Genomic DNA, 72089 nt, shown 5'->3' with positions numbered 1-72089 from the left:
TTTGTGTTTTATATTCTTTGATTCTTCGTAGCATCTCTTTTCAGTTCTTCTTTTATCTTCTCTTTTATGCAGTCCAGGGCATCTTATACAACTAGAAGGGATAATGAGATAAAGCAGTTTAGGTGAGAAACTTGGACCAGGCTCAGTACATGTATATTTCCTATTCATCACCTGCTGTTTACTTTCCACAAAATGACTGCCTCAAGTAGCCCTTTCCTTGAATCTAGTTTCTGAAACTCTCATTGTCGAGTGGAAACCCACTTTCTCCTATAGCAAATTTATAGTTTTAACATAAGGTAAATGCTTGGGTTTCTGTATTTGGGAATATTAGTGCCTGGTAGTTAGCTTATTTTCCTTTGTCTGAATGAAGGGTTTTTTTTTTTTTTTTTCTTTTTTCCTTTGTGTCTGTTTTTCTTCCTTTGCTTTCTACTCCCCACTTGTCCCCAAGTCCTTCAAGCCAATGAGGCTGTGGTGACACCTTCTGGGCAGTGCTGGGAGTGAATTACAGCCATAAGTTCCATGGTGGTAGCATTCCGAAGATGTGGTGTATAACGCTAAATTCGGTTTGCTTCATCAGAAGAATTGATAACAGAATCCTGCTTGAGCTTAGATTTTATAATACATGTTAAATATCAATGTCACTTCTTACTTAATGAGGAGGGATTTGTAGTTAACTAAATAAAAAACCAGAAGCCTGCCTGCTTAACCAATGTTAAGGCTATGGTACTTGGTAGGGCTTGAAAATGAATGTTAGGAGAGGCAAGATTAACAATTGCATATTATTAATATCAGCACTATTTAATGTGTGTGCATGTAGTCATGTGCACACACCTGACACATCAAGTTACATGCCATTGCTTGATAGCAGTGGGAAAATGCCCAATAAACATTCTCAGTGGAAACATCATCCATCTCAACCATCCACTGCTGGCAGTGTAGGATGAAGGTTTCTCCATTTCTGTTCTTGTCCAACCATGTCTCCCGTCGGTTTTAACAGACACATAAAGGAATTTTCTGTATAACCTAGGTTGGAACCTTTTCTTTTTCTGAAAGACCTTATTTCCTCCACCTCTACTTCATTGCTGATTTAACTCTTATATTAAAAAGATTTTTAAATGATAGCCTTTTCATACAGACAGCATGAAAACAAGTTTACTGTTACCAACTTGCTGATTTTTTCTTTTTTACTCCCTTTTTCTTGAACCCTGAACATTATTGCTTCTAGTAAAATCACTAGATAGTTATGGCAAAGTTGCCATTACTATTTCTTCAGGAAATTGGCTACTATTAACAGAACCTCATAAATTTAATACTAAATAATTTCCAGAATTTAAGGAATCTTTCATTATTATGTTCAAAAACTGAATAGTAAATGTAGAAGTACTGGGCCACAAAGGTAAGACTAGCTGTCAAAGTGACTGTAATACTGCCCATCTTTGTAGCACCACCTTAGGGCAGTGTTAAAGGGAAAAGCACAAGACACTAAACTTAAGGTCAAGACTAACTGGTACAGTTGGCTATGCAGCCTTTAAAATGGTACCACAGGCCTTATCTTAGTTCTTTCCATTATCCTTTGGTGAAATATTGCATGTCCAATGTATGATGTATGCATTTATGTTTGGTACAAAACTCAATATTTCTATTACTACTATATAATAAAATCAAAGCAGGGACACATTGCCTTCTAATTTTGATTTGCAGGAAGATGGTAGATAGCTGGAAAATAGACTGGGGCTATAGGAAAATGGAAAAAATTCTTTCATAAAATTAAAAGTAAGCTTAAAATGCTAAAAGTGTGAATGAATAACAAAATATCATGTAACTGTGGAGATGATGGTTTTATTTGAAGTGGGGGAGGGAGGAGAAAGCTAGAAGGAGGCAAAAACACAATTTGGTCTAAAATTGAATTTCTCTGATAAGGCATTTCAGAAGCGGCTTGTCTTATTCACTCAGCAGCAAAATAATCATATGCGCTTTAATAATCTTTATTTTACAGGAGTGTGTTGCCAGGGTAACGGAATGTAAGCAGGGGAACAGCACCTTGCAGATCACAAAGGCAAATCTGTGGAAAAAAATTTCACTGAGTTTCTCTTTTCCTTACCAGTGTAATAAAGACTCTTTTTTTTCCTGCACTATTTAATAAACATTCTTTTCCCTTTCCCTTTTTTGTGTCTGTTTAAACATGGACAATAGCATAAATCTGGAATTGTCAAGCTCAGTGGGCTAAGCAAAAAACAGATGTTATATCTTTAGCATTTTTATATAATTACTTTTTATTACTATTTTACTCCTATCTCCATCCCTCCCAACCTTATTGTGTTATTTCCTTCCCTCTGTAAACCAATCTGATGATAGTATTCCAAGTAAAGGGGGCTTGAAGTGGGAGTTTGTATCTGGCTACATTAATCAGAATTTATTAGCTAAGCTTGCCTGCATGGAGATTCTAAAGAGGCAAAAATTGCAACTAAAGCATCTATTTTTGGAAGGGGGTAAATTGAATTATAGCAAACAGAGTGACAACCATTCAGGCCAAAACCTGCAGAAATAATCATTTCTTTATATTCATGCACACACACGCAAACACACACACACACACACACACACACACACACACACACCAAGAAGAGTGAAGAAGGAAAAAAAGAAATGTTAAATTCTTTCAAATTCTTTCAGCTTTTCATTGGACACTGGTTCTAGGAAACTGTTGACTTGAAATTAACAAAACAAAAGGTTCTAATTCCTTTCAAAAGAGATAATAAAATCTGGCAATAAAAATGTGCCTACCATTGTGCACAATGGTACTAGGCCTATAATTCTAGCTACTTAGGAGGCTGAGGCAGGAGGATCACAAGTTCAAGGCCAGCCTGGGAAACTTAGCAACATGCTGTCTCAAAATAGAAAATAAAATAGCTGGGGATCTGGCTCAGTGATAGTGTATACCTGGTTCAATCCCCAGTTTCTCTCTCTCTCTCTCTCTCACACACACACACACACATACACACACAAAGACTGTGTTCATTGATCTCTTGCTTAGATCCAATGTATAACCAATTAGATCCAATTTATAACAAATATTTTTAAACATATTTGCCTGTCATTATCTTTGCCATAGCCTGCAAAAGTGAATTTTAAAACAGATCTACCAAAGTATGCTATATCCATATATGAATATACCACAATGAATCTTGATTATATATATAATTACAATACACTAATTAAAATGACAATAAGAATAATAGAAGGAAGCCCGGTGGAATCGAAAAAGCAGATCATGGGAAAGGAGGAGATTAGAAAATGGGGGGTACTAGGGAATGAGATAGATAAATTATATGCATGTTCAAATATGGCATATGAATCCCACTGTTCTGTATAATTGTAAGGCACCAGTAAAAAAGCCAAAAAGGAAAAGTAACATTAGGCTGTAAGACGAACTATGAAATTCATGAAATTGCAATGGATATTTGTTTCACATGATTGCTAAAGTTTTGACTTCTGTCAAGAATTTCAGGTTAATGGCTTCCTGTTAGTTTTAACATGCTCACTGCATACCCAGGTTGTATTGCTTATGCAGTTCTCTCTCTAGGTCTGTAGGCTAGTCAACCACAAACAGTTGCTTAAAAATCAGTCCCTGGATGAATATCATTCTTCTGGATCTTGATGTGATTTAAAGTATGGTTTTAATTATTACTATTAATATATTTTTAGAAATTGTTATTGCCACATAAACCTTGGAGAAATACTTAAAACTGAAACTGTAACTGCACTAAAAACAGATAATGGTTTTTGAGCAAGTTTCAAAAGCAAAAAAGTTTTTGAGCAAAATTTCAAAAGGTCTAATAAAGGTTTCTTAAAATGGCAAACAGTAGAGGATCCATCCCTAGTGATGTACTAGCATCTCCAATATTAAAAAAAAAAAAAAAAAAAAAAAAAAACCAGAAAAGGGTCATATTGAAATAGTAAGCTTTATGATGTTCTAGAGGAATTTCAAACTGAAATGCTATGGAAGTCAAAGTATGATTCTGATCAAGCACCATTGAAATTTCTTGAGAAAAAATAATTGTGAACCCAATAGTATTCATTTCTAATTGTTTCTCCATGTTATAACAATTTAAAACCAACTCCTCATTTTCACTCTAAATTCAGGGAATTCATTTGGAGCTTTCCTGGAGCCAGGATCTTTTTTTTTTTTTTTTTTTTTTTTTACGTTTACATAGGGTAATGATGTTTCTTTTTTTTCCCTTCCCCCCCACCCCTCCCACCCTTTTCCCTCTACACAGTCCTTCTTTCCTTCATTCTTACCGCTCTCCTTAGCCTAACTCTAAACCTAACCCTAAACCTAATGCTAACCCCTCCCACCCCCATTATATGTCCTCATCCGCTTATCAGCGAGATCATTCGTCCTTTAGTTTTTTGAGATTGGCTTATCTCACTTAGCATGATATTCTCCAATTTCGACCATTTGCCTACAAATGCCATAATTTTATCATTCTTCATTGCGGAGTAATATTCCATTGTATAAATATGCCACAGTTTCTTTATCCATTCATCAATTGAAGGGCATCTAGGTTGGTTCCACAATCTGGCTATGGTGAATTGAGCAGCAATGAACATTGATGTGGCTGTATCTCTGTAGTATGCTGATTTTAAGTCCTTTGGGTATAGGCCAAGGAGTGGGATAGCTGGGTCAAATGGTGTTTCCATTCCAAGCTTTCTGAGGAATCTCCACACTGCTTTCCAGAGTGGCTGCACTAATTTGCAACCCCACCAGCAATGTATGAGTGTTCCTTTTTCACCACATCCTCGCCAACACCTATTGTTGCTTGTATTCTTAATAATCGCCATTCTAATTGGGGTGAGATGAAATCTTAGGGTAGTTTTGATTTGCATTTCCCTTATTACTAGGGATGTTGAACATTTTTTCATATATCTGGTGATTACTTGTACATCTTCTTCTGTGAAGTGTCTGTTCATTTCCTTAGCCCATTTGTTTATTGGATTATTTGTATTCTTGGTGTAGAGTTTTTTGAGTTCTTTATAGATTCTGGAAATTAGCGCTCTATCTGAGGTATGGTTGGCAAAGATATTCTCCCACTCTGTAGGCTCTCTCTTCACATTTCTGATAGTTTCCTTTGCTGAGAGAAAGCTTTTTAGTTTGAATCTATCCCAGTTGTTGATTCTTGCTTTTATTTCTTGTGCTATGGGAGTCCTGTTAAGGAAGTCTGATCCTAAGCCAACAAGTTGAAAGGATCTTTTTTGATATAAAGTCTATATTTGACCTCTCTGGTGTTAATTATTTCTTAAGAGCTTATAAATATCCTATGTTAATGTTGCCAAAAGGGCAGACAGTTTTCTCTCCTTGGGTACTTGTTTACCTCTAAATTCTCTATGGAAACAGGATTAGCTGTTTTGGGCACCGAGTAATATGTCTGTTTTCTTAGAATTTGAGGCTTTATCCTTGATACATGAAAATTACCAACAATTCTACATTTTCATTTAATCGTTATGAAGATGAGCATATGGTTAACAAATGAAAACATGGTAGTAAGTAAATATTGTTCATTTCGTGATCTAACGTCAACTATAAAATTTTCCAAATTATCTGTAAGCATTTGTTATTCCTTATTTGATGAAAAAATTATTTCCCTTCACCTCTTGAATTTGGATGCAGTTTTGGAACCATGTATAATAGAAACTTAAAATGGCATTCTACCTGTCTGTTTTAGTTGATGCCTGAGGCCCCAAGACTAAAGAGTTCAAGAAGAGATATGAAGTCACCCTCCAGTTAAAGGAGGAGGAGGAAGAAAAGCAGTTATATAATTCTTAAACTACTTAACTATATAAAGGATATAAACAGACTGGGAGGTTATAAATTAAGGAAAGAAAGAATTTTGGAGGCAGTTATTAGTTTGCTGAGTATCCTATCACTCCTCCAAGAGGAAAGAGCAGGGCACATTTCCTTTCATCTGAATCCAAGAGAGTCTTTAAAAAGATCCTTTGGAGAACCTAATAAGTGACCTCTGCCTTTTAGGACTGCTATTCGACTACTATCTGATTTATCAAGCCTGAGAAGTCCAAAAAACACGAGAACAAAGTAAGAACAACAGAACTTGTTGGAGATCATATGATAAAAAACAAAACCAACCAACCAACCAACCAAACAAACAAACAAAAACAACTGCCCAAATTAGATGATATAGACATGAACAAAGGAGGGATGACATAAATGTCCACCTTAATAAACTGGGTCTCATTGACCTTCAAGGTGATCCCATAATGCTCTCTACAAAAATACTCTGCTCTCTTGACCACAATGGTGCTTAATTCAGATAGAGAAATCAACATAGTTTCTAAAGTTACACACAAGCAGCATGAGGGGAAAAATATAGTTGATTTCAGTGTACTTATACTGTTTAATAATTCTTATTAGTTGAATGAGACTTTTTCTATCATTTATAAAGTAATGTACATTACAGTCTATGCAAATGGTCATTGCTTTTCTCTCTGAAGTTCATTTGTTTTATATAGTTGCAGAATTGTACTTACTATAAAAATTAGTGCAGATGTTACTAAAGTTGTTATTGGACCATGTGATCAAGGAAATTGAGTCTTTATTGAATATTTATTTCTAGCTGTGCTTATAATTTTATTACAATGATGTACACCAAAAAGAATGTCTGACTAGTTTAAGTCTTGGCTCTGTCACTTATCTCTTCCTTATCTCACCTGTAAAATGGAAATATTTCTTAAATGATAGTTATTATAAAGATAAAGATAAGGCAAGATCAAGTTAAGGGTAGTGAATCTATCAATATCGATGTACATATGTCTTCAGATATATGATATTTTCATGTAACAAAGCTCATTCATAACATCGTATGAAAATATATATTTGATTTTTATTTATATAAATATATATATATATAATTAAATCACATATATTCTTTTTCATTATGGTTTAAATGCACAAAAATATCCAGATATGCTTTCTCCTTTCTGTTGCTGAGACTTATTTTTTTGACCAACAGGAACATTCATGAGGTCCTACAATTAAAGGCAAGTCATAGATTTGAGGGCAAAAGAAGAATTTTAATAATTTTCATTCATTCAAGAGAATGGAGTCCAAGTTTTAGAATAGGAACATAGGAAAAACAAAATCTTATCTAGAAGAATGCTAAAAGAACTAAAAGACCTTTCTCCTACTTCATTTAGATACTGTGCCTTGTAGTTTTGCTTTTGGATGATCTCAGCAGTAGAGTAAGTGAGACCCTTAAACAAATGGAAATTCACATTGCTCATTTCTTATGGAATGTACATGCCTCCGTAGAAATCTATCAAAATCAAGAGGATGTAGCATCTCTAAGAGTAAGAATAATGTAATTCATCACAGATGAAATACAGAAACTTTTAAAGTTTCAGACTAGAACTAAGCTTAATATTTAGTTCATTTAGTTCAACAATGGAAACAATTTTTTAAAATAATGGTGAGGGTGGGGACCAGGGATTGAACTCATTGGCACTTGATCACTGAACTGCTCCCAGCCCTATTTTGTATTTTATTTAGAAACAGGGTCTCACTGAGTTGCTTAGCATCTCCCTTTGCTGAGGCTGGCCTTGAACTTGAGCTATTCCTGCCTCAGCCTCCTGAGCCACTGGGATTACAGGCATGTGCCACTGCACCTGGCATAATGGTGTTAATAAATCCCTTGCCCCTCTGTGTACTTTGACCTCCCTCTTTCCCTCTCCCTGACAAGCTCTTTGAATTACAATTGGTTAAACATATTTGATGGTTCAATGCTGGTAAACTGATGGGCAAGTTATTATCTTGCTTATAGTTTCAATCCAGTGTAAAGTGTAATAACCAAAATATGTTAAACCTTCCAAATAGAACTCAGGCCAAAAATAGGAATAAGTAATTTTTTGAGACAAGAGTTAGTACTGGTACAATTCTTACATTTTAAGAACTATAGACTAAGAACATTCGATGTAAAGTTAGAACGCCAGACAAGGCCCTTTGACATCTTACAATTAGTTCATAAACAGATTTTACAAAAACCGTCACACTATTTTATTCTTTCAGATCATACCCTCATAATGCTTTTTCCTTCATCAAGGAACAGTATAGGTTTATGGGACATTTCCACCCCTGCCCCCAGATTTACTTAGGACATGTATTACAGGTCAGTGAGGCAAGCCTGATAAATAATCCTCTTCAGATTTTAATAGCATCTTCTATATGAATGATTTAGAATGTGTTTTCCAAAGGGTCAGAGAAAAATGTTCCATGAATTCCAGGAATTTGCAACTTAGAAAATTATTTCTATATTCCATTTGAATGACAGAAACTCCTTTGTTTAATGCCTTCATCTTTAATTCATTTTTTGCCTAAATTATGTAGTTAAAATAAGAAAGTATATCATGAGCAAGGAGAAAGATTGATTTTTATTTTACTTTTAATGTGATTATATTAGCCTATATGAACTGTCTACTTTCTATAATAATTAACTGAGATATTAGTGAGATTTTAACTAAAAATCCGTGTTGAAGTTTGAATCTTTTGGTTCTCAGTGTACTACATTACATACACTGGTAATAATGGTGGGAGTTTTGTGGCTATTGTGTTTGAAATGTTTGCTGACTTATATAAGATCTCTTGTAATTTGAGGGTGGATTTGGCATGACCTACTTCAATATAATTCCTATTAGTAACTCCACTGAAGTGTTAAATGATAAATCCTTTGAAATTTTTTTCCTTGGGTAATCCTAACTTAACCATATTATGAAAATAGAAACAGGTCTCCAAGGAGTGTGTGTGTGTGTGTGTGTGTGTGTGTGTGTGTGTTGTGTGTGTGTGTGTGTTGTGTGTGTGTGTTTCTGTGTGTGTGTGTAGTCTTTATAAAGAGCAGATACTTTGGGCTTCCTTTTGTCTCTTAAGAATGCTATTTAAAGCTATAGTTGACATTTTCCCACATAATGCAAGGATTTATGAGAATGCCTTTTCATTTCAAGGCTTGTATATAAGATTCGAATATAATCACAAGACTTAAAAGAAATGATCCAGTTTCTTACTCTAAAGCAGAGTGACAACACATCTTTATCCTACCACAGAGTATCATGATGAGGGTGATGTACTCCAATTGTGATAAATCTCATCAGAAATAAAATAACTTGTCTCTAAATATTAAATATATTTCCACCTAAATTTTGACAGTAGGATTGTCTGCAAATACAAGTGATCAGCTAATGCTGTTCTCCAATGAAAGGAAAGATAACTATATATCTAAGCTAATTACAGAATGCCAAACCTAAGGATTTTTATAGATATTATAGTCTAGAAGGAATACAAAGAAGGAATGTTAATGGGAGTTGCACGAATAGAGTGAATTCTTATCATCATAACCCAGTGTTTGTTACTAACTGCCTTCCCTCCTCTTCACCTCCCCATCTCCCTCTGCATCTTTCCATTTCAGGGGAAGGATTGAACATTTTTATGACTCTTTTTTTTCTGTAATCAAGCTCCATTCTTTCTTACATGAATAATGAGGTGACAACTAGTTGTACTAATATAGTCTTACATGGTGGGGAGTCTTTAGCTGTCATGATAAAGAGTCTTCTTCCTTCTTTCCTTCCTTCCTTCTTTTTTCTTTCCTTTTTTTTTTTTTTTTTTTTTTTTTTAATCTCCTTTACCTAAGGAAGAATGAACTTATAATCTACCTTCATTTTCACAAGGAAAGGTAAAAGTCCTTTTTATTTAAATAAACACTGATATTTCAACAGCTTAAATTAGATGATTTACTTTTCCCCATCTTGGTAACCTGAATTCTCCCTTCTTTTGAAATGGAAACTGTGCTAACCCCATAACCTCAACATCACTGTGAGTAAAACTCTTTCTAATTATATGACTCTATAGTTTTCACATTAGCATTGCTAATAAGCTTGCTGTAGTGGATTTGTATCTTCAGGACTAATATTCATAAAATGTCCATTGACATAATTGCAGCTCTGTACCAGTGCTTAGATGCTACTATATTTAAAATCATAGGTTTGAATTTCTTAGTGCATATCACAGAATATGGAAAAATTTAAACCATTTACAATTTTATGTCACAAACATAAAATTGAATTTCCACACAGTGCTATTGATTTAAAATGTTCACGGTACCTAGTACACTGAATCTTTAGTTTAAAAAACAAAAGAACCCAATCTCACTTGTTTTTCCTTTATTTTTGTTTCTTCTGCAACTGAAAGGCAATCATTTCTGGGGGAAGGTTTCTTAATCTATTTTGAAGAATAGCTGATGATTTCTGAAAATCACTTTCAAAAGCCCTGTGTGAGATCATCATGATTGTCACAAATGAATATTTATTAAATGTCCATTGTATTCTTGACATTATATTAGGTTTTGCAGAGATTTCACTGAAGACAGACAATAGTATTGAGATATAAAAGAGAAGATTCATGTGAATATAATTTTATAAATGTATAAATATAGAGATTGTTACATAATTGGATTGTATTTACATATTTTAGGAAATATATAGCTACTCCTAATACATGTGAACATGGCAGAAATAAAATGAAAAAGGGGCTGGGGTTGTGGCTCAGTGGCAGAGTGCTTGCCTAGCATGTGGGTTGGATCCTCAGCACCACATAAAAATAAATAAACAAAATAAAGGTATTGTGTCCATTTACAACTTAAAAAATATTTTTAAAAATGAAATGAAAAAGTATGTATGGAAGAATTTCTGTATTTCATTCTGCCTCTGTATACCTTCTTCAGGTTAATAAGTTATCAAAATGAAGTAGTAGAATATAATAGTAACAAATGATTAAGACTCATTTTATGTGCTACCAACGTTTGACACTGCCTTAGTAGAAAATACAGTCAAGTATAACTACTGAAAGAAGAGTTTAAGAGGATAAAAATTAGAACAAGATCTTTGCAACTTCATTGGCAATGAAAGAACATAGTAAGAGTTTCATGGTAAAAAGATGATAGGCAGGGTCTAGGGTTGTGGCTCAGTGGTATAGCACCTGCCTGGCATGTGTGATGTACTGGGTTTGATTCTCAGTACCACATAAAAATAAATAAAATAAAGGTATTGTGTCCATCTACAACTAGAAAATATTTTTTTAAAAAAGATGACAGGCAGATCCACATGGGCAAACACAGGAAGAATCTGAATACAGGATTATTCAGATTAGAACTAGACTAGTAGCCAATATGAGAAAATTAGTATTCTAAATGAAGCCCATAAAATAGGAAATCTGCCAATTTACAGTTAAGGATTTTAGAAGTAAATTTTGCAAAAAAAAAGAATTGAAGGAAAAGACCTCTGATAAAGAAGAATAATTCATTTATTCAGCCAATCACTCATATTTATTTGGTATTGCTCTCTACCAGATACTGTGCTAGGGACTATACGAAAAATAAAAAGTTACATAAGAGCATTCCTGGACAGAGAATTTAGTATTAATCTGAAAACTTTCCAATTACTAAACCTCCAGAAATGCCAGATAAAATGGAACAAGTATTTGGATATGTATCTGTGCTAGTGAGAAAGTAAGGAGAATCTTTCAGACTTAAGAATAGAAAGGGTTTAAAAAACAAAGTGGTAAGCTTGAGTAGTGACTATGGGCTACCCTGGAAATGGGGATGGAGAAATACCCTGGCCCAAGGATGTAGATTTAATAGTCAGACAAGATTGGGAGACAAGATTTAAAGCATATATGATAAACGGAGTTAAAACGGAAGCACCATGTTAAGTGGGAACCCGAGGAGCATTATCAAATGAAAGGATTAAACCCTGACTGTGGCTCTATGGTAGAGTGTTGCCTAACATCCTGGAGCCCTTGGTTCAGCACCTAGTACCACAAAAGAAAAAAAAAAAAAAAAAAAAAGACAGACCAGAGGAAGGTGTTTTTTCTGGACCTGTGCTTTGTGCCTATGTAGTAGGGAAAGAAAAAGCTCCTGTAAGAATTTCTAATCATCATGGGCATGCATTTTTTAGGTTTGATATTCAAATTTACACTCCTGCCTAGGTCCAACTGCTGAGAAATCAACATAAAAGTAGTTAAAGAATACTAACACTTTTGCAGTATCTTACAGAAAATAAGGTGAAAGCCATTTTAAACGAATTGCCTGCAATTCAGGCTACACTGTATTCCTAAGAAAATGCACTGTTTAGCATTGATTCATTTCCTAAAAGTTACAAAATATGCAAGGAAATAGCCCATATGAACAAGAAAGAGTTAGTAGACCCAATATATACCAGAATGAGCTTCTATTATCTTAAGATAATAGGACAAAGAATGTAAATAAAAGTATAAAATATTTTTAAACAAAATAACTGAATATAGAACTTCTTTAACAAGTGAAGTATCCCCAGAAAAGAGCAAATTAATAACCTGAAAGTAGATGTAAGGAAATCACTTGTATTAAATACCTTTCAATTTTACCTAGAATAGTTTCTCTTTTCCTGATAGACCCCCAACTGATACTCATTTTTTCAATGTGATCTTCTCCCCTTTGGGTACCTAGCTTTAAGGAGATTTTGTTGTTTTGTTTTGTTTGGTAACCAGAGATTGAATTTAGGGGCACATAACCACTGAGCCACATCCCCAGCCAATTTTGTATTTTATTTAGAGACAGGGTCTCACTGGGTTGCTTAGCATCTCGCTTTTGCTGAGGCTGGCTTTGAACTGGTGATCCTCCTGGCTAGCCTTCTGAGCTGCTGGGATTACAGGTGTGTGCCACTGGCCCCAGCTAAGGAGTTATTTATTTATTTGGACAGTTCCTGGATTTTGACTCATTTCTTATACCTTTGGAAGCTAAACCAAAGTTTATATATACTTCAACTCAATTTAACAAATATCTTCAAGATGAAAGCTGACTGCAGTGTTTTCCTTATGTGACTTTGGTTCTTGCTTTCATTTAGTTTTAGGCTTGAATTTCCCTTAGTTTCTTACAAACTAATAGATATGATTAAGTTGAAAAAAATGAATCTGTCCTTTCAACTTTGGGGGTGGGCAGGGAATTGGCGCTAGTAATTAGCTGATTACATTGCCATAAATAAAATTTATCTCCTACAAATTCTTTACCTTTTACCTTTTACCTTGCTCTTTTCCCTTTATTTATACTGGTCTATTTTTAAAAATAGATATTCTTAAGCTTTTACCACTAAAAAATGATGAAATCTAACATCAACCAATATGATTTTCTTTCAAATAATACAAGGAATTTCAGACTCTTAAAGCAAAATCCTTCCTCTTCCTACATATTACTATCCAAAATTTTACTCTTATTTTTCTGTTGTTTTAAAAGAACTTTTTATATTGAAATAATTATAGATTCACAAGAAGTTGTAAAGGGAAATTCCAAGTACTCTTTATCCAATGTCCCCAAGTGGTTACACCTGAAGTAACTATGCAAAATTATTTTACCTAGAATAGATTCTCTTTTCCTGATTGACCCCAGCTGATACTCATTTTTTCAATGTGATATTCTTCTCTCATATGTGGAAGCTACAGAAGAAAAAAGGAAGAGAAAAGGGAGGCGGTGATGAAAATCAAAGGGAAATAATAAAGTAAAGGAAAAGGACCCTAGGCAGGAAGTAAGGGAGGGAAAGGGGATATTGATTCTACACCTTTGGGTACCTATCTTTAAGGAGTAGTGTAGAAACTAAAAACGAACTCATCTTATACCCACATCCTTGAGAGACTGGAAAGAAAATGGCTGTCTTTACACTTGATGCTCTGAAGATGTTGGAGGTGGGGGAGACAGAGCCCCTAAAAATTCACAGCCACAAACCAGCTAATGCATTCCTAGTATGTAATTCCTAATATATATTATTTGTGGTCTGAAAATGCTTAAACCAAGAAATTTAGTTTTAAGCAAATTTATTTGAAATGCTTTTTGTCATTGTGTGTTGTTTTGTGTTGAGATAGAGTCTCATTAAGTTGCCCAGGCAGGCCTCAGACTCCTGATCTTTCTCCCTCAGCCTCCTGAGTAGCTAGGATTACAGGTGTGAACCCCTGCACTTGGTTATTTAAAATGTTGAGAGAGAGAGAGAGATAGCAAGTAGCTTTCAAGGAACAATCAATTACAAATAATTAAAAATTATTACAACTAAAATAAAAAGCTCCAAGAAAAAGTTTAAGTAAGAAACAGCTGAGGAGAAACTATGTGAACTAAAAGATATATCTGAAAAAATTATTTATAATGCAAATGGTGTAACAAATATATAGAAAATACCAGAGTTCGATGAACATGGAATATGGAATGAAAAACCTAACTTATGTCTAATTAAATATTTAGAATAGGAAGAAACAAAGAATGGAGCAAAGTTGATCATGGCTGATAACTTTCAGAAAGATAATCTACAAATTCAAGAATTATAATAAAAGCAGGAGAAATAAAGAAATCCACTCTTAGGAATATCACAGTGAAACTGTGCAACAATAAAGTCAAGGAAGGTTTTTAAAAACAGCTGGGTGGGGAAGATGTGGAGAAAAAGGAACACTTTTACTCTGTGGAACAGTAAATTAGTACATTTGCTATGGAAATCAGTATGAAGGTTCCTCAAAAAACTATGAATGGAACCACCGTATGACCCAGCTATAATACTCATTGGTATTTATCCTAAAGAACAAAAAAGAAAGAGAAAAAGTCATCATCCTATAGTGATACATGTATACCCATGTTTATAGCACCATAATTCACAATAGCCAAGTTATGGAAACAGCCTAGGTGTCCATCAATGGATGAATAGAAAAAGATAATGTGACACAATGGAGTTTTATTCGACCATAAAGAAAAATGAAATTATGTCATTTGTAGGAAAGTGGATGTTAAGCAGAACAAGCCAAACTCAGAAGATCAAGGGCTGCCTGTTTTCTCTCAAATGTGGAGGTTACAGAAGAAAAAAAGAAAAGAAAGGTGGGGGGAATGAAAATCAAAGGAAAATCAGAGTATAGAAAAGGGATTCCAGGCAGGAAGTAGGAGAGGGAAAGGGGACATGCTGAGGAATGATATAGGCCAACTATATTGTTACATTGTGTTCATGTATGAGTACGTAACAACTAATCCCATCATTATGTACAACAGTAATGCATCAATTAAAAATATGGAAAAAATAAATAAACAGCTGGAGGGGGGTACATATTATCATCAAAGAAGCAAGTAGACTGACAGATTCTTTGAGAGCTGGAACACTGTATAATATCATCAGTGTACTGAGAGATAACAGTTGTCAACCAGAATTTCTAAGCCATCAAATATATTTTATGAAAACAAGAGAAAAAAGACATTTTTATGCACTGGAAATAATTATAAATGTAATCCACATATATAATTAATCCTTTTATTAAAATAGATACTTCATGTATATTTTATACATATTCTTTTCTTTTTTCCCTTCAATATTTAACATAAACCATTTTTTAATTAAAAATTTGGTTAACAGAAGGCAGAAGAGGATAAGGAAAGCAAAGAGAACAAAATTTTAAAATAAGCACAAAATAAGATGATAGAGAAATATACTCAAATATTGATTTTCAAAAATATAAAATATACTAATCTACCAGATTAAAAAATAATATTGTCAGAGTTTTAAAAAATTTACCCAGATTCTATTTATAAGAGGCATGCTTGAAACTTTAGGACATGAAGAAATTAAAGTCAAAAGAAAGAAAGGAGATAAACACTAATAATAAGAAAGTTAATATAGTGATGTAAAACCCAATATTATTTTAGGCAAAAAATTTATTAGAGAAAAATAAGGCTACTGAAAATTAGAAAATCACTAAAGACAATATGTAAGAAAAACTTGCATACACCTATTAAGAAACCCAAACACTAAGTATAATAAAAATTGACAGAATTACAAGAATAAAAAAATCACAATTCTGCAGTCAAAATGGGAGATTTCATACCCTTCTCTAAGTTACTGCTCAATAAAGATTATTAGTAAAGATAGAAAGATTTGAACAAAATGATTGACACTGTGATCTTATGATAGATATAGCACAATTAATCCAAAAGTTAATGAATATACTTTCCAAATAAATATATTGTAGTTGTAAGAACTTACTATATACTGAGGCACAAGGAGAGTCTAAACAAACCTAAAAATAATGTTTCAAGCTAACTGTGTTCTTTAACTATTATATAGCAAAATTAGAAATCAAAAAACAACAACAAAAAGATCAAAAATGTTCCTTAGCCTGGAAATTTAAAAACACATTTCTAAACTCATGGGTCAGAGATAAAAGTTGTCAAAGAAATTTGAAAAGAGAGTAGAACAACAATCATAATATACTATTTCAAAGCTTGTGAGATGAAACTAAAGAGGTACTTAGAGGAAAATTTATAACCAAATGTTCAAAAGAATAAACCTAAAGAAAGTCAAGGCAAGTAAATAAAGGGTAGAAATTGAATTAGAAAATAAAGAATTAAAATATTGTGTGTTATACATACTAACATAATAGACAAATATGAAGTAAAACTGATCAAGAAAAGAAGAACTCTTCAAACAATTTAGGAATGAAAAGGGAACTATGAATGCGTTACTTATTTAAAAACATAAGAGAATGCAAATTACCTAGCTCTATTGTCCTGAAAAACCTGTTCCTTGGAGTTGTAAATAATAATGGCATTTGACTTTTAGAATATGAACTGTGTTTACCAACCACATTGCTTATGTTAACAATGCCATTTGATAAGTAAATCAAATTGACCTGGGAAGGCTGTAAATAAGAGATTATTACCTGGTAGGATATCCTACCTTTATACCTTCCAAAGTGCAGTGATTGGAAGCTATGTCTCCAAAATTATTATAGGATTTATCAAAGCCTTGTGATCTTATTCTCTCACAATCTGAGATTAGCTCCAAAGTGATTATGCGTTCTGTTGGATGACTATCCCCACCCTGGGAAAATGCCTCACATTATCTGATATCCCATGATAGGTATAAATTGCTTTTTGCCAATAAATTTGAAAATTTAGTTGAAACAGACAATTTTCCTGAAAAATAAAACATTTCCAAAGTGACTCAAAACCAATTAGAAAAAACAAGTCAAACTATAACTGTAAGAAATCAATATGCCTGTAACTTTAAGAAATTAAATTTCTTGGTTCACTGGAAGAAATTATAAATAGTGAATATGAAATCAGAGGCTAGAAAATCATTTTAGTACCATGTTTTGAAGGCACAAATGTTCACACCCTGAAGTAGAGCAAATCTACTTCTAGTCACTGCACTAAGGAAATTCTCATGTATATGCACAGAGATTCATACCAAAATGCTGGTTAAAAATGTGAGAAAATATTCATGAATCTGACAAGGGATTAATATCCAGAATTGAGAACTACTAAAACTCAACAGTAACAACAGAGGAGATGCTTAATATGGAGGAATAGAGGTCACTTTCCAGGCTGCTGCATGGTGTGAAACCAAGGAAGTGGGTAGGCAGCTTCTCAGCAAGGTCGGTGAGGAAAAAAGGAGGGTGGGAAGCTTTACTGGGAATTAATTCTGGACATTAAAGGCAGATTAGGGATTTATTTGTAGAATAAGGACGAAATTCCCACCCTGCTGCTGCCGCCAGCACTTGCCTGAGCCATCCCTTTACAGGCAAAGTGGAGGGATAGCCGTAAAGAGGGAATCTGCATTTTTAGGAGAGCTGTAGTGTGTCCTGGTATAGAAAGATCAATGATAGAGATCAAAGACACTGCTGGACCGACCCAGAAGGTGTGCTGCACAATCCTCTTGTGAGGGAAAGAAGCCACATCTCTCCTGGCTTCCTGCAGGGAACAGGTGCCATATTGCAGTCACCTGGTAGAGGCTACCAGGTGTGGGTGCCAGGTCCGGGCAAACTCAAGCAGGGTCTGAAAAACAAGCCTGACAAACCCACACCATACATCATAAAGCATGCCTAAAATGCCAGGAGATAATCAGACTCAGAGTTTTACACGGGAATATTGACTGGGGGCAGAACCCACCCAGCCACCTCCTCCCCTTTGAGTCCAGTGGCTCGCAAGACCAGCTGCAAGGACTGTGCCTGGCCAGGAATTCAAAAGGGTGGGGGCAGGAATGACTGAGTTTTGGGACTGAACCCGAGAGTCCAGGAAAGACAGGGCTTACAGGTAATGGAGGGGGTGAAAGATGACTTCTCTGCCACATGAGTGGAACCCAGGGCAGATTCCTGGGATGCAGTCTCCCATTGTGGACCAGCTCCTGCTGGGCCCTGGAGGTGCGCTGATTTAAAATCTTCAGACCAATTGCCATTCAATGAAGAACCTGGAGCCTATCAGAGACCTAAACTCCACCCTCGGGAGCTCCACCTACAGGAACTCCTCACAGAGCACTACAGCAACCCCGCCCTGAAGGTGCAGCAGACATCACACTCCAGCCTAACAGGCCAAGAAGGGAAGCTGAGAATTCTTTTTAAACTCCAACTGCCAACTTCACGAGCAACTCAAAAAGAGGAAGGATGCGACGATACTCTTACATGCACTACAGATATCAAGAAGAAGTGGAAAGACATTTGGGAATAGGCAACAAACACATATTCTCATTGACAATTTTTGACCACTGCAATGGAAAAAATTTCTTAACTTTTCATTGAGAACTTTATTTGTCTGTTTAATTGTGAACTGAATGGTTCATGGACACTTATACATATTTGTCTCTTTTTTCCCCTCATTTCTAGCACTTTTTGAAGGCAGTTGTTTTTCATTGCTCTGTCTATTGAGGACTAGGATGTTTGATGAGTATATTTCAGTTTCGTTTTGCATTTTTCTCTCTCTCTCACTTAGCTGTTACCCTTGATCCTCTTTCTCTCTTTTCTTCTGCCAACAGCCAAACTCTATTGTTATATTCTTTCACAATTTGTTTAATTTTTTATTTCTATTTCCTCTCCTCCTCCATCATAATGATCACATCTGTATCTCTACTCATCTCTCCCTGTTCACCTTTAAAACTTACAAACCCTTTTACAGACTTACTGTATTTACTATGGGCAATAGCTGATCACATCATTTCTGTGTATTGTTACAATTAACATTTAGATACCATAGCAAGAACTATTTCCTTTAATGCTATAAATTATTTGCATTGGATGTTGTTATTGTTTGTCTCCCCCTAAACTGTGAGGGTGGAAACCTTCAGGGAAACTGTAAATTCACAGGGTAGAAACTCTACTGCCTCATATCCATACTTTTAGATGGGTAGATACAGAAATAACATTAAAAAAAAGCAAGGAAGCAAGGGAACAAATCACCCTGAACAAACCCAGATACTTCAATAACAGAATCCACTAACACCACAGTGGAAGAAATGTCAGAGAAGAAATTTAGAAAGTTCATAGTTAAACTGACCTGTAAGGTAAAAGATGATGTAAGGAGTAAAATCAGAGAGAATATACAGGAGGTGAAAAAATCACTTCGATAGAGAGATATTCTGAAAAAAAAAAATCAAGCAGAAATCCCAAAAATGAAGGAATCAATAAGCCAAATGGAAAGTATCACCAGAAGACTAGACCACTTGGAAGATAGAGTTTCAGGCAGTGAAGACAAAATATATAATCTTGAAAATAAAGTTGACCACAGAGAAATGACCCTGAACAGAAGTTTCAAGAAATATGGGATAATATGAAAAGACCAAATATAAGATTTACTGGGATAGACAAAGACTATTTGGATAGAGATTCAAATCAAAGGAATGCACAATCTTTTTAATGAAGTAATATTAAGAAAGTTTCCCACATCTTACTAATGAAAAGGAAAATAAAATTCAGGAGGCTTACAGGACTCCAAATATACAGAATTACAATAGACCCACCAGGACACACTTTTATGAAAATGCCTAACATACAGAATAGTGGTAGAATTTTAAAGGCTGTTAAAGCAAACCAACAGGTGATATTTAGAGAGAAACCAATCTGAATTTTAGCTGATTTCTCAACTCAGACCCTAAAAGCTAGGGGGTCCTGGAATACTATATACCAAGTACTGAAAGAAAATGGATGCCAGCCAAGAATATTATACCCAGCAAAATTATGATTCAGAATTGATGAAATAAAAAACTTCCATGAGGGCTGGGGAGATAGCTCAGTTGGTAGAGTGCTTGCCTTGCAAGCACAAGGCCCTGGGTTCGATCCCCAGCACCGCAAAAAAAAAAAAGAAAAAAAAAAAAAAACTTCCATGATAAAAAAATGTTAGAAGAATTCACAACTCGAAATCCTGTACTACAAAACCTACTCAATATAATATTCCATGAAAAAGAAATGAAAAATAAAATTGAAAATGAGCAAAGGGAGGAACTACACTAGAAGAATAGTCAATCAAAGGAGAAAATAATACAAATTAAAAATCAGAAATAAATCAAAATTACAGGGAATAAAAATCATGACCTAAACTCATTCTAAAAGACATAGACTGGCAGACTGGTTTAAAAAACAAGATCCAACAATATGCTGTCTCTAAGAGACTCACCTCATAAGCAAAGACATCCACAGACTAAAGGTAAAAGCATGGGGAAAAATATCATTCAAGCAGGGGCTTCTGTTCTCATGTCAGATAAATTGGACTTCAAGCTAAAGATAATCAGAAGGAACAAAGAATGACATTTCATACTACTTAAGGGAATTATACAACAACAAGAAATAACAATCATAGATATCTGTGCCCCAAACAATGGAAATTCTATCTACATCAAACAAATTCTTCTCAATTTTAAGAATCATAAAGACCACAACACAATAGTACTGGGTGACTTTAACATGCCTCTCTTATCACTGGATACGTCTTCCAAACAGAAACTAAATCAGGAAGCTATAGAACTAAAAAATACAATTAATAATTTAGATCCAACAGACATATATAGAATATTTCAACCATTGATGACTGAATACATTTTCTTCTCAGCAGTACAGAGATCATTTTCTAAAGTAAATATCTTAGGACACAAAGCAATTCTTAGCAAATACAAAAAAATAGAGATGATACCTTGCATTCTATCACAGCATATGGAATGAAATTAGAAATCAACAATAAAGTAAGAGTAATACCAGGAGACTAAAGAATATGGTATTGAATGATCAATGGATAGAAGAATAAGTTAGGGGTGAAATAAAAATATTTAGAGGGAAATGAGAATAGTGACACAATGTTTCAAACTCCCTGAACACTCTGAAGGTGTTTCTAAGGTGGACGTTCATAGCATTGAGCTCATTCATTAAAAGAATAGAGAGTCACCAAATAAATAATCTGACATTATATTTCAAAGCCTGGAAAAAGAAGAATAAATCAACACCAAAAGTAGTAGAAGACAGGAAATAATATCAGAGCCAAAATCAGTGAAGTTGAAACAAACAAAAAATTCACAAAAATTAACAAAACAAAAAGTTGGGTTTTTTTAAAAATAAATGAAATTGATAAACCTCAGTTAAGCTAACCAAAAGAAAGAGGGGGAAAAACTCAAATTACTAAAATTTGTTATGAAAAAGGAAGTATCACAACAGACACTACTGAAATACAGAGGATAATCACAAACTATTTTGAAAATTTATACTCCAATAAAATAGAAATCTTGAAGACATCAACAGATTTCTAGAGACATATGATCTACCCAGATTGAACCAGGAGGACATAGAAAATTTAAACAACTCAAATTCAAGCATGAAATTGAAGGCACCATCAAAAGCCTACTAATAAGGGAAAGCCCAGGATTGGATGGATTCTCAGCTGAGTACTACCAGACCTTCAAAGAAGAACTAATAGCAATCCTGCTCAAATGATTCCATGAAATTGAAAAGGAGAGAACACTTCCAAACTCATTCTATGAAGTTAGCATCACCCTGATACCAAAATGAGACAAAGACACATCAAGGAAAGAAAACTTCAGACCAATATCCCTGATGAACATAGATACAGAAATTCTTAATAAAAATAGTAGCAAATTGCATACAAAAAGATATTAAAAAGACTGTGAACCATGATCAAGTATGGTTCATCCTAGGGATGTAAGGTAGGTTCAACATAAGGAAATCAGTAAACATAATTAATTCACCACATCCATAGACTTAAAGAAAAGAATCACATGATTATCTCAGTAGACAAAGAAAAAGCATTTGACAAAATACAGCATCCATTCATGTTCCAAACACTAGAAAAACTAGGTTAGTAGGAACCTCAACATTGTGAAAGCTATATACATCAAACCCAAGGCCAACAACATCTAACTCACTGGAGAAAAACTGAAAGCATTCCCTCTAAAAACAGGAACAAAACAGTGATGCCCTCTTTCACCACTTCTAATCAACATAGCTTGTGAAACCCTAGCCAGTGCAATTAGGGAAAAGAAAGAAATTAAAGGGATACAAATAAGAAAAGGAGGGAAAGAAGTGGTGGGGTTGTAGCTCAGTGGTAGAGCGCTTGCCTAGCACATGAGAGGCACTGAGTTCGATCCTCAGCACCCCATAAAAATAAATAAATAAAATGAAGGTATTGTGTACATCTACAACTAAAAATATTGTTTTAAATAGGAAGAGCACAAACTATCTCTATTTGCAACAATATACTACGTTTAGAAGACCCAAAAAAATTCTTCCAGAAAACTTCTAGAACTCATAATGAATTCAGCAAAGTAGAAGTATATAAATTAATATCCATAAATCAACTGTGTTTCTATACACCAATAATGAATCAGCTGAAAGAGAAATTAGGAAAACTATCCCATTCAAAATAGCCTTAAAAAAATAAGACACCTTGTAATCAATCTAACAAAAGAGATTTGAATGATCTGTACAATGTAAACTACAGAACACTAAATAAATTGAAGAAGACCTTAAAGAATTGAAAGATCTCCCATGCTCTTGGATAGACAGAATTAATAGTGTCAAAATGGCCATACTAACAAAAGTGCTCCTCAAATTTAATACTATTCCTTTTAAAATTCCAGTGACGTTCTTCATAGAAATAGAAAATGCAGTTATGAAATTCATTTGAAAAAATAAGAGGCCCAGAATAGCAAAGCAATCCTTAGCAAGAAAAGTGAAGCAGGAGTCACCACAATACCAGACCTTAAGTTATAATACAGAGCTGCAGCTAAGAAAACAGCATGATATTGTCACCAAAACAGACATGAGGACCAATGGAACAGAATAGAAGACACAGAGACAAAGCCACATGCAGTTATCTCATACTAAGATGCCAGTAATATACACTGAAGAAAAGATAGCCTTTTCAACAAATGGTGCTGGGAAAACTGGAAATCCATATGTACAAGAATGAAATTTAACACGTATCTCTCACCCTGCAGAAAACTCAAAGTGGATTAAAGACCTAGGCATTAGACCAGAGACCCTGTGCCTATTAGAAGAAAATGTAGGCCAAACACTCCATCATATTGGCTTAGGAACCTACTTCTTCAATAAGAATGTGAAAAGATCCTACAGAATGGGAGAAAATATTTGCCACTTGCACCTCAGATAGATCATTAGTCTCTAGGATATATAAAGAACTCAAAAACTTAACACCAAAAAACAAATAACCCAATCAACAATTGTTAAAGGATCTGAATAGGCACTTCACAGAAGAAGAGATATGAATGGTCAACAAATATATGAAAAAATGTTCAATATCACTAGCAATTAAAGAAATGCATATTAAAACTCTGAGATTCCATCTCACTCTTGTCAGAATGGCAACAATCAAGAATACAAGTAACAATAAAGGTGGGCAAGGATGTGGGAAAAGGGGTAGACTCAGATTGCTGGTGGGACTGCAAATTGTTGCAACCACTCTGGAAAGCAGTATGGAGATTCCTCAAAAAACTGAATGGTACTACCATTTGATCCAGTTATACCACTCCTCACTATATATCATAAGGAGTTAAAAATCTCACAGTGATGTGACCACATCAATGTAAATAGCAGCTCAGTTCACAATAGCTAAGCTATGGAACCAACATAGGTGCCCTTCAACAGATGAATGGATAAAGAAAATATGGTATGCATACACAATGAAATATCACTGAGCCATAAAACAGAATGACTTTATGAAAGTTGTTGGTAAATGGATGAATCTGGAGCCTAGCATACTAAGTGAAATAGGCCAATCCCAGAAATCCAAAGGTCAGATGTTCTCTCTGATATGTGGATGCTAACACAAAACGGGTGGAGGGGAAGGATAGTATTTCAGTGGATTAGACAAAGGGGATGAAGGGAAGGGAGGAGGAATGGGAATAGGGAAGACAGTAGAATGAATCAGACATAGCTTTCCTATGTTCATATAGGAATACAACCAATGAAACTCCACATCATGTACAACCACAAGAATGGAATCCTAATTAGAATAAGTTATATTTCATGTATATTTCATCTGTCAAAATATACTCTACTATAAAGGATCCCTCATGGTGCCTTTATAGCCACACCCACTTCTCTCCTGTCCCAACCCTCCTCATCCCCAGTGAGTACTAATCTGTTTTCCATTTCTTTAATTTTGTCATATCAACAATACCATACGCCATATAGTATGTAAACTTTTGGGATTAGGTTTTGTTATTGGTTTGTTGGGTTTTACTATATAATTCTCTGGAGATTTATGCAGGTTCCTTGTGTCTATCAACAGATCTTTCCATTTTATTGTTGAATAGTATTCCATGGTGTGAATACAACACAGTTGGTTTAAGTGTTTATCCACTGAAGAACATCTGGGTTGTTTCATTTTGAGTTCTTTATGAATGAAACTGCTTGTTAGTTTCCTGTGACTGCCATAACAAACTACTACAAATTTGGACTTAAAACAACAGATAAACAGTCTCACAGTTCTTAGAGGACCAAAGTATGAAATGTGGCAGGGCCCCACTCCCTCTTTGCCCTTCAAGTTTTGCTGGCTTTTACAGTTTGTAAGCATATCACTCTAGTCTTGACCCATCTTCACATCACCTTCTCCTCTTCTGTCAAATGTCTCTTGTGTGTCTCCTATAATGACTCTTGTATTTGAATTTAAGACAGACTTGAATGATTTAGCATGATCTTTTCATCCCAGGATCCTTAAGTTCATAGGCAAAGACCTTTCCTTCCAAAGAAAGTAACATTCATAGTTACCAGGATTAGGACATGAACAGAACTCCTAGGGAGCCACTGTTCAATCCACTGTACTATTTCAACATTGTGTATCATTGCATTTTATTTTATTGCAATAAATGCCCTGGAACACAATGCTGAGTTAAATGGTAATCGCATGTTTAGTGTTTGTTTTTGAGAAATGCTAGACTGTTTTCCAGAGTTGTGCCATTTCCAGAGTTGTACCATTTTATGTTCTATCATAAAATGTGTTGTATGAGCAAACCAGTTTCTCTGTTCTCCTGAACAGCATTTGGTGGTGGTGGTTTTCATTTTGGTCATTGTAATCTGTGTTTAGTAATGTCTTATTGTGGTTTTAATTTGCATTCCCCTAATGGATTATAGCAAATGATGCTGAGTATCTTTTCATGTGTTTACTTTCCATGTATATCTCTTCTTTGATGAAATGTCTCTTCCATGTCTATTGTCCATGTTCTAATTTAATTATATGCTTGTTCAGTATTGAACTTTAAAGAAGTTCTTTACATAGTTCAGATATTAGTCCTTTGTCAAATTTTCTGGCTCACTCTGTAACCTTGCCTTTTCATCCTTTTGACCTGGTCTTTAGCGGGGGAAAAAAAAACAGTTTTAATTTTGAAGCAATCCAGCATAGCAATTCTTCTTTTCATAGGTTATGTTTTTGATGTTAAGACTAAGAACTCTCTTTGGCTAGCCCTAGATATGGAATATTTCTGCACTGATTATTTTTCTACATTTTAAAAAATTTTATATTTTACATTGCAATGAGTGATTTATTATGAATTAATTTTTATACAAGGTGTGAGACTTAGATTGTGATTTTCCTTTGGATGTCCAATCTCTCCAGTGTCATTTGTTCAAAACTATCTTTCTTCCATTGCCTTGTTCCCAGACTTTGAGGGAAAACAGTTTATAACCACTAAGTATATTAGGTATAGTTTATTTTAGTAGATGGTTTTTATCAAGTTGATAAAAATCCCCCTCTGTTCCTGTCTATTTTATCCTAAGTGATGATTGAATTTTGTCAATAATTTATTTGCATCAGTTGATATGATCATATGACCTAATTTGTTAATATTGTGGTATATATTGATTGATTTTCTAATATTTAATAAGACTTGCATCCTTGTAATAAACCCAACTTGGTTATGATGTATATTCTTTTTCTTTGTTGTTTCCTTGTATTTGTTAATCCTTTGTTAGGAATATTGGTCTGTAAGTTTCCTCTTTCTTTAAAATTTTTTATTAGTACATTATAGTCATACATAATATTGGGGTTCATTTTGACATATTATACAAGCATGGAATATAATTTGTTCCAATTCAGTCCCCAGAACTTCCCCTTTCCTCTCCACTTCCCTACATTCCCTTTCTTCTATTCTATCATCTTTCTTCTATTTGTAATTTTTTTTTTAACTAGTGCGTTACAGTATTTAAAGATGAAATTCACTATGGTACATTCATATATGTATGTAAGATAGTTTGATCAAATTCATCCACCATTCCTCCTCCCTCCCCTTCAATCTCCTTCCACTACTGATCTCTCCTCTATTTTCATGGGATTTCCCTCCCCCCACATTTTTTCTTTATTTTGGCCTAGCTTCTACATTTTACCTTTGACTTTCTGGGTCTGGCTTATTTTGCTTAGCACAGTGTTCTCCAGTTCCATCCATTTGCCAACAGATGCCATAATTTCATACTTCTTTATGCTTCTCTCTCTCTCTCTCTCATTATTTCTCTTTTTTCTCATTTTTTTTTTTCTTGTTTTGTCTGGGTTTGTATCAACATAACACTGGCTTTATCAAATGAGCTAGGAAATGTTCCTTCCTTTTCTGTTTTCTGGAATAGTTTTTGTAGAATTAATCCTTGTTTAAACATTTGGCAAAATTCTCCATTATAATTATCTGGTCCACAGATTTTCTTCTTTACTAGTTTTCAATTACAAATATAATTTCTTTGATACTTATGGAGCTATTCAAATGGTGTACTTCATATTGATACAGTTGTGATACTGTTGGAGGATTTGGCCCATTTTATGTAAGTTATCAAATTTATGTGTGTAGAGTCATCTGTAGCCTTCCTTCATTGTTCTTTTGATTTTTTTTTTTAGGGCATGAAGTGATGTGTTCTGTTTTATTCCTAATATTGATAGTTGCTACAGATTTGTCAGTTTTACTGATGTTTTCAATAAACCATTCTTCATTTCATTGATTTTTATCTGCTGTTTTTCTGTTTTCAGTTTCATTGAGTTCTGCTCTTCTCTTTATTATAATTTCTTTTCCTCTGTTCTTTGGGTTTGTTTTGCTCATCTCACTTCAAGTTCTTGAAGTAGATCTTAGATTTTTTATTTACTACTTTCTTCTTTGTAATGTATGTAATTAGTGCTGTAAGTTGATTGCCCACCAGTTACCACCAAAACAACAACAAAAGCCCCTAGAATTTAAAAAAAGTTTATGTACAACAATAAAAAACACAAAATATAGAGGAATACATCAATAGGAGGAGGTATATTATCATTTACAGAATAAATGATAAACCTTACTGAAAACTGAAAGATCTGAATATATGGTCAGGGGAACTATGTTCATGAATAGGAAGGCTCAGTATCATAAAGATGACTGCTTTCCCTGAGCTAACCCTAGTCACTGCAATGGGATTAAAACATTGTACAGCCTAAAAAAATGATAAATGCTTATTAAAGATACTATTTCATTCTTATCAGATTAACACAAAATAACCTCAAAAGCCACAGGTGGTAGCAAAAATAGTGACAGTCATAATACTAATCCTAAATAGTTATTTTTCTAGGTATTCAGTTTGGCAATATCTAGAAAAGTTGAAAATGTAAAAGCCTTATATTTGTCACAAAGATAGTAAAAATTAATCTTCATTGCTACATTGCTTATAAGCTTGAAAAAATCAAGAAAGCCTAATTGTCCATTGGTAAGGGAATGGGTGAATAAATTTGGGAGTGTTCTTTCATTGTAACACATACAACAGTTAAAATAATGAACTGGAATTATTTCTTTCTTCTATGCTTAAATAACAAAAATGCTTTTCTGCCTTTTGTATATCTGGGTGATGTTATGAGTACAGGTGTGGATGTTAATGTACGGGTGTGGATGTGAGTGTGTATATTTTTAACATGTAATAATCTATCGAATTGCAAACCCAGTCATTTTAATCAGGTTTTTTTTTGTTTCTTTTTTTTGTTTTTTTGCTGCTGTGACTAAATGATCTGACCAGCACAATTATAGAGGAGGAAAAGTTTATTTGAGAGTCATGGCTTCAGAGGTCTTAGTCCATAGAAGGCAGACTCCATGCCTCAGGATTGGAGGAAAGCTTGAACATCATGGTAGAAGAGTGTGGCAGAGGGAAGCAGCTCCTATCATCAGGAAGCAGAGTCTTCACTCTCCAGATACAAAATATATACCCCAAAGCCATGCCTCAATTCTAGTCTCCTCCAGCCACATCCTCCCACTTCAGTTACCACTCAGTTAATCCCTGTCAGGGGATTAAATCAGTGATGGGAACCCCATCATTTCTCCTCTGAACCTCCTTGCACTGTCTCACACGTGAGCTTTTGGGGGACACCTCACATCCAAACCATAACACCAATGAAGTAATGGAAAGAATAGAACTGTAATACAGATGAATTCCATAAATAGTTTTAGAGGTCTAATTAGTTTGAGAGAGAGAATTCAAGGTAGATTATTGACTTACAGGGAAAAAATGACTTGTAAGATGTGTGTGGAGAGAATTTTAAATTGAAGGAAGAATATTTATGAAATTTCATTAAAAGGTAAACGTCAGGATAAGAAAGAGTTAAATTCTAAGTGGAAATATTTAGACTGAGTGAGAATTGATTGCTGCTGGATAGAATTAAATCTGAGTAGACTGGTTATCACAAAGAACTAAAGAACTGGAAGTTTTTTTGCCATCCTAGGAAAGCTGAACTGCTGACATATCGTGTGTTCTCAAAGTGTGGGTCTTAGTAATTCTTGGCCTATTTGCTGTATTGAACTGGGTTTCAAAGATCAGTTCCATTTGGAAGGAAAACGTTTCTAGTGGTGGTTTAAGATACTATTTTCCTGTTCAGTATTTAAACTGAGTTGTCCAATCTGAGACTATTGTGTCACATTCTCCACCTTTCATTCTCCTCAAGAGACAGTAGTCAGGAGAAACACAAGTGATGAACATTAGTGGCAGAGCATGTGGTTACAAAAATCAATAAACCACAGGATACTTCAGATTCTTAAACAGTTAAAAAAAAAAAAAAGTGAGGCCGCTATGTGGAGTCCACAGAAAGAGTGATTGTCTAAAACTGGCACTCAGAATGCAGGCACCCAGCCCATAATCAAAGCTTCCCTGTCCCATTATAACTTCTCTTACATAGACATCCTGAGAGAACCCATAACCTTGACTGTATTTGAATGTTTTACCAAACATTACAAAATTAATGTCTTACAAAACGACAATGCAGTTTTGTAAAGAAATAAACAAATACTGACTGGTACTTAAATTGTAATTGCAATAGTTTAAACAGTCTTGCATGCAGATTTAAGAAAGCCTCTAGGCTTAGATTTTAAGACTTTAAGCCAGTTCATTCTAATCTCTCCAGTCTCTTGTGATGACATAAAGTATCACAACCTCAAAAGAACTGTTTAGGATTTGTATTTTGAATTTTTATTAGATTTCTTTCTTGCCCCTGGCCTGATTTTTTTAGTTCATTTTAATATCTTCCATATTTCATTGCATAACTCAGAGTGATAAACATTTATTGAGTGCCAGTTCTTTAATTGACCCTTTAATTGAACAGATAATAGGTTGTACTCTGTAAATTCTAGATTAGCCAAACAAAAGAGAAAACTGGAAAAATCCTGACAATGCTACCAACTTAACATGTTCCTTTTCTTCACATCTTCAATTCCAGCTTTTATCCACTTAATATAATAGAGTTAGTTTAGATAGAGGCTCCATAATAGAAGTAAGCTTTTCAAAACAAATTTTAAAAGCAGAGGCCTTTCATATTGTTTCATGGATATGGTACAGAACATACAGAAGTAGCCAATGAACTGTAAGAGTAAATATGAACTAAGTAGTTTTAAAAGACACAGTCTTCGGAACTAAAGTGAAGAGGGATGTTGGGGCAGAGTGAAGGGGAACTTTCAGTATGAAAACTGAAAGTTTAGTTGCTCCATGAACATGTTTAAAATGAGCATCCCCTTAGCTTGCCTATAGAAAGCTGACATTACTGAGCTCCTATTATGTGCACAAAAGTACTTTATTTTTATCAACTTATTTAATCCTCATAACTATATGAGTGCATTATCATTATTCTCCCCATTTTGCAGATAAGTAACTAAAGCACAGAGGATGTAATTAATTTGAACAAGGTTATATGTCTTGTGAGTCCTGGTACCAGTCTCAAACCCAGTGTAGGACCTGCATATATGCCCTTAATCACTATGCTAAATCAACTCTAAGATGGAAGTCCTGTATGTCAGGGTCTTACAGCAAAATTGAAGGTACTTTTTGCACAAATCTTAATGAGGATTACTTAAAGGGAAAGATGTACTAAGTTGCGGCACCCATCAAGCAACTTTCTGAGTTGGGAGCCATGGTGCAGTCATGTCCCATTGGTTGAGAAAGAATGGAGTTTCATTTTACACATTCAAGCAACTTTTCCTAATCTTTATACTTATTTTGAAAATATACAAACTATAAAAGCTGTTTTCTAAATTTATCTTTTAGACAGTTTTGAAAAATCCTAGATAAAATGTAAAGCTATACAAAGATGAAATTATTAGGGAATGTCAACTATGGAAGTATGTAACTGTCATCAAGAAAACATGAGAATGCAACACATTGAAGATTAACTGCAACAAAATTTAAATGATGATAATGGTTGTGTTTACTTGTGGACTATGAGTTATTTTGTCCTTCTCTCTGCTTGTATGTCCAATTTTTCTTTCATTAACTGGTTTTCTCCAATTATAGTAAAAGCCATTTTGAAAAAACTTCATGAACTTAAATGAAGAAATTTAATTAAAGATGATTCCATTGTTGATTTATAATTTTTAAAAGGGACTGATTTAGCCAACTGGATTATAAATCCATCCAGGGCAGTAGAATATATATTCTACTTCCTTATAACTTTCTTACAATACCTATTATTCCAGATAGAAGTAACCTAATATGCAGCGATTTGCAAAAGCCCATACTGTGGACTTTTGAATTCACCATGTAGAGAAATGAAATGAAATGTAGAAAACTTAAAAAGATTTTTCAAAAGGTTGTTCAGAAAAAGTGAGTAGTAGGGAATAGTGAGTCATGAAACTTAGGGAACTTATAGCACAATAAGAAAAACCCATACTATCAAAGCTCTCTATTCCATTATTAAAAAGTACAGCAGCTTTGATTCCCACTAAAAATTTGGTATTTGCTGAAAGTAACTCTTATGATTTCACTAGAAACTTTGAAAAATATAAAGAAGCTGACTTCAAAACAAACAAGAATAGTATAAGAAATGAAAATTACAACCTGGTCTTTCTCAGGAATATTAGATATAAAAATTCTAAACATTATGTCAGTAAACTGATTCCAGGTATATAGAGAAATTATTACAAATTATGACCAGGCACAGTTTTCCAGAAATGCACAGGTGGTTTAACATTTCCAAATTAATATAGTTCACCATATTAACAGAAAGAATGAGAGAGAAATCACATGATCATCTTGATAGATTTTCTTTCAGTTCTTTCATACTCATTTATAATAAAAACCAGAAATAGAAAGGAACTACCTTAACCTGATTAATAGAATCTACAGAAATCCACAGCAGAATTCAAAACAAGATAAAGATGCTGCCATCATCACTTTTATTCAAAATTGTGCTGGAGATCCTAACCATTAATTAGTCAAGACAAACAAATAAAAAATATAAGCATTTGAAAGAAAGAAAGTTTCACTATTTGCAAGTGATCTATTAATATACATTAAAAACTAAATGAGTTTATAGTCTTTAGAGTAGTCCATATTTCTTAAACATAACACAAAATGTGCATACGAAAAAAATGTATTCACTGAAAATGCATTAAAATGAAGAACCTCTATTGATCAAAAGACCATCTTAAAGAGTAAAAGGGCATATCACAACCTAGAAGTTATTTACAACAGATGATCTAACAAAACTTTTATCCATAATATGCAAATAACTGCTATAAATCAGTAAGAAAAAGTCAGATAGCCCATGAGAGAAATATACAAAAGACTTATCTAATGCTTCACATAAGAGGATACCTAAATGGAAATAAACATATTAAAGGTATGCCATCTTATTAGACATAAGGGAAATGCAAGTTAAATATAAATACAAATAACTAAAATTCCAAGATTTGGCAAGAAAACAGAGCAATTGGGATTCTTAAACACTGCTGGCAGGAGTGTAAATTGATTTAAAATCACTATAGAGAGCTGTTTGTAGTAGTGACAGAGTTGAAATATGCCTACCCTGCACCCAGAAGTTGCACTCAATATGTGTATGTTTACCAAAGACAAGTTCTAGAATGTTTGTAGCATATACGTACACCAACCCAATACCAGAAACAACCCAAATGTCTTTCAGCAGTAGAACCAGTAAACAAATTGTAGTATAGTCACACTATCGAACGCTTTGCATCAGAAGTCCCTACTTTTTCTGCAAGGGCCAGAGAATAAATATGCTAGACTTTGTATGTTTTATGAGTTTTCCAACTACTCAGCTCTGTGGTTGTGGCTTAAAAGCAGACATAGACAGTACCTAAAATGAAAGCATGACAGACTTTGTCCAGAAAACTTACTTATGGACACTGAAATTTAAATTTTGTATGATTTTCACATGTAATGAAATAATTATCTTTTTGATAATCCATTGTAAAATGTAAAAATATTCTTTAACCTGCAGGCTATACAAGAACAGGCGATGGGCCAGGTTTGACTCTCAAACCATAGTTTGCTGATTCTTGCTCTGTAGCAGGAAGAGTGAATAAACCATAACGACATGCATCAGTGTGAATTAATCTCACATAATTTTGAATAAAAGAAATGACACAAAATAGCATATACTGGATGATACCAATTATGTAAAGTTTCGAAGTAAGCACAATTAATCAATGAAGTTAGAAGCAAGATAGATGACTACCCTTGACAGGTTGAAAATGACTGACAAGGAGAAGCACACAGGGGGCTTCTAGGACACTAGTAAAACACCTGCCTCTTGGTCTGGGTGTTGGTTATACAAATATGTGCAGCTAGTGAAAATTCACAGCATACACTTTTGATTGCCACACTTTTAGGAATGTTTGTTACTTGGTTTAAAACTTTATAAAGTAAGAGACTATTAGTTACGTGAGTGAAAGAAGAAAAGAGGTAAATGCAACAGTAGTTTTCCACCTGAATGAAAGAAAAAAAGGCACAGCAATCAATGGCAGATTTTTTTTTAAAAAAGCAACACTGAAAAAAATTTTAAATGAGTACTTCAATGACAATCTTTTAAAACAAATGATGACCTATGAAGATGAAATGAAACATTATTGTAAAGTGGCTGATGTTTTTAACTTCTTTTTAAAATACTCTGAAAGGTCATTTCTCTATTTCTTAAAGAAAAAAGATATAGATGAACTGTACTGCTGGGGTTGTCCCCATAAGGAAGGGATTTTCAATATTTCATTAAGCTCTAGCCTTTTCAAGCCTCTCTACATATGTACTGGCCTTGGATTCTGTAGTACTGTGGTTATAATTCAACCACACTAAGTCTCAACTGTGAAACCTGCAGAAAATATAGCCTTTTCATTTTATGTTGTGGACCTGAAGTTTAATTTTCATTTTATACCCAAATAATAAAAAGTACTTTATCCAAGTATATATAATATATACTTAAATTTGTAGTGATTTAAGCCTCCCCTGCACTGATTTCATCATTTCAGTGGTATCTGTGGGGATTTAAGAACTTGCTTGGGGGTTTGCTGCAGGATTCAAAAGGCAGTTTTAGCCATAGGACTCCATGAAATTTTATAATAATTTTTTAAACTAAGAAAGTATACAGGGTAATACAAACTATTTCAGAGCCAAAAAACATTAAGAGAATTTTTACTTTTTGTCTGTCACTAAGGCTTGGACTAAGACAAATGTTATTTTTTAAAATTTTTTTTAGTTGTAGGTGGACACAGTACCTTTGTTTTATTTTTATTGGTGCTGAGGGTTGAACCCAGGGCCTCATGCATGTTAGGTGAGTGCTCTACCACTGAGCCACAACCCCAGCCTCCAAATGTCATTTTTAAAGAACAGAACACCTTCCTTGCTGAACACTCTCTTTACAGCTCCTTGAAGTATTTGTGTAATGTAAAATAAACTTAATGTTCATTGCTTCTACAGTTTACCTTCATTGCAACATTATTGAAAAAATTTTTATTTTTGATCAGTTTTCTTTTGTTTAAAACCTTCTTTTGGTATATACGTTTTTGTCCTCTGAAATTATCATCTTCATTCACAAACACACACATACAGATCGTTTCAGCCCGAATTTTAGACTTTTTTTCCTATTAAAAACAACAACACCCTGCTGCTTATGGCTATGATACCTGATATTATTTATGGGTTTTCATAAAGGGGAGGGGTGAAAAGGAAAAATATAGTACTGTCTGGCCTCTCTCTACCTTCTCCTTCTCTTTCCCCCTCTTTACAGAGGAGTTTAATTTTAAATGATAAATGTGGAAATTAGAGACCATCGAGAAAATCCAATTTGGTGAGGAGTTTTAAAAATCCCATAATAAACGCAGAGTGAAATGTATGATTTAATGCAGGGCGCCAATGGCTGCTATTATGGGCTATTAGCAAATCGGGACCGAGAGTGAATCTTTATCACTCAGTGAGTGCGGGTTGGTCCTGCCTTTCCCTCTGCTATTGATTTGTAGCCGCTTGTCATAATGACACCGGGAAGCAATGAATGGAAGATGTGCTTTTGATAGGATTCAGGGGGGTCTTAGAAGGGGGAGAGAAAATTCAGCAAGTTTTCTATCTCTTCTGGCTGATTAGATTTTTTTCTTCTTTTAAGAGCTTTCACATTCCAATAAAAATGCTAAATCAGCTCTGTACCAGAATTGTTAGGGTGTAAATAGCTAGTCACATTTGAGGGAGGAAAAGATATAGAAATACCAACCAGATTATGCAACGTTAGATGAATTTCACTTTATAGAAATGGAGTTGCATGTGTGTGTGTGTGCGCATGCATGTGTGTGAGCACATGAAGAGCAGTGTGAAGAAGTGTCAAGGCTAATACCGTTAACTTATCTACTGTATAAAAATATACCTTTATTTTTAGAAGGGTGCAGTACTTTGCCTACAATATGTGACAAAAGATGATCTAGCTTCCTATAAATGTGTCCATTTTATGTTTTTTTTTGAGTGTATGATTTCAGTAAGGACGCATCTAAAGAGGTATAGTCATGCCGATGATTCAGTATATTAAATCCCCTAAATTTAATTGGTCATAGCAGAGATTCACTAAAAATTTTCAGCATAGGGAAAGCATACAGTTTGAGAACAAAGACACTTATGGGGTAACCCAATGGGGGGAGAAAGATTTCTGTATATAAGATCTACATTAAGTTATTTTTAGAATGAATTAGCTGTGACTACATATAAATAGTTGGATGCCTCAGTGTATTTCTTTTTTCTATAATTAAGAGGAAACAGTGGTTTCTCATCCAGGTTCCTTTATTTCCAAGATAATGCCAGGCATTAGAGTCCTTGACTTTGCACGCAGAGGTACATGTGTGCAGGCAGTGTGAAGTTGCAGCAGTGAGTGTGGCTTTGCAAGTGTTTATGCCTTCAATAAACATGTGACACCACTGTGTTAGTTATGTCCATCCAGGTGACGTCCTACCTTCTCACCTGCTTTACTTTTTGGGCAAAAATAGGTGAGATGGAGTAAAAAGAGCACAGGTGTTCCTCCTACAGTGAATAGAGTACCACTGTTAATACTTGCTAAGTGCTTGTGGAGATCAAGAAACTCTTTACTAGTTGAGAAAGAATAAAAGAACACTAAAATACACTATCACATGTAAGTAGGAGCCGTGTCCGAAAAATAAATACAATACAGATTCTTAAAAATGAACTTAAATTTGACCAGGTCTCCTACTCTAATGAAAAATACCATGAAAAAAAATACGTAGAGTGATTTATAGAATTTAATGTCAAGAGGGCTGGGGAGATAGCTCAGCTGGTAGAGTGCTTGCCTCGCAAGCACAAGGCCCTGAGTTCGATCCCCAGTACCGCAAAAAAAAAAAAAAGATAAATGTCAAGGAACCAAAAAGCAGCTTTGAAAAAAAAATAGAACTATTAATCTCAGTGTATATATCAGGTTTTTGAAGTAAAAAGAACTGTGTCAAACTTTAGTTATTAATCTCACTATAGGGTGTGTGTGTGGGTGATTTTAACCAATAGTAAATAAAATAGATGTTTATAGAGGCATGGACTAAGAACAGAGACTATTTGTCTGTATTAGAACACTGTCCCAGAGAAGGACTGCTTCCAGTTACTCACACCTACCTGAAAGCACCTTAGAAGAGCATGCACGGTTCAGACTTTGAGAACAATACCTTTTCACAGCAAAGGTTTCACAGGCTGTGCACATAACTACCAGAGTTCATATATCCCCATCCCCCATTCAATGACTATGCCTAAACTGTGATAAATTAGAATGTTGCCATTTATTATGTATCATTTATTAAAAACTAATTAGAAGCAGAAAGGGGGCATTTCTCCATTTTTCAGTGGGGGTTTTCTTTTATCCCATGCAGTAAGTGATTATTATTTGGTCTATATATGGCTGTTTCATACTACAATGAATTACCTGTATTAAAGTAATAATACTATATGTTCACATAGCCTTTGTTCTATTGTAAAAGCACAATTAATCATTCCAAGAGCACAATGAGGTAGTCATTTTCATATTTTATATATATTAAATGATTTCTCTTTTATCCAACCAAAAGTAATAGAGTTGAAAATAAGTGTGAAACATTTTTATTTTTCTTACCCTGCAGTTTTATAAAATATAAATACATCTCATTTTATACATTGAAATGTGTCATAAGTTAGACAATTTTTTGAAATATCTGTACTTTATTTACTAGACTATCTATGAAAAACTATTAAAAGATTATTGTTGATTTATTATTTCCAGTGTTTATTTTTTCCTTCAAAGTGACAGGATAAACATTTTCCTGCTACTGAAAATTGTACCTGTTTAGACTTTGATCAGTAAGCTACACCATCAACAATTTTTCTAATTGAGACTAACTTGAATAAATACATGAAGTGAGAGATTAGAGTTATTTTACAAAGCACTTTCACATACATTAAGTGCAAGTTATCATTGTTATGGTTGTTTTTATTATAGTTCAACAACATAGAGATAAGTAGTAGAAGAAATACAGCCTAGTGTTTATGCATATAAATAGAATGAAGGAAGGAACTGAGACAAGAATAAATCCTTGTTTCTTCTAAATGGAAAACTGAAAATAAAGCAAATAAAGGAAAAGAATAAGATAGAAGAGGCAGTAAAAATTCCTAAACATAAAAATATTAACAAATAAGTAATTAAAATAGTATATTGAAACATTGAAGATGTTAAATGAAATCTAACTTTTAACACATCCAATTATCTTCTTGTGGGGAGCATGATCTTTTCTGAAAGATCTTTTCCAAAAGTGTCACAGCACAGTAAAATTTCTATAAACTTTGTATATTTGTCGTACTAATCCTCTCAGTATGGATTCTCTTGCATGGTTTCTGGCAACAGTTATTGCCCCTGTTTAGTGGAGAAGTTGAATCACAGTGGAGACACTGACCTCGATGAGTTAAGGACAAACAAAACCCACTGTTTTTTACTCCAAGTATTGTGACCTGTTTATACCAACGTCTCTGTTCTTGGATTTGCCAGAGCCCCCATTCCATCTAGACATCACTCAAAGGCTTTGGATAACACCAGTATCTGAAGAGCAACATGGCAAGGTACTTCATTTCTAAGCATCGCCCCACTCTAGAAGCGTTAGGATATATCTGCCTTTTCTTCATTGCTCTTGTATTTTGGATTGGTATCTTTTAACACTTTGTGTTTAATTGTTTTGTGGCAGGGCTGCACACATTTAATCTTATTTAATGTGCACAATACATATTCATACCCTCTACCCCCTAAAAGAAAAAAACTAAACAAAAAAATAAACAGATCAAATAGTTCTGTGAATTCAAATCCTTCCTTCAGTCAGTGTTCTGAGTTCCCTTCCCCAACAAAAGATAATTTCATAGATCTTATATTTACCCATATAGTGGGACAAGTATTTGATTGATCTTTACTTTAATATTAAACAGAATGATAGGAATAAACACACAGGCATACATAGAGAAATCACATGCATACATGAATTAACATGCTTATTAATCCTTTTGAATACTTAGCTTTTTCTAACTTATCTCCTACTCTGTCTATAATTCATTGTATATAAGGTCTTATATAGGAGAAAGATTGTGCCAGGCATAGTGGTGTGTGACTGTAATTCCAGATACTCAGAAGACTGAAGCAGGGGGATTGCTTAAGCCCAAGGCCAGCCTGGGCAACATAGCATGACCCCATCTCCTAAAATAAAACAAAAGAGAAAAATAATGCCTAAGGTAAAGAGGTAGTTGTTGAAATTTCCAGTCTTTAAAGTTCAGATTCCTTAGTATGATCTCCTTCCCTCCTTTAATGTCAGAACTATATCAGGGAAGATATTGCTACTATTAATGCTGCCTTTTAAAATCTCTTACCTTTTCTTGTTCCTGGAATTTAGACACATTCACCTTATTGTCAAGTAATTTGTTTTTCTTGAATTTTTGGCTAATGATGAACAAAAATTTTACTCTTTGTTAGCAGAAATGTAAATTTCAGCACAAATGTTTAAGTTTCCTTGGGATACGTTCTTGGGATGCCACCAGCCTAAGAAGATAAGTTTCCAGAAATTCAGAGGTGAAGAGAAGCAATTGTCACTCCTAACTTTTTTCTGAAAGAGCAAACTCATATTTTGCTAAATGTTTTGCTAAGTACTGTGAAATATTCTAATTCTATATACAAATAATTTTCATTTAAAATTAGCCTTTGAATAAAAGTCACATTTTTTAAAAAAGGATGTACCTCATTTCATAAAAGTTTTAAGCCTTCTATCTCTTTAAAAATGTTATAGTTTTACTTAACTAGCATTAAAAGTCATAAGATTATCCTAAACAATCATTTATCTTTCTCTGTTGGCCATTGTTCCAAAGAAAACCTAAGTTTCTGTTTAAGCAAAACAATTCATGGGAAAAAAAAAAAAAAATGGAAATGAGACTATTTCATATTTAAGACAGCACTAGAGGGCGCTCTTCAGCAGGTTGCAAGATAGGTCTTTTCTAACTGGTATCAGAATGTGACTTGGTCATGGTGTTAAAGAATGGTGGGAAAGGAGAAGAAATGGCGTTTAACCTTTTACAACAACTATTCTTCCAAAAAGACTGGAAAATCTCAGTCAATGCCAACAAGACTATGTCGCTTAAAATGCATTCTTAGAATTTTTCCATGAAGCATGTACTTCATAGAGATTAATAATCTTTGTTAACCTCCATGTGTTTCTCCTTTATCAATGAATTAAGGGTGACATCTATTAATATTTTGATTTTTAAAGTAAATATTAAAAGATTGTTCTCCCAGAGTTTCTGCTTATATCAATGTTCTTTTTTACAGCACATAGAAACATAACTTTTAATACTTTGTTTCTAAAAGAAAAGCATACTTTCCCATCTTAATTTGAAAAAAAATTAATAAAACATAAAGTAAGATTTTTGTCCTCATAAACCTTTTTCCTTTGTTCGTCCTCCATTGTAGATGAAAAATTTTTATTTTGTTCATTTGGTTTGCATTGAAACAACCTCATTGCATACTGCTCTATTTCCATGCTTATTGTTTTGTCCTAGTCTACAAAAAGGATATCACCTCTAAATCATACCTTTTCTCTTACAATCTTATTCTTTCTTTCTCTATTCTTTCTCTTACATTTTCATTTTATATTTCTTAATATACTATAAGGAAAACTGTAGTAACGAGAGTACTTTAAAACTTATTAACTCAGTTTTTTTATTAAGAATCCTGAATCTTTGTGGACAGTTGGCATTTAAATGTCTACCTATGCTAGAGATACAGTCAACAGATCACAGTGTTGAATGATTATAGTTGGAAGGCAGCAAAACATAGCAGTTAAGAGATTGGGCTTTCAAATTAGATCCCTCTAGTTCTTACTTGCTATGTGACATTATATAGTCATTTAACATCTTAGTTTCTCTATCTATAAAAATAGAGCAAATAATAATGCTTTAAATCAGAGGTAAGGACAGAAAAGGTCTTTTTTACTTTGACTTTTGATTATTCACTGTAAGAATTCCATACATGCATTTTTTTATGCTTTCACCATATCTACCCTCACTACTACTCTCCCTGTCAGTTCTTGTATTCTTCCATGATAGTGTCCCTTCTATACTCAGGTCATTTTTTTTAACGTTTTCACATATGAGAGAGAATATGTGGTACGTGTCTTTCTGTATCTGGCTTATTTGGTTTAACATATCTTCCAGTTCCATTTATTTTCCTGCAAATGGCATGATTTCACTCTTCTTAATGGCTGGGTAACAGTTGAATGTGTGTGTGTGTGTGTGTGTGTGTGTGTGTGTGTGTACACACCATACTTTCTTTATCCATTCATTCATTGATGGGCATCTAGAACTTCATTTCCTTCTGGTATATACCCAGAAATGGGATTGCTGGACCATATGGTAGTTCTATTTTTTGTTTTACAGGGAACCTCCATACTGGTTTCCATAGTGACTGTAGATTAATTACAGTCCCACCAACAGTGTATAATGGTTCCTTTTTCTCCATATCCTCTTTGCCATTTGTTACTTTTTTATAATAACCATTTTGACTGGGTTGATATAGCATCTCAAGGTGCTTTTGATTTGCATTTCCCTGAGGACTAAAGATGTTGAGCATTTAAATATGAATTTATTTGTACTACTTTTGAGAAGTATTGGTTCAAATCATTGACCAATTTTTAAATTGGATTGCTTTTTTTATGTTAAGGATTTTTAGTTCTTTCCGTATTCTGGATATTAATCCTCTATTGAATAAACAGGTGACATAATTTTTTTCCCACAACTCTGTAGTTGTTTCCTTTACTGTGCAAAAGCTTTTTAATTTGATAGAATCCTGTGGATCCATTCTTGATTTTATTGCCTGGGCTATTAGAGTGCTATTCAGGAAATAGTTGCCTATGCCAATATCTTTTTAAAAATTTTTTTTAGATATTGATAGACCTTTATTTTATTCATTTACTTAAATGTGGTGCTGAGAATCAAACCCAGTGCCTTATACATGCTAGGCAAACACTCTACCACTGGGCCACAACCCCAGCCCCACTATGCCAATATCTTGGAGTGTTTTCCCTCTGTTTTCCTCTAATAATTTTCACAGTTTGAGGTCTTAGATGGACATCTTTGATCCAGCTTAATTTGATTTTTCTATAGAGTGAGAGATACAGATCTAGTTTCAGTCTTCTACATGTGGATATCCAGTTTTTTCAGCACCATTGTTGAGGAGTCTTTTTTTTTTTTTTTTCTCCAGTGTTTTTGGGAACTTTGTCAAGAATTAGATGATGCTAGATTAATGGGATTATTTCTGGGTCCTCTATTCTATTCCCTTGGTTTACATGTCTGTTTTTATGCCAGTACCATACTAGTTTTGTTACCATGGCTCTGTAGTGTATTTTGAAATCAGGTGTTGTGATGCCTCCAGCATTGCTTTTTGTGTTCAGGATTGCTTTGGCTATTCAGGGTCTTTTGTGCTTCCATATGAATTTTAGAATTGTTTTCCCTAATGCTATGAAGAATGTTACTGATATTTTAATAAAAATTGCACTGAATCTGTAGATTGCTTTTGATAGTATGGACAGCTCAACAATATTAATTCTCCTATTTCCATCTTTTAGTGTCATCTTTGATTTTTTTTTCTATAATGTTCTATAATTTTTACTGCAGAGCACCATGACCCTGACTATTCAGAGACTAGGCACAGCAGAGTGGCTAAAACCCCAGCTTTCAAACCTACATAGCAACCTCTTCTCCACTGAGCTGGTGAACTAGAAAAGCTAAAATAAGCTGGCCAGATTAGCATTCCTGAGTGATCTTATAGCCAGTTCAGTGGCGATACTGCTCTTCAGAGAGCTTACCACAGAGCTGACTGATTCACCGCACTGCAGGAGCCTGTAGTCAATTCATCGGCCAGCCCAGTGGCAGCCTCACTGCACCCGTGTGCACACACTCTTGGCCCAACAGCTTCCACCCACTAAAAAGCCTGCCACACAACTTACCAATCCACTGTTCCTGATCCTGCCTACATTTGACCTGATAGCCACACAACGCAACAATCAGCCCAGCTGCACCACTTCCAATAAAAACCATGCTGCCATTATTACAGACTGACTGTGCTGCTGACACATTAGCAAACATTGCTGAAGAGGATGATGACTGAAGAAACTGCACAGAAACCATATTACTGAGTTTACGTAGGATCAAAGTTATCACATCATGTTCAGCCAAAAGCCTAGCATTCATCTGGAGGAAAAAGTCTCTCCTTACAAAGATTGTTCTGTAAATATATGAAAATAACTGTTCTATTACAGATATCAACATAAGAACACAAGAAACATGAAAAAGCAAGAGACATGATACCTGCAAAGAAACACAATAATTCTCCAGCAGCAGATCCCCAGGATAAGTAAATTTATAAAATGCCAGAAAAAGATTCCAAAATAATGATGTTAGGAAAGCTCAGCCAGAAACAAGGGAATATAGGCAATTTAATGAAATTAGGAAAACAATTCATAGTCCAAATGAGAAGTTGAACAAAGAGGTATCATAAAGAACCAAGCAGAAATTCTGCATGGAGAATTCAATTAATGAAGTAAAAATTACATTTGAAAGTGTCAGTAATACAGTAGATCAAGCAGAAAAAGGAATTTCTGAACCTGAGGACAGGTCTTTTGAAATATCCCAGTGAGACAAAATAATAGTTATTACTGTAATAATTATAATGATAAAAAGAATCAAGAAAGCCTATGAGACTTACAGAAGAGCTTTAAATGAACAAATGCTTGCATCATGGAAGTTCCAGAGGGGAACAGATAGGAAAAGGCATGGAAAACCTGTTTAATGAGATAATAGATTAAAACTTCCCAATCCTTGGGAGAGACAAACACTCAGATCTAGGAAGTCCAAATATCCCAAATGGACTTAACCCAAGAAGATCCTCTCCAAGGAATACACAGTCAACTGTCAGAAGATACAGAAAGAGAATTATAATAATAACAAGAATAACTAGCATTGTCCATATAAAGGAATCCCCATTAATCTAACAGCAGATTTCTCAGCAGAAACCTCATAGACCAGGAGAGAATGACATGATATATTCAAAGTGCTGAAAGAAAAAAAAAAAGCAGCTGTCAGCAAAGCTCTCCTTCAGAAATGAATAAGAAATAAAGATTTTTGCAGACAGGAAAAAAACTGAGGGAATTCATTACCACTAGCTGGGCTTATAAGAAATGCTTAAGTGAGTCCTGTATCTGGACCTAAGCATTTCTTTGTAAGACATGTCTCTCCAGACTGACCTATAGAATTAGTGAAATTATAATAAGAATTCTAACAGGCTTTTAAAGCAGAAATTGATATATTTGTGTGGAAAACAATGGACCAAAAGAAGATATAATTGGATGTCTTACACCAACTGATTTCAAAACTCACCATAAAACCGTAGCAATCAAACAATGTGATATTCACTTACAGATGGTCCTATAGATCCATCAGTGAAGCAGAACAGAGTCCAGAAAGACTCCCAATTGATATTTCACAAAGATGTTAGGTTGATTCAAATGGGGAAACAATAATCTTTCAATAAAGAGTATTGAAACAATTGACTGTCCATATGCAAAAAATAGAAAAAGCAGATGGTGGGGGAAACATGAAACTTAACGCACTTACCCATACCCAAGGAGGTACTACAGTTACAATAACTTTTACTTATACATGATTACAGACTCCACTGTATAGTGATATTATTTTCACTTTAAACTGGGGGTCAGTAAAGGTTTTCTGTAAAGGACCAGACAGTAAATGTCTTTTATTTAGTGTGCCATACGGTTGTAGCTACTTGACTCAGCTATTAGCCATGCACAATATGTAAAAGAATGAACTTGACTTTGGTCCAGTGAAACTTTTATTGCCAGAGTGGGACAGATTTGGTTCTTGAGTCATAGTCTGATGATTATTGCTCCAAATAGAAAATTATCTTTTAAGAAGACTTTTTAAAATTGATTCTTGAATAGATGATGGCAAAGTAGAGGAAAACTGGATTCCAAGCTATGCCATTGCGTGGGAACAAAGCAGAGAGTGTACAGCTAGCTTCTCAGTGAAGTGCAAAAAAGGGGGATTTCTCTAAAATTTAATATTGGGCATTCAAAGTGACTTAGGGACTCAGAAATTTGGATACAATAAATAAAGAAGAATAAATAAAGAAGAACCCACCCAGTGCCCCACAGGTGCTACTGATACCAATCAACTACAGGCAGAGGGTAGGGGTATCACAGTCTTGGTATGAAAAAATCTGAGATCAAAAATGCTGTCCAATTTTAGCTGATCCAGAGGCTACATAGCACACTGGTACTTGAAAAGCATGCTTTATATTTCAACTGGCCAGGGAGAGCTGAGACAGGAGCCATCTTGGGGTGAGAGCACCACCACAGCAACTACAGGACCTGTAAGATGGGTGGGGGGAACGTAGCCACGATACACCAGCAGGTGCCTATCGAGTGGTCTAAGGTGGGAGTGATGGAACTTTGTGAGACAGGTGCAGAGTAGACTGTACCCAAGGGGATCTAAGTTGGAAAAGTAGAGGGGAGCCCTACTTGCTTCTTTTTGGTGGCTCACATTACCAGCTGAAGCAGGCTGGGAGTCTGAGTAGGTAGGGGTGAATACATACAGGGACTGAGCCTTGGAAGGGTGTGCTCCTGAGCAGCAGTGAGTGGAGGATCATGACCCCCCCACCCATACACACACACACTGGATTTCTTAGGAGACGCCTGAGAACCAGACCTGCATCAGAGATTGACCACTGTCAAGCCCTAGAGGTGGACCTCTGTAGTCTCTCCAAAGATGGGTACCACCCAGTAAAGACCCTGAGACTTAGACCTCAGTGCCACCTGATGGAACTTCTCTTGCAGAACACTACAGAAGTACCCTGGGAGTGCACTGATCTGATCCGAATGGACAAAGCGCCAACTGATAGTATGTCCTAACCCATGCTACCTCATACTGGTGAGAAAAGAAGCTGAGTCTTATATCAAACAGCAATCTTAGGCCACTAGCAGCTCGGAGAGCAACAAAAAAACAAGAAGAGGTTAGCAACCCCCACCCCTTGCTCAATGTATCAGGATATAACCCAAGAAGAACTGGAAGGAAAGACTAGTGTACATAGGCTGTGGCCACCCAATTTGGTCAACTATTTTAACCACTTCAATGGAAATGGTTCCTGTCTTCGCTATGATTTTGGAGTTTCTTTAAAACTTTTAAAGTTCTTTTTAAAAGTTGTATTATTTCTTCCTTGTGTGTGTGCACACACAAGGGAATGTGAGTATATATGTGTGAATTCTGGCTGTACTGACTAGTTCAGGGACATTCATACATGCACTTATTTGTCATTCTCTCATTTTTAGCATTTAAAAAATATTTTTTTGGTTGTAGATGGCCACAATACATTTATTTTATTTATTTATTTATTTTTGTAGTGCCTCACACATGCTAGGTGAGCACTCTACCACTGAGCCACAATTCCAGCCCCTCCTGTTTTGCATTTTTTAAATGTAAGCATTGTCTTGTGAGGGTTTGGGTTTTTTTAGATTGTATATCTTGGTTTGATTCTGTATTATTTTCATTTGTTTATTTCTTGTTTCTCTTTCTCTCTAATGTTCTCTTGCAAATAGTAAGATTCTTTTGTTCTCTCTCTCTCATCCTCCCCCCCTTCTCTCTCCCCCAATACTTTTCTTCTTCTATTTTCCTCCTTCTTCTGTAGAAACATCACCTGCCTCATCTCTTCTGCATGTTCTCTGTTAGCTTTCTGAAATTGTAAAGTCTTTTTTAACTTCCTATCACATTTCCTTTTCTCCTAATTAACTGTATTTTTACCATCTTTCAGAACTAATTGCTCTGTATAACTCCTGCCCCCACCTTGAATGCTAATACAATCATTACTGCTGTGGATGATGTAGCTGATACCTACTGTTTGCTTTAAAGCGAGATCTAGTTCATGTTTATTGTTTTCACTATTGACAATTGCTGAATCTACCATTCCTCTTTCTGGTGGCAGTTAATGTTAAAGACATCGTAGTAAGAACTGGCATTTAATGATGTTTATTGTTTGTCATTTGCAATGGTTGTTACTAGTGTTTATTTTTACCCCATTCTATGGTGCTGGGAACGTACAGGGATACTAAAAGTTCACAGGTTAGAGACTTTGCTGTTGAACTAAACATTCCCTGACATCACTCCTACTCAAAAATGTGAGGAAACAAAAGCCCCAAACCAACAACAAGGATCTAAGAAGGAACAGAGGAAACTCAGGTCCTGCCCTTTGGTATCTAAGCAAACATAAAAAACAGAGAGAAATCCCAGAACAAATAAGATAATTATACACATGCAAAAAAAAAGAAAAAAGAAAAAAAGAAAAGAAGAAGTAGAGGAATCTACCTTAATTGATATGTAAGACCAAGAACTCTGAAAACATGAGAAAATAGGCAAACTAATCTCCCCCCAAAATCCACAATCCCTCAACAAAGGATCCCACTGATAGTGAGGTGGATGAAAACCCAGAGAAAGATTATAAAAACTGATTAATAAAAGGTTCAGTGAACTAAAATAAGATCTAAGGAAAGAACTAAGAGAGCAATTATGGGAAATGAAAGATTACTTTAATAAAAAAATAGAAATACTGAAAAGAAACCAAGAAGAACTCCTAAAAGATGAAAGATACAGTCAGTCAAATAAAAACCTCACTTGAAAGCATCACTAAAAGAATAGAACGTGTAGAAAATAGAACTTCAGCCCTTGAAGACAGACTTCAGGAACTGAAGATGGGCTATAGATCTAGAGTACGGAGAAGGAAATAAAAGGAAAAAATTATAGAACATGACCAGAATATACAAGGACTCTGGGACAACTTTAAAAAACCAAATTTGAGAATCACTGAGATAGAAAGGAACATGGATATATAAACTAAAGACATAAAGAACATTTTCAATGAGATAGTTACAGAAAACTTTTCCCAAATCAAAAATGAGATAGACACCCACATACAGGAGGCTTAAAGGATCCCAAATAAGAAACTTGTCAAATAAGAATCTTGCTGACACATATCATAATCAAAATGCCTAACATAGAAAATAAGATAAGAAAATTAAAAGCCACAAGAGAGAAACATCTGGTCACATTTAGAAGCAACCAATAAGGGTCACTTCTGATTTCTCAATTCAGACTCTAAAATCAAGGATGGATTGGAATGAGCTATTCCAAGCTCTAAAAGAAAACAGCTACCAACCAAGGCTATTATACCCAGCAAAACTCAGTATCAAATTCCAGGGGGAAATAAAACTTTCTATAAGAATAAACTAAAAGAATTAATGAGCACTGAGCTAATACTACAAAGAATACTCAAAGATAAACTGCACACAGAGGAACTAAAAAACAATTTCCAAGTCTCACAAACAGAGCAAGTTCAATAGAAGAATAACCCACTAAATGAGAATCAAGACAGAATAAAATATAGCAAAAAAACCCAAATGGCAGGAAAGAAAAATACATATCCATATTAAAACTGAATGTTAATGACTTCAATCCCCCAATTAAAAGACACAGATTAACAGATGAATCAAAAAACAATCTCCAACTATATGCTGTTTACAAATGACTCACAGCAAATATACGCATAGGCTGAAGGTAAAAGAATGGCAAAAAGTAGGACCAGGCATATGGTCCAGGAAAACAAGCAGGAGTAGCTATTCTTATATCTGAAAAAGCAGACTTTAAGCAAAAAATAATCATAAAAGAGAAGTTCACTACCTCCTAGTGAAGGAGAAAATCCAACAAGAGGATGTAATGATAGTAAACATTTGTGCCCCAAATGTCAATGCACCCAATTACAGGGAAAAATGCTCCATGACATTAACTCCCACATAGACCCCAACACAAAAGTACTGGATGATTTCAGTACTCCCTTATCACCAACAGACAGGTCATCAAAACATAAAGATATCTCCAACCTAAACAACACATAAATCAAATGGACCTTAAAGATAGCTACAGAATATTCCACCTCAAAACAACTGAATTCACCTTTTTCTTAGCTGCACATTGAACTTTTTCCAAAACAGATCATATTCTGGGCCACAAAGAAAATCTTAGCAAATATAAATAAAATTGATAAAATCCCATGTATCCTATTGGATCATAATGCAATGAAGCTAGAAATCATCAGTAAGAAAAATAATAGAAACCACATAAACACAAGGAGATTGAACAATACTCTTTTAAATGAAGTTTGGGTCAAGGGAGAAATGAGAAAAGAAATCAAGAAATTATTAGAAATGAATGAGTATAGAGATACCACATATCAAAATATCTGGGACACTTTGAAAGCAGTTTTTTGTTTTTTTGGTTTTTTTGCTTTCTTTTTTTTTTTTCTTTTTTTATTGTAAACAAATGGGATACATGTTGTTTCTCTGTTTGTACATGGAGTAAAGGCATACCATTTGTGTAATCATAAATTTACATGGGGTAATGTTGTTTGATTCATTTATTTTTTTTGAAAGCAGTTTTAAGAGGAAAATTTATAGCACCGAGTGCCTACATTATAAAATAGAAAGATCCCAAATAAATAAGCTTATGCTGTACATCAAGGGCTTAGAAAAAGAAAAACAAGGCAGGTGCGGAGCGAGCTGGTGGGCAAGACAGGGCACTTGCATCGCGGAGATAGCAGGTGGGCACCCAACCCGCCTGCCTTGTGGAGCTGGGCGGCGGGTAGCCAACCCGCCCAAACACCAGGCCAAAGACAGACGCCATCACTGAACAACCCCGCCCAACCACCACGCCGAGGTTTGTCACCATCATGGAGTTAGCCAGAGGCTTCTTTATAGGCTGGTGTAGGCGTTTTAAATTACTCCTGAGGGCATGGCCATCATCATTGGAAGGGCAACTCCCTTCCTGAGACACCTACAGGAGGCTAGAGGACCTTTGACAAGACCCATGAGCCAAGAAGAGGAGGTATTGAGAGACTCGGGACCAACTCAGAGCCACTGGGGAATATACCCTACCTGAAGGCCACCACCCCAAGAAGGCCAGCTTCCTAGTGGAGCACCGCATTATCAAGTTCCTCCAAGACTTCAGACTACTGAAGGCTAAGAGGTAAGTTATTGGAAATCTACAGAGACAATAATAGTCAATAGAGGAAATCTGCAATATCCCAGAGTTTCACTTTTAGAGAGGTAGATACCTGAACAATATGAGAAAACAAGGGAAGAAAATGTCCCAAACAAACCTAGATGGTATAGCAATAAAATCCAATAACAGAATGGCAGAAGAAATGTCAGAAAGGGAGATCAGAATGTACATAATCAAATCAATCAGGGAAGCAAACAAGGAGATGAAAGAGCAAATGTAGGCATTGAAGGATGAGATGAAAGGGCAAATGCAGGCATTGAATGATCACACCAATCGACAGTTAAAAGAGCAAATACAGGAAGCAAAAGGTCATTGCAATAAAGAGTTAGAGATATTGAAAAAAAAACAAGCAAACAGAAATCCTTGAAATGAAGGAAACAATAAACCAAATTAAAAACTCCATAGAAAGCATAACCAATAGGATAGAACACCTGGAAGACAGAACCTCAGATATCAAAGGCAAAATAGTTAATCTTGAAAACAAACTTGACCAAACAGAGAAGACAGTAAGAAATCATGAACAGAATCTACAAGAACTATGGGATATCATGAAAAGGCCAAATTTAAGAATTATTAGGATTGAGGAAGGCTTAGAGAAACAAACCAAAGGAATGAACAATCTATTCAATGAAATAATATCAGAAAATTTCCCAAATCTGAAGAATGAAATGGAAAATCAAGTACAAGAGGCTTATAGGACTCAAAATACACAAAATTACAATAGACCCACACCAAGGCACATTATAATGAAAACACCTAACATACAAAATAAAGACAGAATTTTAAAGGCTGCGAGAGAAAAGAATCAAATTGCATTCAGGGGGAAACCAATTCGGATATCAGCAGATTTTTCAATCCAGACCCTAAAAGCTAGAAGGGCCTGAACAACATTTTTCAAGCTCTGAAAGAAAATGGATGCCAACCAAGAATCCTATACCCAGCAAAACTTACCTTTAGATTTGAAAATGAAATAAAATCCTTCCATGATAAACAAAAGCTAAAAGAATTAACAAAAAGAAAACTGGCATTACAGAACATTCTCAGCAAAATATTCCATGAGGAAGAGATGAAGAACAACAATGTAAATCAGCAAAGGGAGGAACTACCCTAAGGAACAACCAAATAAAGGAGAAATAAAGTCGTGTCAAAAAAAAAAAAAAAAAAAGAGCCAAATGACCGGGAATACAAATCATATCTCAATAATAACCCTGAATATTAATGACCTGAACTCATCAATCAAAAGACATAGACTGGCAGATCAGATGAAAAAGAAAGATCCAACAATTTGCTGCCTGCAAGAGACTCATCTCGTAGAAAGAGATACCCACAGACTAAAGGTGAAAGGATGGGGAAAAACATACCATGCACATGGACACAGCAAAAAAGCCAGAGTATCCATCCTCATCTCAGATAATGTGGACTTCAAGCCAAAGTTAGTCAGAAGGGATAAAGAAGGACATTTCATACTGCTTAAGGGAAGCATAAATCAGCAAGACATAACAATCATAAATATCTATGCCCCAAACATTGGCTCATCCATATATGTAAAACAAATCCTTCTCAATGCCAGAAATCAAATAGACCACAACACAATAATACTAGGTGATTTTAACACACCTCTCTCACCACTGGACAGATCCTCCAAACAAAAACTGAACAAAGAAACCATAGATCTCAAAAAACAATCAATAATTTAGACTTAACAGACATTTGTAGAATATACCATCCAACAAAGAGCAAATACACTTTCTTCTCAGCAGCACATGAATCCTTCTCTAAAATAGACCATATATTATGCCACAAAGCTACTGTTAGCAAATACAAGAAGATAGAGATAATACCTTGTATTCTATCAGATCATAATGGATTGAAATTAGATGTAAAGGACAGAGTAAAAAACATAAACTACTCCAACACCTGGAGATTAAATAATATGCTATTGTATGATGAATGGATAACAGAAGATATCAGGAAGGAAATTTAAAAATTTTTAGCGGTAAATGAGAACAAAGAAACAACATATCAAAATCTCTGGGACACTATGAAAGCAGTTCTTAGAGGAAAATTTATTTCATGGAGCACATTCAATTAAAGACGAAAAAATCAACAAATAAACGACCTAACACTATGGCTCAAAGCCCTAGAAAAAGAAGAATAGAGCAACACCAAAAGTAGTAGAAGACAGGAAATAGTTCAAATCAGAACTGAAATCAACAAAATTAAAACAAAAAAATAGAAAAAAATGACAAAATAAATAGTTGGTTCTTTGAAAAAATAAACAAAATTGATAAACCCTTAGCCACACTAACAAAGAGAAGAGAGAAAACCCAAATTACTAAAATTCGGAATGAACAAGGAAATATCACAACACACACAATTGAAACACAAAACATAATTAGAAGCTATTTTGAAAATCTATACCCCAACAAAATAGAAAATCTCGAAGACATCAACAGGTTTCTAGGGACATATGAATTACCTAAACTGAATCAGGAGGACATACACAATTTAAATAGATCAATTTCAAGTAATGAAATAGAAGTCATCAAAAGCCTACCAACAAAGAAAAGTCCGGGACCAGATGGGTTCTCATGGAGTTCTACAAAGCCTTTAAAGAAGAGCTCATTCCAATACTTCTCAAAGTATTCCATGAAATAGAAGAGGAGGGAACCCTCCCAAACTCATTCTATGAAGCCAATATCACCCTGATACCTAAACCAGACAGAGACACATCAAGGAAAGAAAATTTCAGACCAATATCCTTAATGAACACGCACACAAAAATTCTTAACAAAATCTTAGCAAATCGCATACAAAATATATTAAAAAGATAGTGCACCACGATCAAGTGGGTTTTATCCCAGGGATGCAAGGTTTGTTCAACATCTGGAAATCAATAAATGAATTCACCATATCAATAGACTTAAAGTCAAGAATCACATGATTATTTTGATAGATGCAGAAAAAACATTTGATAAAATACAGCATCCCTTCATGCTCAAAACACTGGAAAAAATAGGGATAGTGGGAACATTCCTTAACATTGTAAAGGCCATCGACGCTAAGCCCATGGCCAGTGTCATTCTAAATGGTGAAAAACTGAAAGCATTCCCCCTAAAAACTGGAACAAGGCAGGGATGCCCTCTTTCACCACTTCTATTCAACATTGTCCTCGAAACTCTAGCCAGAATAATTAGACCAAGGAAATTAAAGGGATATGAATAGGAAAAGAAGAACTCAAACTATCCCTATTTGCTGATGACATGATTATATATTTAGAGGAACCAGAAAATTCCACCAGAAAACTTTCAGAACTCATAAGTGAATTCAGTAAAGTAGCAGGATATAAGATTAATGCTCATAAATCCAATGCATTTTTATACATAAGTGATGAATCTTCAGAAAGAGAAGTTAGGAAAAATACCCCATTCACAATAGCTTTGAAAAAAATAAAATACTTGGGAATCAATCTAACAAAAGAGGTGAAAGACCTCTACAATGAGAACTACAGAACTCTAACAAAAGAAATTAAAGAAAACCTTAGAAGATGGAAAGATCTCCCACGTTCTTGGATAGGCAGAATTAATATTGTCAAAATGGCCATACTACCAAAAGTGCTATACAGATTCAGTGCAATTCCAATTAAAATCCCAATGATGCACCTTACAGAAATAGAGCAAGCAATCATGAAATTCATCTGGAAGAATAAGAAACCCAGAATAGCTAAAGCAATCCTTAGCAGGAAGAGTGAAGCAGGGGGTATCGCAATACCAGAACTTCAACTATACTACAAAGCAATAGTAACAAAAACAGCATGATATTGGCACCAAAATAGAAAGGTAGATCAATGGTACAGAATAGAGGACACGGACACAAACCCAAATAAATATAATTTTCTCATACTAGACAAAGGGGCCAAAAATATGCAATGGAGAAAAGATAGCCTCTTCAACAAATGGTGCTGGGAAAACTGGAAATCCATATGCAACAGAATGAGACTAAACCCCTATCTCTCACCCTGCACAAAAATCAACTCACAATGGATCAAGGACCTTGAAATCAGACCAGAGACCCTGCATCTTATAGAAGAAAAAGTAGGTCCAAATCTTCAACTTATTGGCTTAGGATCAGACTTCCTTAACAGGACTGCCATAGCACAAGAAATAAAAGCAAGAATCAATAACTGGGACAGATTTAAACTAAATAGCTTTCTCTCAGCAAAGGAAATTATCAGCAATGGGAAGAGAGAGCCTACAGAGTGGGAGAATATCTTTGCCACTCATACTTCAGATAGAGCACTAATTTCCAGAATATATAAAGAACTCAAAAAACTCTACACCAAGAGTACAAATAACCCAATCAACAAATGGGCTAAGGAAATGAACAGACACTTCACAAAAGATCTACAAGCAATCAGCAAACATATGAAAAAAATGTTCAACATCTTTAGTAATAAGAGAAATGCAAATCAAAACTACCCTAAGATTCTGTCTCACCCTAATTAGAATGGTGATTATCAATAATACAAGCAACAATAGGTGTTGAAGAGTATGTGAGGAAAAAGGTACACTCATATATTGCTGGTGGGGCTGCAAATTAGTGCAGCCACTCTGGAAAGCAGTGTGGAGATTCCTTAGAAAACTTGGAATGAACCCACCATTTGACTCAGCTATCCCACTCCTCGGCCTATACCCAAAGGACTTAAAATCAGCATACTACAGAGATACAGCCACATCAATGTTCATAGCTGCTCAATTCACAATAGCCAGATTGTGGAACCAATCTAGATGCCCCTCAATTGATGAATGGATAAAGAAACTGTGGTATATATATATATACCATGGAATATTACTCAGCCATAAAGAATAATAAAATTATGGCATTTGCAGGCAAATGGATGCAGTTGTAGAGTATCATGCTAAGTGAGATAAGCCAGTCTCAAAAAACCAAAGGACGGATGATCTCACTGATAAGCGGATGATGATGATGGGAGGGGGGCAAGAATGGAGGAAGGAGGGACTCTATAGAGGGATAAGGGGAAGGAAGGGAGGGGGAGAAAAAAATAACAGAATGAATCAAAAACTATTACCCTAGGTAAATGTAGGATTACACAAATGGTATGCCTCTACTTCATGTACAAACCGAGAAACAAGATGTATCCCATTTGTTTACAATAAAAATGAATAAAAAAAAAAAAGAAAAACAAACTAATTCCAAAACCAGTAGAAGACAGGGAATAATTCAAAACAGAGCCTAAATCAATAAAACTGAAAATAAAAGCAATATAAAGGATAAATGGAACAAAGAGTGGTTCTTTAAAAAGATAAATAAGATTGATAAACCGTTAGTCAAACTAACCAAAAGAAAGAGAGGGAAGATGCAAATCAACAAGATTAGAGATGAAAAAGGAGATATCACCAAAGACCATTCTAAAATTCACAGGATTATCATAACTATTTTGAAAGTTTATACTCCAATAAACTGGAAAATCTAAAAATCATTGACAAATTTCTGTATATATATATGACCTGCCCAAATTGAATCAAGAAGGCATAGAAAGCCTAAACAGACTAATATCAAGTAATGAGGTTGAAACAGCAATTAAAAGTCTTCCAACAAAGAAAAGCCCAGGACCAGATAGATTTTCAACTGAGTTCTGCCAGACCTTTAGAAGAACTAACACCAGTCTTACTCAAACTATTCCAAGAATTGGAAGAGGAAGGAACACTCTCAAATACATAATATGAAGCCAGTTGTTTTAATCAGCTTTTTCATTGCTGTGACAAAAGGACCTGACCAGCACAATTGTAGAGGATAGAAGGTTTATTTGAGGGCTCACAGTTTCAGAGGTCTTAGTCCATAGAAAGGCTGGCTCCATTCCTCGAGGCTTGTGGCAAGGCTGAACATCATGGTGGGAGAGTGTGGCAGAGGGAAGCAGCTCACATCATGATCAATAAGCAGAGAGAGAAAGAGAGTCTCCACTCTCCAGATACAAAATATATACCCCAAAGCCAACCCCCAGTTCCCACCTCCTCCAGCCATACCCTACCACTTTAGTTACTACTCAGTTAATCCCTATCAAGGATTAATTCACTGATTATATTAATGCTGTAGCTCGATCATTTCTCCAAATTTTCTTGCATTGTCTCACATGTGAGCTTTTGGGAGACACCATATCTGAACCATAATACCAATTTAAACTTGATATCAAAAGCAGACACATCAAGGAGAGAAGACTGCAGGCCAATATCCTTGGTGAACATAGATGCAAAAATCCTTAACAAAATATTATCTAGCTACATTCAAAAACACATCAAAAAAGGTAATATGCCATGATCAAATGGGTTTCATTTTAGGGATGAAAGGTTGGTGGAACATATATAAATCAATAAACATCTTTAATTCACCACTTAAACAGAATTAAGGACAAAAATCACAAGATCATCTCAATAGATGTAGAAAAGACCTTTGATAAAATTCAGTAGCTGTTCATGTTAAAAAACAAACAACAGCAACAACAAATCCACAATGGAAAAACTAGGTATTGAAGGAATTTACCTCAACATCATAAAGGCCATTTATGACAAACCCAAAGCCAGCATCATACTAAATTGAGAAAACCTAAAAGCATTTCCTCTAAAGTCACAAACAAGATTGCTCTCACCATTCCTATTCAATATAGTGCTTGAAGCATTAGCCAGAGTGATCAGGCAAGAAAAGGAGATCAACGGGCTACAAACAGAAAAAAGAGAAGTCAAACAATCTCTGCCAGTGATATGATCCTATATCTAGAAGGCCCAAAAAACTACCAGGAGACTTCGAGAGCTCATAAATGAATTTAGCAAAGTAGCAGAATAAAAGATCAACACCCATAAATCAGTCACTTTCCTATACTCCAATAGTGATTCAGCAAAAGAAGAAATCAGGAAAACTATCCCATTCATAATAACCTTAAAAATATTTAAATATTTGGGAATTATTCTAACCAAGAAGGTAAAAGAGTACAACCATGAAAATTATAGAACACGGAAGAAAGAAACTAAAGAAGACTTTAGAAGATGGAAAGACATTCCATGTTCTTGGATAGGCAGAATTAATATTGTCAAAATGGTCCTACTACCAAAGGCAACATACAGATTCAATGCAATCTTCATCAAAATACCAATGACATTCTTCACAGAATTAGAAAAAACAATTATCAAATTCATTTGTAAGAATAAGAGACCCAGAAGATCCAAAGCAATACTAAACAAGAAAAGTGAAGCAAATGGCATCACAATACCTGATCAGAATTATACTACAGAGCTGTAATAGCAAAAACAGCATGGTACTGGCATTAAAATAGACATGAAATCCAATGGAATAGAATAGAAGACAGATTTAAATACACATACCTATAGCCATCTAATATTTGAGAAAGGTACCAAAAATATATCCCGGAGAAAAATCAGCCTTTTCAACAAATGATTCAAGGAAACTGGATATCTATATGTAGAAAAATGAAATTAGATCTCTATCTCCCACCTTGCCCAAACTCAAATTGAAATGGATCAAAGACTTAGAAATTAGATCAGAAACTTTACAAGTGCTGGAAGAAAACATAGGGTCAACACTCCATCATAGAGGTGCTGGCACTGACTTCCTTAGCAAGACCCTCAAAGTGCAAAGAGTAAAACCAACAATCAATACGTGGACTGCCATCAAACTAAAAAGTTTACTTCTGCACAGCAAAGAAATGGTTAAGAGCCTGCAGAATGGGAGAAAATCTTGACCAGCTGCCCCTTTGATAGGGTTTTAATATCCAGAATATACAAAGAATTCAAAAAACCTAACACCAAAATAAAATCCATAACCCATTCAGTAAATGGGCAAAAGAACAAAGAGAAACTTCTCCAAAGAAGAAACACAAATGGCCAACAAATATATGAAAATATATTCAGTGTCTCCAGCAATCAGGGAAATGCAAATCAATACACTAAGATTTCCTCTAGTCAGAATGGCAATGATCAAGAATACAAACAACAATAAATGCTGGTGAGGTTGTGGGAGGAAAGATACCTTTTTACACTGTTGGTGGGATTGCAGACTAGTACAACCACTCTGGAAAGCAGTGTAAGATTCCTCAAAAAACTAGGGGTGGAATCTCCATACATCCCAGCTATCCCACTCCTTGGTGTTTTCCCAAAAGATCTAAATTTGGTATACTAAGCCACACCAGTGTTTATGGTAGGCAATTCACAATAGCTAAATTATAGAATCAGCCTGATGCCCTCAATAGATGAATGGACTAAGAAATTATGTGAATATATATATATACACACACACACACACGTGTGTGTGTGTGTGTGTGTGTGTGTGTGTGTCTATCTTCATTCTACTCAGCCATAAAAATGAATGAAATTATGGCATTTGCCAGTAAATGGATGGAAATGGAGAATATCATGCTAAGTGAAATTAGCCAAACTCAGAAACTCAGAGGTCAAATGTTTTCCCTCATATGCATAAATTAGAGTAAAATAAAGGAAAGGGGGAGGGAAGGATAGGATAGCATAAAGAACCAATCAAATACAAATTAATAGATGAGTGAAAGGAAGTTTGGTAGAATAGAGGAAGGAGAATGGAGAGGAAAGGTAGGACTGGAAGGAAAAGGAGGAGAGAGGGGGGATCATGAACTGAAACTGATTTCCATGCACGAATGAGTTTGTCAGGATGAACCCAACTATTATGCATAAGTATAAATCTCTAATGAAAATAAATAGATAAAAAATGTTTTAAAGGATGAAAAAATTTTAAAGACCTTATATCCATCCACATTTTAAACTATTTTTCATAGTCTTCAGTTTTTTCCTCCAGAGTCAAGTTTCTGTTGTCATTTCTCATGAACTTGCTTTGTTGTTTGTTTGCTTTTAAAAAATATTTCAGTCACTTTTAAAATTTTTTTTATTTTGTTAGTCGTTGATGGACCTTTATTTACATGTGGTGCTGAGACTCGAACCCAGTGTCTCACACATGCCAAGTGAGCGCTTCACCACTGAGCCACAACCCCAGCCCACTTACTTTGTTTTGTTTTTGTTTTTTCCCCCTTGGGTTCTGTAATGGAATTCCTTAGTTTTTGTTTCTATGTACTTATCTTTAATTCACTTTCATATTTAAAGGCTATTTTTGCTGAATATAGAATTATGAGTTACCAGGATTTTCTCCCCATTAGCACATTAAAGATATTCCATTTTGTATGACTCCATCAATTTATCAGAAATTATTGCTGTGTTTTACTCTGTTTATGTGCTTATATGTAATGTTTCTTCTCTTTTGTACTAGCTACTTTTAATATTTTCTTCCTATTGCTTGTTTTCAACAATTCAATTATATTGTGCCAGTGTATGGTTTTCTTCAGGTTTATCCTGCTTAAGTGTTTTGCACTTCTTCAAGTTGGTGGCTTTATAATTTTCATTAAATATGAAACTATTCCAATATTCATGCAAATATAACCTCTCTCTTTTCCAGGTTTTTCATTCTCTCCTCATTATGTTCATGTTTTTTCTATAAATCTTTCACATATTTATGAAAGTTATTTTTACATATTTGGATTACCATCATCTTTGTTGTTTTTATTTCTACTGGCTCATATTTTCAAAATCATATTCTCTGCCTCTTTGCATGCCTAGTGCTCTTTTATTTTAATTAGATGCGGGACATTATGAACATTTTGTTGTTGAGTCTGAATTTTTCTTCCTTTAAAGCAAGTTGATCAGTTTGTTTCTTTTGAAAACTACTGTTTTGGTCCATCTAAAGTAGTTTTTATTTGAGAATTAGTTTAGTGCCATTACTAAGTCTCAATCATTCTTAGAGTTCTCCTGAATGTTCCCTATGGTCAACAAGTCCTTCCATAACTGGTAAGAACTTGAGTATCTCCTAGTACTGAGAATTGTTGAGCTTACAATTCCCTTTTCCTCGTCCTATGGAGTTTCACCTTCCATCTGTGCAGCTTAGTATTTATTCAAAGACTGTAGGGCAGCAAATTGCAAAGTATTGGCCAGAGTCACCTGGGGGGTCTTTGAAAAAATTTGAGAGGTCTGTAAGTTTACTACTAACAATAAAACTTTATAATAATACTAAAGCCCATGAGTGAAGACTGTTTTCAAAATTATACTAAGCTGTATTTGCCTTTCTATTCTCATTCTCTCAGTAGTGTACAGTGGAGTTTTCCCAAAGCCATGTGACATGTGATATTGCAACAAATTGAATTTAGAAGTAGATATGAAAATCCAGATGTTTTCTATTTAGTCAGAAAATAAGAAAATTGCCAAAAAGTCAAATAATAGTACTATTCTATTGTTTTTTTATTTTCATAAGTATGTTTTTCATAAAATGTTACATGTATGTTTTTATGTTAAAATGAATTAATAAATATTTCAGACATTTACTAGTTTTAATTTCTAGTATGCTAAATATTGACAAATAACCCACATAAATAATATCTCTTAGGAGTCCTCAATTTTTAATAGTATAAAGAGGCTCTGAGACCAAAAGTTAGAGGGAATCCCTAGGTAGCTTTGGGAATTTCTTCTGCATTGGCTCTCCCTCCTCTTGGGTACCCTGCATAAATTCTAGATTATTTGACCTCCCTAAATGTTTGTTTATACCTTCACTTATTAACACTGCCATGATCTGCTTGGTTTACCACCCCCAGGCTGTGGTCTGGAGAGTGCCTTCAGTCAGAACCTGGGGTGGTTGTGGGTGTTGCCTTGTATACTTCTTTCTGACACAGGTCATAATCCTGTGCTTTTGTACAGTGTCTGAATTGAGTTTTTTCATAATTTTTGTCCAGTTTCCCATAATCATCTCAGCTTTCTATCTAGGGGCACTTTATAGACCACAGCCCCCATGAAGGGAAAACTAAGCAGCAAATGACTCTAAGGTAAATATGATCCTAGTAACTATGTTGGTTATTGTAGACATTGGTGAAATGCTTTTAGATGAACCCTTTAATTGAATTACCACAAGAACACTACAGGTAGAACTGTAAGTTTTTCCTATTTCTCTAGAAAAGAAACTCAAATTTTACGAAGCAGATTATGGGTAAGCCAGAATCTAAATCTAGGTAGACTAATTTCAGAGGCTTATGCTCTACCTTGCAGAGTCTTCCATTGGTTAAATTAATATTTATCAAGTGTCTGTTATATAATGGGCACAGTTCTGAAAACCAGAGGATACAGCAGCAAATAAAACAGACAAAGCCCCTGTCTTTGCATTGCTCTTATCCTAGTAAGGAGAAACCAGAAATAAATTAGGTAAATAAATCACATTTCTATTAGAGAGATATTCTAGAGGAAAAGAAAATAATAAGGAGAATTTGTGACGTTGCTGAGAAGGGAAGTATTGTAAATAGGGTAGTCAGGAAAAGCTTCAGTGGGAAGGAGAAGGAAGTGAAGAGTGAACTGTGAGAATATCTGGTGGAATATCAGGAAGAAGGCAGAGCATTTGCAAAAGCTCTGAGGCGTGCCCATTTCCTGGCAGTTTTGAGAAGGCTTGAGTCGGGTAGAGTATACTAGAGAGAGCAGTAACAGGTGAGACCTTTGCAGCCTTAGAAACCTGTTTATGTAGAATCCTGCAGATACTTTGTTGTCTCCTCTAAATGAGATGAGCCATCACTGGAGGTGTTTAAACAAGGAGTGACAAGTGACGTGAACAAAATTATAGGGTTATCATGCTTTAAAAAAAAAAAAAAAAAAAAAAAAAAAAGGTGCCCTATACAGGGACAAGGAGGAAGTTAGGACCAGGGAGAGTGGTTAGGAAGGTATTCCAGAAATCCAAGCAAACCATGATAATATCAATGAAAGTAGTAAAAAGTGATTTGTTCCCTTCTTAAAAAGAATAACAGAAGCAATATGTTATTTTATGACAGTTACAGTATTTTTTTATCATTTGTATTAAATTCCTTAAATTACACTTTCCTCATCATACATCATCTATGAGTAATTAAGATAATCTTTGCAATCATCTATGTCAGGTATCATTTGTTTCTTTGTTAATATTTTACAGATTTAGCATGTTTTAAAATAAAGAGTCACACATACAAACATTTCATTATCCCATCATCCACAAGCAGTTAATCGCATGCTGATCCTCACTTTACTCGGGTGCCATTTTGGCTGATATACTTGCCCTGTGGAACCCATTGTTCATTGTTTGCAAATACTGCCTGAGGATCTGAATCTTTTTTGAGGATTAACACTATAAAGCACAGCTAGTCCTTTCTTACTTTGTGTACATGGGAATTATCTGCCTTAAAGCTACAGCTTTCTCTGAGACCCTCTTTCAGTTTACAGAGAAAAACCTGACATCAGTGGTCATTCTTCAGAAACAATAGCTTTATCCTGATATCTAATTTTTCCTAGGGACAAACAAGCAAGTACTGTCTTGCCTTAAAGGGCAAAATGGAGAAATCAAAGAAAAAAATCCATGGTCTTCAGTCATCTATGGACTTTTGGCTTATCTAGTTGTTAACAATTGGCTTTGAGAACTCATGATAACAGCTCCTAGAATTACAGTTTTAGTCTGTGCTTTTTATTTTCACAGAAATGAATTCATCTTTGTCATATTGAGTTGGAAACTCTGAAGACCCAAATAATTGGTTCTCAAACCTACTAATTTACTCTCTTCATTAACACATCTCCTTTCATAATAGCTCTTTACACGTTGGACCAAGAAGGCAAAAGAGTTGGTTTTCAATCCTGTTACTGATTTTGGATTTATTTTGGGGAGTATAACACAGATGAATATGAATTACACTAATGGTTTGGAAGTTTAAAAATATAGAAATAGAGTCCTAGTTAATTCCTTCATAATAGCAATTAATTTTTAGCTGTTGATTTCTATGATAGATTTTTATATGACTAATGTTATAGATCTTAACATTGTGTTTTTTACTCTTTGAGACACAAACTAATACTCTCCTCTTCTTAGACCTGGATTTTTAAAAATGTTGATTTTGCCTTATTAAATTTTGCATTGATTGAATGAATACAGTCATACTTATTTTTTTCATTGAAAATGAAGGAAGACTGCAAGGAATATTTATAACAATATACAATTGCCATACTGAAAATACCCTTGCATTCTTGAAACAGAGCCCCTTTAATATGAAAAGAAACTTTCTGGTAAGTGCTTTTCTGCATTCCAAATTTTATTCTACTGGGAATAAAAAGTGAAAAAGAACTCCCTGACCCAGTGGCACCAGGAATACCAAGACTGACATGTTCAGTCTCTAGCATAGCCTAGCTAAGCTACGTCTGTCTATCCCCTGGCTTTTGTTTGTAAATTGTAACCGCTTTTGTAAGACAGGAAGAGAAACAATCTACCTGCTTCTCCCCAGTTTATTAAAACTGCAAAAAATTCCATTTTTGCTCTACTTATTTCTTGTGCAGCTGAGTCTGGCCATCCAGGATCCAGGCAGGCTGCCTGGCTTGGCTCCCAGTGACATTCTGAGTCCTACTGGAGTGCGTTTTTGTAATCTATGTTTATCAACCAAGAAAACATTCTAGTTACTCTTTAATAGCATTATGATGAATCTAATATCCATTTGTTCAGTTTAGTTTTAAAGCCTATTGAAGTAACAATTACACTTGAAGTAATAATTTCTGAAACTCTGTTATGTCAAGTAATCCTCTTCCTTTTTGTCTTATCATATGTGATCTATGTTTACCACTTTCAAGCTTCAAGAGATGCCCTAATTCTCAGACTTGGTAAATCAGTTTTCATCCTGCCTAGAATCTTCATTATTCTCAATTTTGCAAACTAATTTATCTTAATAGTTTCAAGTTATCTCCCCATCTCTTGACTCCCTTTATTTTAAAGACCTTTAATATAATATTTTTAAGATTCCAGATCAGCAAATAAAATAGCAAGCATGAGTGCATCAATTTTATGTAAGAAATTACTTTGTAAGTTTATTCTTACATAGAATAGAGTGCCTTTTCATTGGTAACAGGATTTTGTTTTTTAATTATAATTTTGTCTTCTGTGACATACTAAGTCAAACTCTTCAGGAAACAGTAAACCCCAAGAAGAAAAGCACTCATTAAAATTATGATTTTTTTTTTTTTTTTGCCTGTTTGAATCACCTTCATTAGCTACTGTCATTCTTGGCTTTGCTTTTGACATTTACTCTTTTGTCACCTGAGCCAATACATTTGTTTCTGACAGAAGTTAGCTTTGAATTATTACATTTTATTTTACCTAATTTAAATAATTTGGTAGGTAAGACAGTAAAACAATATTATAACCACATAGACACTTACACATAGTATACGCAAAGTAAATTTCCTCAATATCTTCCATCTTAGGAAAGCTTTGAAAGAGAAAATTTCAGGGAACAGTGGTTTTTATTTTATAGTGATTTGCTTTCATTTGAGAATAACTTTCTATATGAAAAATAAAATTATTTGCAACCATTAACCAAAAATTTTAATTATTTTCAAGTGAAATAACAACTGTTATCCTCTGTATTGTTCATTTTTGTTGCACTGGCAGTGCCTACTTTTGAAATAAAAAGTAATTGTTTTTTAGTACTGATTAGAATTGTAGGAATGAAAAAACATAAACCAAGAATGATTGAGTTATTCTCTCTTATGAAGAAGCCTCTAAATCTTGCTCTATAAAGAGTATGACATAAGATGGCAGAACAGGAGCTCCCAGCTCTCATTGCCTATGGAAACACCGATTTAACCAACTATGGAAGACAATAACTGTGTGGGAGCCATGGAGTCTAGCTGAGACATTGTAGCTTACTGGTGGAGAAAAAAAAAATCTGACAGTGAAGCTATTGAAGAGGGTAAGAAGAACAGTTTCATTTCATCTATGCTACCCTCACCAAAGTAGCATGGCTTGGTTCTAGATAAGCCCCTATTAGCCAACATTTTCTTCCATGGGAGAAAATAAGAGTAATGTAAGAGACGGGTTTATCCAACCTTGTAGATGCTGCCCAAGGGTCCTGGCCCCACCCAGAATACTGGCCCCACCCAGTATTATGCCTGGCCCCACCCAGAATACTGAAGGGATATTCATGCCTAAATCATCTGGTGGCAGCTAGGAGCAGAGAGAATGGTCAGGAGCTCACAGCAAGTGGTACACAAATATCATCAAGCCAGCTGAAAATCCAAATGAAACCATTTTGGACCCTTGGGAACCTGTCCATGAATTCCCCAAGATTCTCCCAGTGACCCTTTTGGTGCCCCCTCAACTCCATATACTCCTCCCCCACATGGATGGCACCCTGTGTATCCCCAGTGCACATCCTGTACAAGCTTCTGTGGAGAGCACACTGATATCAATGGCAGGGATACATCTTAGAAGGTGCACATCTTAGCAACCAGATCAGATCAACCCTAGTGGTTTCTGCAAAGATACTCAGTGTTAAACACAAGTGTACTACTGTCCTAGGGAAAATAAATATGAGACTTTCAGCACTCGGAAAAATTCTGATATTCTTCATGAAAGGTAGCAAAAGGAGTAGAGTAGGCACATCCATAGTGAAGGTCTAAGAAATCCCCATGATCTTTTAGCCAGGTGGTGAAGGAGTTTTTCTTCCCAAGTCAATAAAGACAGGAGGATCTAACTGCTTCTTTAGATGTGAAGAAAACAACACAAATCTTAAAGGAACATGAAGATTCAAGGAAAGATGCTATCACCAAAGGAACAAAATTAATTTCTAGTGGATGACTCAAAAGAAATGGGGATCTATGGGTTTTCTATCAAAGAATTCAAAATAGTCATCTGGAAGAAGCTCAGTGACCTGCAAGAGAACAAAGGTAGCTAAACGGAATCAGGAAAACAATGCATGAACAAAATGAGCTCAGTAAAGAGAAAGAAACTATTTAAAAAAAGAACCAAACAAGTTCTGGAGCTGAAGAATACAAGTCTGAGCTGAAAAATTCAATAGGGAGTTTCAATAGCAGACTCAAGCAAGCAGAAGAAAAAAAATCACCAGACTTACAGATCATTTGAAATTATCCAGGGTTACAAAAAGAAAAAGTGAAAAAAGGTGAAGAAAGTCTATGGGACTTAGGGAATGAGAACAACAAGTGAAGTAATATATGCATTATGGGATTCTGAGTAGTAGAGAAAGAGAAAGGGCAGAAAGATTATTTAAAGATATAATTACAAAAAACTTTCCGAATCTGGAGAGAGAAATGAACATTCAAATCCATGAAGCCCAAAGTATCTAAATGGGTAGAATATATGGAGAGCTTCACCATAACACATTAAAATCAAATTACTAAATATTAGAAATAAAGAGAATTTTGAAAGCAGCAAGAGAAAAGTGACTTATCACATACAAGGGACACCCATAAGATTATCAGTTGATTTTCAATGGAAATCTTGCAGGTGAGGAGAGAGTAGTGTTCATGGTGATAAAAGGAAAAAAAGACTGCCAACCAAGAATGCTATAGCCAGCAAAGCTATCCTTCAGAAACAAAGGAGAGCTTAAGACTTTTTCTAACAATTAATACCTAAGGGAGTTCATTATCACTATACCTGCCTTCCAGAAATGCCTTGCCAGAAACTTCTTTAGGGAGTTTTTCAAGTTGAAATGAAAGGACATTTGATAACATGAAAATACATGAAGGTACAAAACTCACTGGTAATTGTAAAAATGTAGTCAAATTACAATAGACTATTACATAATGGTGGTGGTTAAATAAATCACTTTTATTCTATGAAGATTGAAAGACAAAAGTACTAAAAATAACTACCTACAATAATTTAATGGAAATGCAAAGATATAATTTTGGCATCAGTAATATTAAGTGTGTGTGTGTGTGTGTGTATATGTGTGTGTGTATGTGGGTATAGGGGGTAAGAGTGAAGAACTTTGTGACTGTTATCAAAATTAAATTGTGATCAGCTTAAAGTGGACTGTTGTAATTATAAGATATTTTATGTAAGCCTCATGGTATTCACCATGCAAAACATGTAGTAGATACACAAATGAGAAAGAGAAAGGAATAAAAACATAACATGGCAAAACATTCCTTAAATTTCAAAGGAAAACAGCAAGAGAGAAAAAAGAAGAATTATGGAACAATCAGAAAATATTAACAAAATAGTAAGTTCTTATATATTAATAATTGCTTTAAATCTAAATGGGTTAAAGTCTCCATTCTGAAATACAGAATAACCAAATGGGTCAAAAAAAAAAAAAAAGAGATCTAACTATTATGCTGTCAACAAGTACAAGCATTGTTTATGCTATTTATAAGTAACTCACCTTAGATTTAAGGAAACACGTAGTCTGAAAGTGAAGGGATGGAAAAAGATATTCCATGCAAAAGATAACCAAAAGAGATCAAGAATAGCTATGTATTACAAGAAACAAAAAATTCCTATTTAATGGTAAAGAGATCAAGAAAGTGTAATTTTTTAAATACGTATGCAGTCAGTGTTGGAGCTCCTAAATATATAGAGCAAATTTTCATAGAATTTGAGAGATGTAGATAGCAATAAAATAATAGGAGGGGACTTCTAGTAATAGGGGATAAATCATCCAAACTCAGTAAGCAAATGGCAGTCTTCAACACTACTGCAGAACAAATGGACCTAACAGACATATACAGAACATTCCATCCAACAGCTGCAAAATATGTGTTCTTCTGAAGGACACATGGAACATTGTCCAAGACAGACCATATGTAAGCCACAAAACAAGTCTTAATATATTTTAAAAGATTGAAATTGTTACCTCATATATCTTTTCTGACCACAAAGATGACTAGAAACCAAAACCAGGAAAATATTGGAATATTTATAAATATGTGGAAATTAAACCACACACTTATAAACAATCATAGAGTCAAAGAAGAAACTAAAGGGAAATTAAAACTATCTTGAGACAAATGACAATGAAAACACAACTACCAAAACTTACAGTACACAACAAAAGCAGTTCCAAGAGGGAAGCCTATGTAAATAAACACCAATGTTATGAAAAAAGAAAGATCACAAATAAACAGCCTAACTTGATACCTCAAAAAACTGAAAAAAGAAGAACAAACTAACTCAAAATTTAGCAGAGGAAAGGAATAGAAAGAAAGAAAACAGACTAGAAAAACAGTAGAAAAAAACACTGCTAAAAGTAGGGTAGGAGTTGCTTTTAGAAAATGAAATTGACAGATCTTTAAAGTAGAAAAAAAGAACAAACAAAATTATAAATGAAAAGAATTACAACTGACAATCACAAGGTACAAAGAATTTTAAGAGACTACTATGAATAATTATATGCCAATAAATTAGACAATAAATGGATAAATTCCTAGACATAGCCTGCTAAGACTGAACCATAAAGAAATAGAAATTCTGGACAGACCAATAACAAGTAGATAGAATTAGTAATCTAAAACTTCCCAAAAATGTAAAACCAGGTTTTACTGGTTCACTAGTGAATTCTACCAAACATTCAAAGAAATTAATGCAAAACCTTTGCAAACTTTTCTAAAACAAAAAACAAAGAGGAATAAACAGTTCCAAACTCATTCTACAAGGTCTATATTACCCTGATAACAAAATCAGACAAGGAGACTTCAAGAAAAGAAAGTTACTAGTCAGGACTCCTGATGAACACAGGTGCATAAGTCCTCAATAAAATACTAGCAAACCAAAATCAACAACACAATGAAAGAGACATAAACCATGATCAAGTGGGATTGATCCCTGGGATGCAGGGATATCTCCATTAAAATGATAAATCACATTAACAATAAAAATCATGTGATCATCTCAATAGATGCAGAAAAATATTTTTGACAAAGTTTAATATGCTTTATTGATTAAAAACTTTTAATATATTAGGTACAGAAGGAAGCACCCCCAACAAATTAAAAGCTGTATGTGGCAAGGGAAGGCTAACATCATACTCGATAGTACAAACCTGAAAGTTTTCCTTGTAAGATCAGGAAGAAGACAAGCATGCCCACTCCCACCAATTTAATTCCGCATAGGACCTGAAATCCTAGACAGAGCAGTTGGGTAAGAAAAATGTATTCAAATGAGAAAAAAAGAAGTACAATTTTTTATAGATCTCTTAATTTTATACAAAGAATATCCTGAAGATTACCAAAAAGATGTTAGAACAATAAAGAAATTCAATAAAGTTACAAGATATATATTTAGTTGTTTCTGTCGCTAACAAATTATCTGAAAGAGAAATTTAGGGTGGAAATTCCATTTATGATAGCACCAAGAAGAATAAAATATTTAGAAATAAATTTAACCAAGGTGGTTGCAATATTATGATATTAATTTTTAGGTTTTTACCCACTGTTCCTGGCTCATAACTCCCTCCCCAAGGCATGCTATGGAAACTGTAATTTCTCTTTCCTAAGGCATGTCACTAAAACTCTCATCTGTCTCTGCCTTTCTATTTCAGGTCTGGCCATAAAGAGATTCTTTGAACAACTTTGTCCAATGGTATATCATAAGACCCTCCTCATTGCAGAGAGGTCCTGCCCCTGCCCCAGTGAATAGATAGACCTTTTTGGGCTTCCCCACCTACTTAGCATTCTTGTCTATGGAGTGAAGTCTAGCTTCAGATAGCTGAACACACAGAGGTCCCTGGAGGGTGATGCCCCTAGAGAGGACAAGGAAGATGGAAGCTCTGCACCCTTTCCATGTAGTGTTTCTCAGTTCTGTGAACCCCTCATGCAAATTAAAAGGAGAGATTTGGGAGAAGCCTGATTTATAACTGGTCAATCAGAAGCAATAAAACAAGCTGAGGCTTGCACTTGACATGTGAATTGGAAGGGTATGGACAGTCTTAGATACTGAGACTTCAACCTGTGGTATCTGATGCTGTCTCCAGGTAAACAGACAGAGTTAGAACTGATACGGATTAGAAGATATCCTGCTGGCATCCCTTGCTACAGAACTGATTGGTTGCTTGCTAGTAGAGAGAAATTCCCATACCTTTGGAGATCATGGGAGTCTTTTGTATTGATTATGTTATGATAGCAGAGGATAAATAAAACAGGCAGTTTTTTTTCCCTGAAACACATAGGTGAAATATTTGTACATTAAAATATAAAACATTGATTAAAGATACAAATAATGGGAAACTATGTCATGTTCATGGATTGGAAGAATCATAATTGTTAAACTAAGTATACTCCTTGTTATATGTTGGATCTTGAGTGTCCCCAAAAGGCCCATTTTATAAAGGCCTAATTTCTGGGTTAGCGATATCGGGAGGCGGTAGAATCTTTGAGAGGTGGGGCCTTGTGGAAATCCTACTGGGTCATGCCTTTGAAGGGGATTATGGAACCCCAGTCTCTTTCTCTTTCTCTTTTGCTCCCTGGCTCATGATGTGAAAAGTTTTGCTTCATCATGCACTTCCACCATGATATGCTGCATCACTATAGGCCCAAATAAAGGGGTCAATTGATCATGGACAGGAACATAAAAAAATGTGAGCTAAATAAATCTTTTCTCTATAATTTAAGAATCTCAGGTATTTCATTATAGTAACAGAAAGGTAACACATTACTCAAAACAATCTACAAATTCAGTACAATCCCTATCAAAATTCTAATAACATTTTTCCACAGAAATGTAAAAGATAATCAAATCCCCAAATTCACATGGAAGCATAAAAGACCCCAAACAGCCAAATCAGTCATGAATAAGAACAAAACCAAAGCTGGAGACTTTATACTTACTGATCATACTTACTGATCACAAATCACACTTACCAATTCCAAATTATATTACAGAACTATAAGTCAAAACAGTGTAGTACTGGCATAAAAATAGGCACATAAACCAATGGAACAAATTGTAGACCCTAAATATAAACCCACACATACACAGTCAACTAATTTTCAGTAAGGATGCCGAGAACACACATGAGGAAAGAATAATCTTTTCAGTATATTGTATTGGGACAGTGAATATCCACATGCAAAGGAATTAAATTTGTCCCTTATACCATACATGAAAATTAACTCAAAATGGATTAAAAATGTAAGCATAAAACCTAAAACTATAAAATTCCTAGAATAAAACTTAGGGTAAAAGCACCTTGTTATTGGTCTTGGCAATGAATTTTTGGATATAACACCAAAAGTATGGGAAACAAAAACAAAAGTAAATGTGACTGAATCAAATCATCTAGTTTCCACAAAGCAAAAGAAACAACCAAAGAAATTAAGAGGTAAACAATGCAATGGGAGAAAGCATTTTGAACCATATATATGATGAGGAGTTAATATCTAAAATATGCAAGGAACTCATACAATTGGATGGCAAAAAAGGAAATACCTGATCTGGTTTTAAAATGTACAAAATACTTGGATAGATAGTTCTCCAAAGAAGACATACAAATGGCCACCAAGCATATGAAATAATGCTTAACATTGCTGATCATCAGGGAAATGCAAGTCAAAAAAATAATGAAATGTCATCTTACCTATCAGTATGACTGTACTAAAAAGATAAGAAATGACAAGTGCTGACAAGGATAAGGGTAAAAAGGGACCTTCACTGTTTATGGGAATATAGATTGGTGCAGCTGTTAGGAAAAAGAATGTGCAGGCTCTTCAAAAAACTAAAAACAGAATCAACCCTATAATAATCCCACATTGAGGACTATATCTGAAAAAATAAAATTGGTATCTCAAAGAAATATTTGCATTTCTATATCCATTGCATTATTCACAATAGCCAAGATATGGAAACAACTTAAATGTTCAGCATCATATGAGTAGATAAAGAAATTGTAGCATATCCATACAATGGAATATTATTCAGTTTAAAAAATAATGAAATCTTTCCTTTACAACAGCTTAGATGAACCTCAAGTGTGTTATGCTATGTGAAATAAGCCAGATATAGGAAGATAAATGCTGTATTATCTCACTTATGTGTGGGGCCTAAAAAAGTTCAACTCACAGAAGCAGAGAATAGAATGGTAGTTGGTAGGAAAAATGAGGAGATATCTAAGACCAAATTATATTGTTATAGTGTGTAATGTATGAATATGTAACAACAAATCCCACCATTATGTACAACTGCAATGCACCAATAAAAAATATGGGAAAAAATATAGGCTATGAAGTTTTAGTTATGTTAGGTGAATGAATTCTGGTGATTTTCCATACTGCATAGAGCCTATAGATATTTTTAAGTGCTAAAAGGGTAGATCTTATGTATTCTTAAAACACACACACATACACACACACACACACACCAGCAGCAGCAGCAGCAGCATTATCATCAGAGGAAACTTTGGGAAGTGGTAGATGGGTCCATGGACTCAATGGTAGTGATGGTTTCTTAGGTAGTATACTTAAGC

The sequence above is a fragment of the Sciurus carolinensis genome, chromosome 16 (assembly GCF_902686445.1).
Source record: "Sciurus carolinensis chromosome 16, mSciCar1.2, whole genome shotgun sequence".
NCBI classification, from domain to species: Eukaryota; Metazoa; Chordata; class Mammalia; order Rodentia; family Sciuridae; genus Sciurus; species Sciurus carolinensis.
The sequence above is the reverse complement of the archived record's forward strand: the minus strand, read 5'-3'. Positions refer to the sequence as shown.